Here is a 60,299-nt window from a genome sequence, read left to right on the forward strand (position 1 = left end):
ACGGCACGCGGCACAGCGTCAGTCCCAGGACCCTAAAAGATGGTCCAGGACCAAGACGTTAACCGACGGCCAACCGAAAAGAAGAAGACAAACAGAAAATCGAGCCTATAAATGAACACTCACCGGGTCCGAAGTTGTCTTCAACACAGGAAGCACAACCTTCACAGGAACAGCTTCAACAGAGGAGGCAGAATCCCACGGATCAGCTCGAACTTCGGATATCCGAGCAACCCCCGAAGGAGACAACACGTAATCCTTCAGGCGAGGATTACGAGGGTTATCTTTTCCGAACTTGTATTCGGGAGCCGGGTCGTGAATAGTCTTCAAATCCAAAGAAATGCCCAACTTCTTAGGATCAATGCAGCTAAAGCCGTACTCTGCAAAAACAAAGCACAAAACATGTCAGCAAAACGAAGCAGGAAAGAGAAGGACAAACTCACTGAAAAAACGGTCTCAGCCGAAAGACACCTACCCCTGTCAAAAATCCTGCTGAGACCGGCAACAGCAAGAATGTCCTCCCTCAAAATGTAATTGAGATTCGGGAGCCAGCTAGACGGCAGTCGATGGTTATCCTCCTGAGCCAAGAACCACTGGAGGAGGTCCACATAGTGGCGATGATTCCGATCTGGAGCTGCCACACCCCTCATATCAGGATCAGGAGCCACGAACCACTTCGGAGGACGATAAAAGTTGGGATGCTTCGGATCCTCCGGCACACGAACGAGCAACCACTCCGTCTTCCAATTGTGGTCAGAGCTAAGGTAGGGGTACGCCGTGATGTAGTTCGGATCCCCCCTCTTTCGGGACTTCTTGTTGACAATGGTCCACCAACCATACCCATCACCTTTGGAAGCATGGTTGAGAACCAGATCGTGAAGATCCCGAAAAATAGCGACAGAGCAAGGGAAATTGACGAAGTCACACACCCATCTAAATCCGATTATGTGCCTCATAGATTTGGGTGTGAGCTGGGCCAAACTAATGTTGTACGACACCAAAAGCTCGGATACGAACGGATCCAAAGGAAAGCGGAGACCATTCTCCAAATGGTGAGTGTACACGGAAATGAACCCCCTCGGTGGATGAGTCACCCGAGGACGCTCTTGTTTAGGAAGCTCGCACCAGTACCCCAAGGCATGCTGAATTCCGTATAGCTCCTCGGCCTTCCGATGATAATTCCCCAACTTCGCTTCCACCAACCAGTCACCGCTGACCGATTTCTCCAACGGACCGTCGATCTTGGTGGTCTCGTGCAAAATTGAGGCATACCTGCCCTTCGGATCAGCTTCCGTCCAATGAACTGGAAACTCGGGGTAACGACGACGAGCACCCGAAAAGCCAGCTCTCTCACCAGAGGTTGCGCGTTCAGACACGCCAAACCCACCAACTACATCATCTTCAGAAGCATCCCAACCAATCGAACTCTTCTCCAACGGCCTCGCCGAAGGCCGACCCCTCGAAGTTTTCGGTAACCTCCCCGAAGGCACGTTCTCCCTCTCACTAGAGGAGCCAACAACGAACTTGCTTTTGCCCCTATTATTTGCCATGGTCGCGAAATCTCGATCTAGGGTTTAGATTGAGGGGTAGAAGGAAGAACGAAGAAAAAAGGAGAACTCAGAAACAAATTACCTTTTTCCGAAGCGGAATTCGCCGATAAAGCGAACAACACAAGTTCCCGAAGTCTAAAGTTGGCCGAATTTCGTAGATCTGAAGAAGCAAATTGCACTGCGATCGCCGGAATTTAGAGAGAGAATGGGTTTGAAAGAAGGAGTAAAAAGTTCGAAAAGAGCAAAGCACCCAGTATTTATAGAAAAGAAAAAGGGCGCATCAACTTCCTCAACCCACGATCTCCACGACACAATACAACTCCCAACACTTGTCATCAATGCAAATCATCCCTTTTCAAAAAAGAGAGGGAACTTTCGGACTTCTGACAGCTGGAAACCCACCCATTTAATTCTAAATGGACCGGGTCTGGGGGGCATGTTGTTTGGGCTCCCAATTGATTCTCAATTGGGCCACTAAGTCCAAAGCCCAATGGCTCTAAACAAACAGCATCAAACCCACCAATGGCTAGTCAGCCATCCATCAAGGCCCAAGGCCCAAAAGCAATAAATGACCTATGGGCATTTATTATGCAAACACTATAAATAGGCCGCCAAGGCTCACACCTCAAGGTACGTCCAATTTATCGCCTTAAGACTACTCTTCTAGAGAACTTCTCTCTAGAATCCGAGCATCGTTCTTACTTAGGCATCGGAGGGGCTTTCCTCGGAAACACCCCCGAGGCTAGTGACTTTGCTCTTGTGCAGGTGAATTCGGACTCTACTCATTCAAACAAGCAAGACCTTCAACACATACAAAAGGGCCTTCCTTCGAAGCCCATTGTTTCCATCTTTACAACACCGGAACATTAATTATCTTAATGGAACTAATGAGACTAATTGAACTATTTAAGTGATTCAAATTAATAAAAAGTAACATAAATATTTAGTCATAATGCTTTAATTGTTATTTTCATAATACTTTAAATTTTTATTTTAAAGGGAATAAATCTCCATATGGCATCTATAACAATAATTAGCCCTAAACAACATATAATTTAAAACATCAATATGAAATTCTTCATCTAATCTATACCTAGTCTATAAAAAGCAAAATCATAGCTAATAAAATGACATGTGTCATGTCTTCCTCACTTCATCCATCATTTTGGTTTTTTTTTTTTTTTTTTGATTGTTTGTTATATTTCTAACGCCTCTTCTACTTATATTTCTCATTCAACATCAATTCATCATTTAATTTATGTATATTCATTCAATCTTTTCCACTTCATCTCAATCAATATCAATATTTCATTTAATTTATATATATATATATATATATATATATATATATATATATATATATATATATTATTTCAACCTTCAAATTCCACCTATACTATTTAAATCATTTTTTCCTACTAAAATTACAAACCTCCAATAGCATTAGGACTTTAAAAGACCAATAAACAACTACTATATAACAGCCCGTTCTTTGAACGGGCACAAGAGCTAGTTTACTATAGTATGAACGCCATGTAACTACTTCTTTGATATGTTAGTGCTCCAACCATGATCGACTTTTGATGACTCAACATCTTTAATGTATGATGTTAGCAATTGAAATCTGATCTCCATCTTGAAGTTCTTGATTTTCAACCATCTACGAAATAATCTTACAAAAAAATTCCTCGAAGAAAAATAAAAACCTTGTCTTAATTTCACGGGAGAAAAGTTCCTCACACAAGGAGGAAGTGTTATTATAACCTAAACACAAACAAATTAAAGGAATATATAAACCAACAAAATAACAAAGTTTGGGGCTTTTCATCCATAAAAATCGATGAAAGACCCTTCATAATTAGCTAAAAGAGGTTAGGGTTTGAGAGAGAGAAAGGAGGAAGGAGGAGCGGAATAAATTCTAATTAAATTGTTTTAATAAGTCAATAAAAGTGAAAATGGATAATAAGTTGTTTTAATAAGTAAAGAAAAGTAAAAATGGGTTGAATAAAAAACACCCTTAATACAAAAGGATAGAGTATTATAAATAAATAAACAATAAATAATTAAAAGTTACTATTAATAGTAGTTGCATGTATCATCAATCATGAAATAAGATAATTATGTATACGTAATTACTCCAATAATTGATTGGTTCTGGATACATCTACACGTGAAACAGCAAGGTATACATTAATATATATGGTCAATGGAGATTATTTATTTATTTTCTCTGTATGATAGCTCAATAATGCATTGTGATTTATTTGTGAAGGAAGCATGGAGGAATGGATGCTATAAATAGAGACAATATCTTACGAGTTTTTCTTACCAAAATATAAAATCTTAACCTTTCTCTTAATTGTAATTCTAAGAAAAAACTGTCCAACATGTTCAATTACTTCAAGCTTGTTCTTCTCTTGGTTTCCGTGCTTGCTTATTCAGGTTTCTTCTTAATTAATGGTTTCAAATTCTCATTACTTTATTACGGAGTACGATCTAACGTAAAATACTTTGTCTATCCATCGGATAAACAATGCACCACTAATTAAAAAGGTGGCAATGGGTCCACATCAGATTTATTAATTGTTTTTTTAATTAATGGTCTATTAGTAGTAAGGTTATCTACCTAGTGGATAGACGTAATATTTGTCCCAATTTTACATATAGGCATTGTCATTTTCTTAGATTAATTAATTTAAAACAGTTACACGAAAAACATAGAGACGTAATTCCGTCTTCCCCTCTTTGTTTTATTTTTTTAAGATGCAACGCTTATTTTTACTACTTTCCTAAATTTTTATTTTATTGTTGGTGATTCATAGTTGAGTAAAAACATATAGATGTAAGATTTTGTTAGATTCGTCTATTTTTTTTATCTTTTCTTTCTCCTTGTTCATGTAAAATTTTGTAATTAAGAAATTTAGTGATTTATTTACAGGTCCTACGAATGCAAAGATGATCCAATTAGGAGGAAGTAGCAGCACAGAGAAAGAGGCGGCAACACTAACACAGGAGCTAATAGAGGCACAACTGAAATCAGTGGGAGCTTCATATGAAAAAGCTAAAATGGCCGAGTTTGAATTTCTCCAAAAATTGGTGGAGTTAAGACAACCGAGGATGACATCTAATGAAGAAGGCGTTCGTGGTGGCGCTCTAAAATGTGATCCATCAGGAGCTTCATGTAGCCCTGCTTTCCAAGCCAAGAATGTTTGTTGCTCAGGGCTCTGCGTTCCTGTTGTTCTCAGCTTCTACGGCATTTGTGCTTAATTAATTAAGCTGGATTTATCATATCATCACATCATATATAGTCCTTGTTCTTCTGTGTCATCGAGACTATAAACAAGAGAACATATACAGGACTAGTACGTGTTGCAGAAGTATGCATGTGTATCTGTGTGTTTTATCAATTATGTACGTTGTTGTACCGTTCTTGTAAGATATATGAATAAATGCATGTGATGTAACTCTATTCAGTTATATGAATGGATTATTCTTGGATTGATAAACATCATAAATAAGTAATAACATATATTAATCTGTAGGCGAGTTGCAGCATTTGAGCAGTATGGTTCTTCTTAAGCTGCAAAAAACAGGAAAAGAATCAAGGTTATATCTACACCATTGCAGAAGCAAGGACATTCTTCTGCAAACTTCTCTGCATCACTAATGTGTTCCTTTCGGGAGATTAAATCACCATATATATGATATATCTGATCACTAGTGCATGTGTTCATCTGCAATAGCATTAGGAATAATTGAATAAAGGAGTAATTTGTCTCTTATACCTACCAAATACTGACAACAGGCTGTTCATTATAAACCCCACTTTAGGCCTTGAGGACTTAAAAAAGTGCATTCACATAACTGAACTTGTAACTAAACTTTCTCTGCTTGTAACTAAACTTTCTCTGCTTACAAGTTTTGAGGACTTTAAAAAGTGCATTCACATAACTGAAATTAATACTTGTGCAGACTGTAGTAATTAAACTGTTTGATTGGCAATTAAAAATGGAGGAATTGGGGTTGGGTAGATATTTTAATAAGTAAAACAAGTGAGAATCATGTCATTTTAGGGGGTGGGGGTGGGGTGTAGTTATAAAATTATTTATTTAATAGGGTGGTGGGACATAGGATATATTAGATAGATTATTTAATTAGATGGTGGGGTTGATAAGTTATAAGAAATGGCAAGTGTATCTCTTAAATAAATACGGCCGGAAAATACAAGTGTATCTCTTAAATAAATACGGAGGGAGTATTGTTTAACTACACATTAAGACGAACAAAATAAGATCTCACATGAATATGTTTTGAAGTACCGAAGTACGTATTGGAAAGAAATTAGAAAATTCTCTTCAGTTGTGAATAGTGTCAAGATTTCAAAAAGGACCAAAAGTACACTATTTTGCAATGTAACACTACAAGAATTTGTATCTTTAACGGCAACCTAATTACGACGGGTTAAAAATTCCGTCGCAAAAGCCTTTTGCGACGGGGCTAACAACCAAACAATGACGGGAATAACCGTCGCAAATGTCTTTTACGACGGGTTTACGACGGATTTACGACGGGATTTCTATTAACGACGACCCCCTTTTATAACGGGTTCGCGACAGGAAATCCCGTCGTTAATCAACGATTATTGACCTTTCGCGACGGGATTTCCCGTCGTTAATAGTATAATTTCTTGTAGTGTAATTTTGTAATTACACATTAAGTCTTCTTTTACTTGATCATGCATTCATGCATGCAAAATTAACATAACCTACTTTAAATGAGTGTCAATATTGCTTACTTTAATTTGTATTGGTGTTTTTACTTTGAGATCATGGAGGATGATGCTAAGACCATTTAGTTAATATAATTATGTTGGAATTTTCTTTTATTTTTGGCGATTTTTGTACAAACAAGAGGACATTTTAAAGTTTTTGTAACGCATGTTGTTAATGGTGAGTCAAGGTTGTTCGTCATACTATTGGTTTGTGTTTCTAAAGGGTGAAAGTGAAACATTAGTACCCAAAAGGTGAGAACACCTGAAACATTAGTATGTACTTTATGTTTCAAAATCAACATGATTTAAAGTATGGGTACATTATCCGTACATATATTGGTAGTATAAGCTTCATCCGTTTTAGGATATTAGTCATATTTAAGATCTTGTCACTATTCACAATTGAATGAAATGTTCTAAATTTTTGCCAATACTTATTTCAAACATATTTATGCGAAATCTTGTTTTATTCATCTCAACATGTAGTTTAACATTATCAAATTTTTTTATAATTTTTTAACATGCATACATGGAGATATCGACGTTTAAAAATTGAGTTGAAACAGGTGAAAAAGTCAAAATATGAATAATTTCTAAGAAAGGAGGTAGTAACCAAAAGAAAATTTTATCTTTGTTATTGTTTATACCCACTCGCGCCGTAAGTCGCAGTTTGCCACTTTTTACATTTATAAACACAATTAGTACCACACACCAATTTTTTACATTTGTCAACATAACAGTACCACACACTAATTCAACTGGCCATTCAGGTCAAGGTCTTGGCCTAGGGGAAAAATTCAAGAGCATGCATGGCCGTATGACTACGTGCAAATGTACAGTAATTCCCATGTTTAAATTCCGTTTTATATAGACGCAAATGTAATATTTTAATACATACGAATTTGGCAATTTCTTTGTTTATGTTATTAAGATTTAGGTGTACAATGATTTTTAATCGATCTTACAACTAACGAGAATGGAACAGGCCCGACCCTGGGCATAGGCGAGAAGTGCGACCGCCTAGGGCCCAAGGCCGAGAGGGGCCCAAAATAATTGACTGATCCATTAATGGTTTTCTAAATATATTAAGTCGCGCATTAATAGCTGTTAGAGAATTGTGGCCCATTGGTGGCTTTTGTTTACTCATTCACCTGCAACCTGAGTTGGAGTCTCACGTGATGAACCTTTTTTTTTTTTCTTTTTTTAAGGGATAGCTTTAATTTCTTTGTAACTTTCTTATTTTTATTATGCTAGTTTAATTTCTTTGTGTTTCTTACCAAATGTGTTGATTTTAATATGATAAAAATAACAAAAAGTCAAAATGTATACTAGTAGTAAATATTTTTCTTGAATGCAATATTATAGCCACGTTAGTTGTTTATACTCTTGGACCTTAATAGGATCGTGTTAATGAAAAAAGACTCAAATAATATTAGAGTAATTGGTTGTAAAAATAAAATATAATTTAGTATCTTACTTTATTTTTTAATCAGTAGTTCCTACTTCCTATTAAGGTGCGTTCTGTTCACCTTAAAAAATTAAGTTTCAGTTCCAATAAGTTCAGATAAGTTTCAATAAGTTTCAATAAGTTCCAATAAGTTTCAATAAGTTCAAATAAGTTCCAATAAGTTCCAATAAGTTCCAATAAGATTCAATAATAATAATAAATAATAATAATAATATTAATAATAAATAATAATAATAATAATAATATTAATAATAAATAATAAATAAATAAATAATAATAATAATAAATAATAATAATAAATAATGATAATAATAAATAATAATTAAATAATTAAATAATTATTCTTATATTATTATGCTTCTTCTTCTTAATATTATTATTATTCTTATTGTTGTTATTATTATTATTATTATTATTATTATTATTATTATTATTATTATTATTATTATTATTATTATTATTATTATTATTATTATTATTATTATTATTATTATTAGTGATACATTACTATTATTAGTAGTGATACATTACTATTATGATTATAAATAACCCGACACGATATTAACCCGAACCGATAAGAACCCAAATTCGGCGAAAATTGACCCATTACATTCAAACCCGATTTACCCGATCTGACATGAATTGAAGATGACCAATATTATTCTCAAATCCGTTTAAACCCAACCCCTTTTCAACTCGTTCCCGTTTAAACCCGTACCCGTTAATACCCGAAACTGTTTCAACCCGTTGCCGTTTAATCCAGGATCTGTTAAAACCTGAACCCGTTTCAACCCATACCCGTTAAATCCTAAACCCGTTAAAATCCGAACCCGTTTCAACCCGTACACGTTAAAATCTGAAAACATTATTTATTATTATATATATATATATATATTATTAATTATTATTATTATTAATTATTAATTTTTTTTTTAATATTATTATTATTATTTTATTTTATTACTATTTTATTATTATTATTATTAACATTATTATTATTATTATTTATTTATTATTTATTTTTATTATTTTATTATTATAATTTTTATTATTTTTTTTAATAATTTTTTTATTGTTATTAATAATAATCATTATTATTATTATTATTATTATTATTATTTTTAATTTTAAATTCAGATAAGTTCAGATAAGTTCAGATAAATTCAGATAAATTCAGATAAATTCAGATAAGTTCAGATAAGTTCAGATAAGTTCAGGTCAAATAAGTTGAACATAACGCACCCTTAATGTATTTGGAGGGGTATCGTATTTCTTGTTATTTGGTTGATTAACGTAGTTAAACATATATAGTACGAATTTTTTTTATTGAAAAATAAATTAAAATTTAACGAAATTCTCTTTGGTACAATTAGTCGCAAATTCTTAATGATAATTTTTTTTAAGCAATGGGCCTTTTTTTCTTGTTTTGCCTAGGGCCCATAAAATCTCAGGACCGGGCCTGAAATGGAATCCCTATCAATCTATCATTGTCCTATAACAAAATAAAATAAAAAGATTACAAGATCAACAAAATCAGAAACAAAAACAAGTACGATATACTCCTGAGAAACTTCACGTTAGCCATATAAGTCCACGAAACAACCGGTGGACTCTGTTTTTTGCTCACTTTCCACGAAATTTCGCCACCAAATGAATCTTCTTCCCATATAAAAACTCCAACCAATCTAAGCAAACATCAACTCCATCAAACAAAACATGTGGCCAACAAATATTGCTTCTATAATTTGCGCCGAAATCGATCATACGATTCCTTGCCAAGGATAATGATGCACCGTTGCACACCGAATTATGATGATCATCGTCACGCCGGACCACGGCGGTTGACGAAGCTGCTGATAAGCGTAACGGTTCAGGGAAGAGTCGGGTCAGTTCAGCTGATTATGTCGCCGGAAAATACGGTCGGACATTTGATAAAGGCGGTTTTAGAAGTGTTTGAGAAAGAGAGGAGAAGGCCTTTGTTGAATGAGAATCATCCTAGTTGCTTTGAGCTTCATTACTCACCCTTTAGCCTACAAAGTAAGTTTTTTTTCATGTAACGAGTTTATAAGTATTTGATATGAAATGCAAGATAATTTAAATGCTTATAAGCTACGGAGTATAAGAAAATGCCCGAACAAGTGAACAACTATGTTTTAGTTTACCAAATTTGTGAACAATTGTCATTCACTTTTCTTTTTTTATTATAACAATCACTATAAACAACCTCGTATGTTTTTGTGTTGGAATCCTTTCATAATAAACACAACTTAGTTAAGTTGACAAAAATACGAAACGAATTAATATCTTGTTTCCTAGTTTAATCAGAATTGTAATTAGGAAAGTAGATATATTTTGGTATGTAACAATTTCTAGAATTATTTAGACTTGGGAGCAAGTATAATTCTAGTAGACGTGGGTTTCTAGTTTAGCTTATAAAAGGGGTTTAAGCCTAGCTAGAAAATAAGAGGGGAAAATACATTGGTGAGAGGAATCATCAATGGAGGGGTTATTGTGTTATTTTGTAGGAACTTAATAATACGATAATATTTGAGGGGAGGAAATCTAAATTTCCTCATAAACACTTGTGTCTATTATATTTGTGGGTTTGTTCTCGATCGTTCGTGGCACGCGTTTGGTTATAACATTCCCTTTGATCTTCATGAACCCTTGGAGACAATAACACTTTACAATTTCTCAATTTTAAACTGAGATATCTCTTTTATTTTCAATCATTTTAAACGATATAAAACTCATTCTCTTCTTTTACGTATAAGGATTTCATTTGAAGTCTTTTGTGAAAGGCCAAACAAATTATAAAATATATTGCAGAACACTTCCAAGGCCATATATAATACGGAGTACTCCATATAGACTATAGAGTACTCCGTAGTCCGTACTAGTTACTACGTAATTCATTTGGTTACGGAGTACTTTTTAAAATGATGATGCACGAATTTGTGGGATGTGCAGGCCTAAAACTGGAGGAAGAATTAATAAATTTGGGGTCAAGGAATTTCTTCTTGTGCCAGAAGCCTGTTAGGGAATACAATGCAGGAACATGTTTCAACCAAACGAAGAAGATACACAACTTTCCATTTTCATGGACCAATAAGCTCATGGAACTCTTGCTATAAATCTCTCTATATATTCTACTATTGTAACTTGTTACCAAGCCATTCACAGTTTTTTAGTTACCTCTTTTTTTTAGTCCTTTTTTTTCTTTATTTTGAGATCATAGGCCATGTGGGTGCATTTGGTAGCTTCTACAAATAAATACAGTAGTGTACAATATTTTGCATGTAATTTGTGATTATGTAAAGTGCTTTGTTATCAAAGTAAATAAATAATATATAAGTGCTTTGTTATCAAAATAAATAAATTAGTTTGTCTCTATTATATTGCATTACACATAAAATTGCTTTTTGTTGACGTTAAAAAAAGTTATTTATTTTTCACACTCCCATCAAATAAACGGGTTCCCCTTCCATCATTTTTTGAAATAAATGAAATATTTAAAATAAAAAAGTCAATTAATATGGTAGAATAATGAATAAAAGATCTTGTACGCACGTACTAGATATACAATATATTTATTACATATAGTTACTTTTATATTTCAAGAAGAACCATACTCAATGCTCATCCAAATTTCTATTTTAGTGATACCAATTTCCATTTTGTGGATGTATTACACAGAGAACATTTTGGAATTTGTGTAAGCAATACAAATTTCATTTATAACATGTCAAGCTATTTTTTTTAACTAATAACATTACCATTTTTAAGTCGAGGTTTATATTCGGTGATAAAGCAAAGAATAAGGAACTTTTTAGGTAATGTGAATCGAACTTTTACAACTCGATCCGATCCCAAATCCTCAATCAAAGGATACTAATATACTCTCAGCAATTAACAATGATATCTTTATTACTGATGTTGATTATTTAGAAATAACATCAATACTTATCGGTAACCTTATCTATAAAAGTTCGGTAATCTCATTTATGATTAATCACCAATCCATAAATAATCAATGAACTCGGGTAAAATCTATCCAATCACCAACATACTATTTGATGTGAATTTTATTAGGATACATATCAAACGTAATTAGAACTCTAGAGTCCTAAGCCCTAGAGAATTCTACTTAGTAATTAATATCATGAGAAACTAATTAGTACCGATATCCTATTTTTTTTTTTTTTTTTGAAGGAATACCGATTGTAGGCACGGAAAATTTACTACTGTGCCACGTTGGATATTATTTGGGTCAAAAGTCAAAGTACTGACTCATTAATTATTTGACGGTCAATAAAATTAATTAACTTGGGTGCATAAATTAATTTAGCCCATTTTAGTTATTTTTAATCAAACCCAAATCTTTTTAATTGTTAAACCTACCGAAACGAGTTAAACTATTATAAATGGGCCCTAACTACCAAGTCCAAACAAAAAGGTCCAGAGAACACCCAAAACCCTAAAAGCTTCCCTCATCCTATAAATATGCCTTTTTACCTCATTTACTGGGGAGAGAGGAGAAACAGACGGCAAAACCTAAAACTCTCAAATCTCTCCCTGCCAGTCAAGTCACAACTCTCTCCCTAGAATAAGAACATTAAGCATTCAAATCAACGTGCCGTTCCATTCTAGAAGATCAACCTTGGACGAGATCAAGCCCGGAGGCCCTTATTCAAGAAGATCAAGCCAGTTCGTGAGCAACATCAAATCAACATCAAATAATCCCGACGGAAGAAGAACAACAAGCATACAAAACTGACGTGCCGTTCTATTTCTACATCAACATTCTTGAACGAGATCAAGCCCGAAGGCCCTCATTCAAGTACAAATCAATCCGGTCCGTGAACCAAGTCAAATACAAAGTGGCGATCGAATCAGAGGAGCAAATATTAGAGATTGTACCCAGAAACTTCAAACATCAATAAAATATATTTTGTTCACATTATTTTGAGTTTATTATTTTGCAGACTCTTGAAATTTGTGTTTACAAATTTGGCATGCTCTGTGGAACGATTTCTACCTCTCATCTCTTTCTCCACAATCAAAGTACTGACGCACTTTCGAGCCGTAAAAGCATGATGATGAAGAAACAAGATCCAATCATGGCGGCCAAGAAAAGATCCGTTCATTTTGATGCAACTTTGTCATCGCTAACAAACCTTGACCGTGGCTACAAAAGCAACATGTTCTTCCCTCCAACATCAATCCAAGGTCCGTCACACGAGGCAAGCAAAGATGCGGTCCAAGATCCGTCAAATGAGCCAATCAATGGAGCGGTCTTAAGTCCGTCAAAGGAGTCCATCCACAGAGTAGTCCACGATCAGTCACATGAGCCAACGAATGGAGCAATAGACGTCGTCGTTGTAAATGTCATGGCGATTGAAGCAAAGACCATTGAGGAAGAATTGGAGAACATGAAGAAAGTCCTTGAAAAACTTGTTAAGGACGACGAAGAAAAGGAAGCCCAAATCAAACGTCAAGACGAACAAATTGCCAATTTGACGAAGAAGCTTGAAAAACGCCCAATTGGTGAATCATGTGAAAATGGTGAAACCGAAAGTGAAGGAAAAAGCGACGAATCTAAATCGACTTTAAAGTCCAAGCCAAGAAGGAGCAGAAAGCACCGTGGTGATTCGTTCAACTTCGAAAAAATTCAAGATATGATAGCCAAAACTATCAAACACCAACTTGACGTAGATGTTGACAAAAGTGGTCGTTACGTCAAACCTTACACAAAAAGGATTGATGCCTTGGAGATGCCTAATGCTTATCAACCTCCAAAATTCATGCAGTTTGATGGAAAAGGCAATCCGAAACAACATGTTGCACATTTTATTGAAACATGTAACAATGCAGGGACCGAAGGAGACTTGCTCGTGAAGCAGTTTGTTCGTTCGCTAAAAGAAGTCGCCTTTGATTGGTATGCCGACGAATTAGAATCTGGATCGATTGATAGCTGGGACCAGATGGAAGAATTATTCTTGAATCGCTTCATAAGCACTCGTCGTATTGTCAGCATGATGGAGTTGACACAAACAAACCAGTTGGAAGATGAACCGGTCGTGGAGTACATCGATCGTTGGCGGACATTAAGTCTTCAATGCAAGGATCATTTGCACGAAACTTCTGCAATTGACATGTGCATCCAAGACATGCATTGGGACTTGGTTTATATTTTGCAAGGAATGAAGCCCAAAACATTCCAGGATTTGGCAACTCAAGCTCATGAAATGGAGAATTCGTTAGCCAATCGTGAAGAAAAGTCCGATTAGTCAGACATTTGTTGAGACTTTGACGATTTGGGGCCACAAGTATGCAAGAAGTTTCAACAATGATCCTGGGGGTAAAGGAGAAAATGATCGTCCTCAAAGCTCCTAAGCACGAGCCTAAACTGCATAACCAAAAAAAAAAATTTACAAAATTTTTTGAACTACGTTTGGCTTGATCCAAAAAAAAAAGTGAAAAAAAAATCACTTATTTTGGTACGTAGGCATCTTGAATAATGAAAATTTTCAAGGCCAGCCATATCAAAAAATTTGAAAATATTTTTGGAGCATAATTTGAAATTGTATTCCAGAAACAAAAAAAAAAAACTCAAAGGAGTACAAATGTTCTTTTAAAACACCAAATGTTTGTAAAAAATCAAATTGTTTTACTTTGTCTTCAAAAATTAATTTTGTCAAATGATGATCCAAAAGTCTGTCGTCATTTACTTGAAGTCTGGAGAAAGCTTCGAAGCACCAGAGGTTCAACTACAGTGAAGGATGGAGAAAGCTTCCAAGCACCATCACGTATCAAAGCTCAAAAGGGCCAAAGATTCATCAAATTTTCTTGAAGACCTGAAAGTATCGTCAAATTTCTTGGACAAAAGCACCAAACACCCTGATCCAAAGATCAGGAGAAAGCTTCCAAGCTAGCACCAGGGGTTTGCGAAAACGACATTGCGATCTGGAGAAAGCTTCCAAGCACCAGAAATTTGCAAAAGAACTAAATTGAAGGATGGAGAAAGCCGCCAGGCACCATCACAAAATCACCAAAACATCACCAAATTATCTTGAAGAGAAGTCATCAAGCACCATGGAGCCCAAAGGTTGAATGTAAATATTGGAGAAAGATGTATGCACCAAGCTTCAACCAAAATTCTTCAACACCGGGATCAACTCAATATTTCAAATATCAAGATTTGGAGTAAGCTTCCAATTAAGCACCAAATCTCTCATCGACATCAAGGATATGAGTTGGAACTCCATTTTGTTTCTTTGCGGGACAAATGCATAGAAAGCGTCTAGAAGGACAGGGCTTGAGAACTGCGTACGTACGATGATTGATTTTTGCAAAAGGACCGATCACAGGAGGAAACGAACGAAAGTTTCTTCCATCTACCACATTAGCATCTTCTATGAGTGACAATTAGGGGTGTTTAAAAAAACCCGACCCGCATTACCCGACCCGCCGACCCGCCGATCCGCTATAAAATAATCGGGTATTTATATGATTTTTTCGTAATTAGTGGGCCGGGTACCCGACCCGGTTAAAACGACTGGAAACCGGGTCGGGTCACGGGCCTCTTTGTTGAATAAGCGGGTACCCGAATACCCGTTAATATACAGTTTTTCATTTCTTTTCCCTGGAAAATTCCATGCTTTTAGACTTGAAATATTAGGTATTTGAGACTTTTGCTCTCACAGAGTCACAGCCGCACTCTCACCCTCTTTCTTATCAGTCTCTTACTTTTTCCCTAATTTCATTCGCGATTTTCCAGATCTGCAAACCCAAGTTGCACAATCTAGGTATGATTATCAGAAATTAATCAACAATTTCAATCACATTTGAAATTTTAACTTGCTACAATTTATTCTACTTACTATTATCCCAAGGATATATTGGTGTGCTAAGAAGATCCACACGCCTTTCTCCACCATGTTGGAAATTGTCTACTACTTGATCCAAGGTGGAAACTTTCTGAGTCTCTTTAAAAAAAAATTAATTGTTATTTTGAAGAGGAAGGAGTGAGAGAGTTTCAGGTGTTGGACGAAATAATGCGAACAATAACAATATTCATCCAGTTAAGTTCTTCACTAGAAAATAACAGTTGGACAATACAATTGACAATAACTTTAAACTTCTCATTTTCATCAATTTCTTTAAAATTCCCCTCCTTTAAATTTGTATCTTAACATTTTGAATGGAATATGTTGTGGGCAAAATTACCGTGCCTTCGTGTACCAATGAGGACGTGACACATGGCACGTATTGCGCCCCCTAAGCAGAAATCATACGAAGTCTACTCCGAGGCATGAGTATTAATCTAGGTATCTACAATGTATGTATTTAAGTGTGTATAAATGTATGTATAAAACCTATACCTGGAAAGGGGCTTAATTAGTATGTATCCCAAGTGAATGACTAAGCACAATAGGCCCAAACAGCCCACTATTGCCAAAAGAGACCAGCGAATTGTAAGGAGAAAGGACACGTGTCCTCCTCCCATTCCCCAGCCAATCATGTAAGGGGAATATTAGGTCATTCCCCCAAAAACCTAGTACTATAAATATTCCCACTTCCCTAGAAAAAGGGGTCACAATCAATACATTCTAGAGCAATTGCTGCTCTGCCTTCTCTCTACTTTCTCTCTCTATAAAAATACAATCTTGTTTAATCTTTAAAAGTTACCAAGAAACCTCCAAGGTATCTCACCGGAAAAACCCCACAACATTTGGCGCCGTCTGTGGGGAGGTACGGTAACATGGAAGATCAACGACAGGACAACGATGCTGGGCGGCCTACGCGCGTAGAGCGGCCACCCCTCGAAAGAGAAATGCCGACTGAACATCATACGCCGGCCACAAGAATCACTGAAGATGCCGCACGTACATTTGCGGCCGGGCACACCCCTCGTCACACTGCCGAGGTAGAGGTGCTCAGCGAGGAGGACGACCAGGCCAATCGCACCCCTCCTGGAGGACACCTGGATCCTCGGGTGGATACGGTAATAGAGGAGAACCCTGATATGCCTGTCTCTGTGGGTGCTCTTCGGGCTATTTTGGCTGAGTTCCAAGCTGATGTAGGGAAGACAGTTAATGCTGAGGTACAGAAGAGTATGCTGATTTACACCACTGCTGTGGCTGCAAATCATGAGAGGCCGGCAAGCAATAGGCCAACACTTTCTTTGCGCCCCCCAAATGTCTGGACCAGGCTGACAGGCGAGGACCTAAGGAGACAGCCGCCAACAAGTCAGCCCAATCAGACCATGTCTTACCTACCACGCCGAATGCCACGGCGGCTGATCGGAGAAACGTCCCGAGGACGTGAGCAGCCACGCGCAGAGCAGTTGCCCGACTCTGAGTCGGAACTTTCTGACACTGGGTCAACCCCCGTCATGCCGGATAGACCTCTCCCTCATCCAACTTATACGCATCTGAGCCAGGCACGTCCAGGGGCCACCCGTCCAACCCGTCAAACTCGCGGACGCGAGTCCTCCCTGCGGCTACCTTACTCCAGGCGTCAAGACCCTGTATATCACATTCAGGAGGGGGTGTCCAACATGGCCCTAGGGCACACCACCCCTTTTGCAGACTCCATCATGAGAGCCCCGAGGGAACCCAAAGTCAAGCCGCCCAACATTGATGCTTACGATGGTACCACAGATCCGGACATGCACCTCTTGGTTTACCGGCATCACATGTATGTCCAAGGAACAACTGACTCAACTTGGTGTAAGTATTTCCCGGGCACACTCAAAGGAGTAGCCTCTAAGTGGTTCGAGAGACTTCCAGCCGGAACTATTCGCTCTTTTTCGGAGCTCGAGCTATTGTTCTCTACTCGGTTCATGGCTCACAAGGAAGAGAAGAAGACGAGCATGCATCTGAGTAGGATTCAGCAAGGGAAGGACGAGTCCCTGAGGAGTTATGTGAAGAGATTCAATCTAGAGGCAGGGCAAATTCCGGATTTGCCAGATGGTGTTGCATTCGATAACTTCATTCGAGGGCTTAAAAAGGGCTCTTTCAAGTTTGATCTGGTAAAGAAAAGCGTCCGAACAATGGCAGAAGTCCTGGATGAGGCGGAGGCCTTCATTCATGCAACAGAGATTTGCAGCGTCCCGAAAGACCCCAGAGGAAGTGATACCGCCGAGCTAGCGGCAAAAAAGGAGAAATTTGAAAAGAAGAACCGGCCTAACGGGACGTGGGCTATTGCAAAAGAATCAGACAGGGCCCCCGGAGCGGCAGGTCAGAAACGGCCCAGAACTTATGATCGGGAGCGTTTCGAGTATAACACAGACATGTACACAATCCTGATGGACGTCGGGTCCAAATATGACATTGATCGTCCATTTCCCATGAAGTCACCACCAGAAAGTAGGGACCCCAAACTGTACTGTCACTTTCACAGTGACATTGGGCATGACACCAATGAATGTAAGAGCTTGAAAAGGGCATTGGACGGCCTAGCCACCAAGGGGTTCTTAAAAAGTTATATCAGCAGGAACACGGGAGGTTCTGGCAAACCCTTCTACAAGAAAAACAAATCCCCTCCCTCGGAGGAAGATGGGAATCGTACCGACCCAGAGTGCGTGGCAGTCATCTCAGGAGGATTGGCCGCCGGCGGGCCGACCATGAGGGGCCAGAAGGATTATGCCAAGCGATTGGGACAAGTGATGCTGTCCGGCAAGGCCACAGTTGACCCGTTTCCAAAAGTTGAAATCGGCGAGGCCGACCGTGGGAAAATCTCCACCCCGCATGACGATCCTTTGGTAATTGAGTTAAAAGTTGCTAACCTAAGGGTTAGGCGTATTTTGGTTGATACAGGAAGTTCGTCGGACATAATTAGTCTAGAGTGCTTGAATCGGCTGCAACATGATCCCTCAAAAATTGAGAAAATCCACTATCCCATTATAGGCTTCGGAGGTAGTGTCATCCACCCAGTCGGCATAATTACCCTTCCTCTGAGGATGGGAAATAAAAAGGAATCTCGGCAAATGGATGTCCGTTTTCTCATAGTGAAAGATCTGACGGCATATAACATCATCTTGGGGCGTCCCACGTTGAACAGGGCAAAGGCTGTCATTGTGACTCATCTGATGCTTCTTAAGATCATTTGTGACGATGGGAGCGTCAGCACTATACATGGTGACCAGCAACAAGCTAGAGATTGCTACCTAACCACCTTGAGTCCAGAAGCATGGGGGACGGGTGAAGAGAAAGGGACGTCGAGCAACAAACGAAAATGTGGCGACACGCAACCCAAGGTCGTCAAAGAAACATTAACTATCTCAGCAGGGCACATGGAAGAGAGACGCCCAGAGCCTGTTGGGGCCCATTTCAATGTGGTTTTAAACACAGACAAACCTGACAGAGTAGTGCCCATCGGGATTTCTCCTGACGACCCGCTGGCGGCAGAGTTGGTCCACCTTTTGAGAGAATTTGAAGATATCTTTGCTTTCACGGTGGACGAAATGCCGGGTATTGACCCTGCTGTGGCCGTCCATAAGCTGAATGTGGACCCAAACTTTAAACCGGTTCGTCAGAAGAAAAGGAACCATGGGGAAGATAGAAATCAGGCGGCAGCCGCGGAAATACAGAAGTTGATGGAGGCTGGGTTCGTCAGGCCTAGTCAGTACCCCGACTGGGTTGCTAACGTGGTCCTCGTCAAAAAACCTAATGGTACCTGGAGAATGTGTGTTGATTACACCAACCTCAATAGGGCATGTCCAAAGGACAGTTTCCCATTGCCCAAGATTGACCGGCTCGTCGACTCTACAGCGGGGCATGCCATGATGAGCTTTATGGATGCCTACTCAGGGTTTCACCAGATTCCGTTGTGGCCTGACGACCAGGAAAAAACGTCATTTGTTACTGAACAAGGCCTTTACTGCTACAAGGTGATGCCGTTTGGGTTAAAAAATGCACCGGCCACCTTTCAGCGTCTTATTAACACTGTGTTCATTAAGCAGCTCGGCAGGAATATTGAAGCTTACATTGACGATATGATCGTAAAAAGTAAGCTGAGGGCGGCGCATATAACTGATCTCAGAGAGACATTTGAGACTATTCGAGCTTACAACATGAGGTTGAATCCTAAGAAGTGTGTGTTCGGGGTGACGGCAGGCAAATTCTTAGGTTTCTTGATTGATGAAAGAGGAATTGAAGCCAACCCAGACAAAATCCAGGCAGTAATTGATATGAGCTCACCAAAGACAGTGAAGGAGGTCCAGCGGCTCACAGGTTGCTTGGCCGCCCTGGGCAGATTCCTTTCCAGGGCTGGAGACAAGTGCCACTACTTTTTAGGTCTGTCAGAAAGAAGGCCAAGTTTGAATGGTCGGACGAGGCCGAGGCGGCATTGGTCAGATTAAAGGAGCACTTACACACCTTGCCTCGTCTTGTTAGTCCCTTGCTAGGAGAGACTTTGTACATGTATCTCGCCGTGTCCGAGCACTCGTTGAGTGCCGTTCTACTGACAGAGAGGGAGGGAATACAGATGCCGGTATACTTTGTCAGTCATGTTCTTCAAAATGCTGAAGTTAGATATCCTACAGTGGAAAAGTTTGGCTTAGCTCTGTTCATGGCCAGCAAAAAGCTCCGTCCTTATTTCTTAGCTCACAAAATAGTGATCTACACCGATCAGCCGCTCAAACTGCCCTTCACAAAGCTGGAGGCGTCAGGACGAATGTTGAATTGGGCAATAGAGCTGAACGCCTTTGATATCACCTATGAGCCGAGGAAAGCTGTCAAGGGGCAGGCATGTGCCGACTTCATTGTTGAAATGACGAGGCCAGACTTTGCCAAGAATACAAGCACAGTGTGGACAGTGTATGTAGACGGCTCATCCACGCAGAATGGATGTGGAGCAGGGATAATCTGTCACTCCCCAGAAGGAGATACTTTTGAATATGCTATGCGATTTAACTTCCAGGCGTCAAATAATGAAGCCGAATATGAAGCCCTGCTTTGTGGCATTAAAATGTGTAAGGCGGCAGGCGCCGAGGAGATTGTAGCACTATCTGACTCCCAACTGATTGTGAGCCAAGTTAATGGGACCTACGAAGCTAGGGATCCGACTATGGTCAAATACATGCAGGCCGTCCATCAGGAAGTAGAGCCACTGAAAAGTTTTGAAGTAAGGCAAGTCCCTCGCTCGGAAAATAACCAAGCTGATGCCCTGTCAAAGTTGGCAAGTTCCGCGTCTTGTGATACCCCTCGGCACGTGTTCTGGGAGGTAAAAGAGCACAAAAGTGTTGAGCAAATGGAAGTGGAAACTCTTGACAGAACGTCCACATGGATGGATGACATAGTAAACTTCAAAATGAATGGAGTCTTGCCCGAAGACTCAAGGGAAGCGGCAAAACTTCAAAAGAAATGTTCTTGGTTTGAAATGTGGAACGGCACCCTCTACAAAAAGGCCTACTCCCGTCCTTTGTTAAGATGTGTAACACCTGAGAAGGGGCAGGAAATTCTAGAAGACCTTCATCAGGGGTTGTGCAGCTCGCATATTGGTGGAAGGGCTTTGGCTGAAAAGGCACTTCGAACCGGCTATTACTGGCCGACCCTTAAGGAGGACGCAATCTCACTGGTCAAGAAGTGCGACAAATGTCAGCGCTTTTCTCACCTAATACATCAACCGGCACGAGTTCTGACGCCCATTATAAGCCCAATTCCATTTGCTAAATGGGGGATGGATCTCCTAGGCCCATTCACGACCGCACCAGGAGGAAGGCGTTATGTCATCGTTGCCGTAGATTACTTCACCAAATGGGTGGAGGCAGAAGCGCTCAAAAACATAAAAACTGCTGATGTGAGAGCATTCATTTGGAAGAACATCATGACTCGCTTTGGGATTCCACAGGCTATCGTCTTCGATAATGGGCCCCAGTTTGAGACGCCTAAGCTGAAAGAGTGGCTGGCAGATCACGGTATACACACCTGTTTTGCATCAGTCGGACGACCCCAAGCCAATGGTCAGGTTGAGGCGTTCAACAAAATTATCTCTGAAGGAATTAAAAAGAAGCTTGACGAAGCCAAAGGTCTATGGGCTGATGAGCTGCCAAATGTCTTATGGTCCATCCGCACCACGGCTAAGAATTCAACCGGTGAAACACCCTTCTTGCTAGCCTATGGCGCCGAGGCTGTCCTACCCATAGAAATGTGTGAGCCAACGTTGAGAGTCATGCTGTATGACGAAAATGCTAACTGGGAGACAATGAAAGCAGCCTTGGACTTTCTGCCCGAGGTTAGAGGAAATGCAGCGCTCAGACAACAGCTGTACAAGATAAGGATGGCAAGAGAATACAACAAGAGAGTCTCTAATAGAGTGCTCAAAGTGGGAGATTTTGTCCTCAGAAAAATGGAGTCCACAGGACGAGCAAATGAACAAGGTAAGCTGACGCCCACTTGGGAGGGTCCTTACGAGATCTATGATGAAGTTAGAGATGGAACCTACCGCATTCAAGACATGCAAGGCCGCCCTATTTCGCGCACTTGGAATGCCGACAACCTCAAGAAATATTTCTTCTAGATATGTGCTAAGCCTTGTCTTACTTACCACGATCCATTGCCCAAGGGGCGGCCTCTAATGGTCATAGTAGGGTAGTAATTACTTTTGTAACCGGCTAAATTCGCCTTGCAAAGTTATAAATAATACTACTCTATTTGTCTCGTAATATTTATTGTTCGCACAATGAATATAAACATATACACTCCAATGCATAACCAAAGCCTAATTGTATGACGGCCTGAGAAGTGGCCCAGATTAGCAAAAACTCAGCAAGACTAATTGTTTGAAGCCTAAGAAGTGGCCCAGATTAGCACCAAGTTGTAGGCTGATCACCTATCCAACTCCCCTCCCAATATAAGCAAGCCGCTGGCCGACCAGTACAGCATAATAAGTGCCAGCGGCATGAATAACTTTGAAACATAGGTTGTTCGCTCAAAAGCCCAGCGGCATGAACAACTTTGAAACATAGGTTGTTTGCTAAAAAGCGCGGCGGCACCCATGTTTGGCCGGCCAGTCCATTTGACGAGCATGTCTAGCGGCAATCATACCTATTGATTGACTTGCGTCAATCAATATCGTTATAGACACGCTCGCCAAAGAAAGTGACGACCAAAGTAGGGCCTAGCGCATGCTCAGTTGCCAGCGGCACCAACCACTTGGAAACAAAGGTTGTCCGCTCAAAAGTTCAGCGGCACGATTAACTTCGAAACAAAGGTTGCTTGCTAAAAAGCGCGGCGGCACGCATGTTTGGCCGGCCAGTCCATTTGACGAGCGTGTCTAGCGGCAATCATACCTATTGATTGACTTGCGCCAATCAATATCGTTATAGACACGCTCGCCAAAGAAAGTGACGACCAAAGTAGGGCCTAGCACATGCTCAGTTGCCAGCGGCACCAACCACTTGGAAACAAAGGTTGTCCGCTCAAAAGTTCAGCGGCATGAACTTTGAAACATAGGTTGTTTGCTAAAAAGCGCGGCGGCACGCATGTTTGGCCGGCCAGTCCATTTGACGAGCATGTCTAGCGGCAATCATACCTATTGATTGACTTGCGTCAATCAATATCGTTATAGACACGCTCGCCAAAGAAAGTGACGACCAAAGTAGGGCCTAGCACATGCTCAGTTGCCAGCGGCACCAACCACTTGGAAACAAAGGTTGTCCGCTCAAAAGTTCAGCGGCACGATTAACTTCGAAACAAAGGTTGTTTGCTCAAAGTTAGGCGGCACGAACGTTTGGCCGTACAGTCCATTTGACGAGCATGTCTAGCGGCAATCATACCTGTTGATTGACTTGCGCCAATCAATATCGTTATAGACACGCTCGCCAAAGAAAGTGACGACCAAAGTAGGGCCCAGCGCATACTCAGTTGCCTGCGGCATTAACGTGCTTAGTGTACACTCGGATGCACCTTGGCAATCATACCTATTGATTAAGCCTATTAAGCCTATTGATTAAGGAATAATCAAATTATGAAGAGCAAGTAAATGCGAGATAAGAGAAACATCAAAAAACCTATTTACTTATAAAACAACGCCCGTAGAAAGGCGTGTAAAAGTAGCTCAGAATTCTTGACCAGAAAAAAGAAAGAAAATTGTTGTGTGCTCAGCAGGCACAATGATACAGACGCCATCAGCGCCAAAACTTTACAACATAATTGTTTTTGCCCTTAGGCACGGGAACGCTTGAATAAAATTTTAAAAAAAGCAGGAAAGGAAGCAAATCAGGGGGCGGCCGCATCGTCCTCGTCATCAGATGATACAAACTCAGGGGGCGGCTGACCAAGACGTTCAGCAGCCAACACAGCGGCACTGTGCTCCATTCGCCGCTGGAACCACCCAAGATCATACTCTGACATGTGGCTCTCCCAGGCGTGCTTAACAGCGTCCTTGGTCGCTTGTTCCCCCTGATCATAGGATTCCAGCAGACGCTCACGCAAGGTGCGAACTTGCGATCTGGCCGTCTCTAGCTCCCCACGAAGATGCTCGGCTTCCTCAGCCGCCTCTTTGACCTGAGGGTACTCCCGCAACTGGTCCTGAAGCGCCCGTATTTCCGCCGCCGCTGTCTTGGCCTCCTCGACCATTGCCACCATGTCCTTGTCCTGCGCCAAGATCTTCTTAAGCAGCTCGGCCTTGTCAGATCTCAACGCAGCCACCTCCTTCGCTTGAAGGTCTATGGTCGTCTGCATCTGCAGGCGGACCTCTTCAATAGACTTGAACGCATAGTCACCATGGTGGGTGGACTCAGCCACCTGAGCTTTGAGCTCCTCAGCAGTGCGGGTCTTCCAACTCTTGCAGAATTCCATGCGGCAGAACAACTGCAAAAGAAGCTACATATTAGTAAATGACTCTAAAAGAGAAGACAAGTACAAGCAAGTTGGAAATAGACTTACGTCGAGAAGAGTGGCCTGGATCGCACCAAACTGGGCGTCAGTCTTGCGGCCAGGAAGAGAAGCAACATACTCTGCGGGGACGGCCTTAAAAACCTTGCGGCATATAGCCACCCTATCCTTTGACGAATAGTGGGGAGTAGCAGGTACGTTCTCATCCTCGGCAGCAGCTGCATCCTTCCCTTTGTCTTTGGCTATAGGAAAAACAACGGCCTTAGGATGACGCGGAGAGTAAGAAGAACTGCCAGAGGAGGCTCGATACGTCTGAACGACGTTCGAATAATACTTACCGCCCGATGACCTAGCTCGGCGGGCCACCTCCGCCGGTATCTGAGAGCGGACGTCGGCCGGGATTCCCGAAAGAGGGTCCTCCACCAAGTCCACCACCAGAGACGGCTTGTCCACGCCCATCTCTTCGTCATCAGGGCATCCCCCCTCAGCAACCTTCGACTCGTCTTTCTTCACGAGACGGCGAGGTAGGGGTTTTGGCTTCTTGAAGGTACTCGGAGTCTCCGAGCCAGCCGGCACAGCTCTCTTCTTCAGCTGGGACAGAGTCGTCCCCTTCTTCTTCCCTGACGCCCTAGCCGCGTCCTTAGCTTGCTAAAAAAGAAAGGACAGTCAAATATTAGGCTATCGCAAGTCACTCACCATGTAGTGGCTCGTCATTAAAAAGGACGCCCATTTCAAAAATGACGAGGCGTACCTCATCAATCACAAGTCACTCACCATGTAGTGGCTCGTCATTAAAAAGGACGCCCGTCCCAAAAATGACGAGGCGTACCTCATCAATCACAAGTCACTCACAGAACAGTGGCTCGTCATTAAAAAGGACGCCCGTCTCAAAAATGACGAGGCGTACCTTTTCAATCACAAGTCACTCACAGAACAGTGGCTCGTCATTAAAAAGGACGCCCGTCTCAAAAATGACGAGGCGTACCTTTTCAATCACAAGTCACTCACAGAACAGTGGCTCGTCCTTAAAAAGGACGCCCGTCTCAAAAATGACGAGGCGTACCTTTTCAATCACAAGTCACTCACAGAACAGTGGCTCGTCATTGAAAAAGGACGCCCGTCTTAAAAATGACGGGGCGTACCTTATCAATCACAAGTCATTAAATAGTGGCTCGTCATTAAAAAGGACGCCCGTCTTAAAAATGACGAGGCGTACCTTATCAAGTGCAACACTCATATAAAAATGGCTCGTCATAAAAAAGGACGCCCGTCTCGAAAATGACGAGGCGTACCCTATCAACCACGAGTCACTTGTAAAAAAGGGGTGGGGGTGGCCCGTCTTAAAAGGTGACGAGGCGCACCTTGGCAACCACAGGAAAAACACTCACAAAGGGGCCCGTCATTAAAAAGTGACGAGGCCAACATTAGCAAACATGGGTCACATGTCAGGATATCGGCTCGTCACTAAATAGACGTCCACTATAGACAATGGACGAAGGAAGCTTAACTTGCCAAAAAACAACCTAAGAGAATACTCACCTTCTCCTCCAACTCGGCCTTGGCTTTCTGCATCTTGGCCTCATAGATGTCCGCCATCCAATCGGTCATATCGCCTTTCCCGGTATCCACCGCCGACAACTTGCTCATTCCTTCCTCTGAGAACAAAAGAAATCCAAAGTTAGAAAAATGAATAAGATCAAGGCAGAGCGGCACATAAATTGGCATACAACCTCGAGTCATGGAATATCCTAAGCCTACGGCCGCTAGAAAAGCCTCGTTCCGAAACTGGCTAATGTGCGGCAACCACTCGGCCGGCACATGGAAACTCTTATCCACTGTTAAGTGGTAAGTGTTGGCCCTGAACAGGACCATTATCTGATCCCACTCTTCGGCAGTAAGGGGTGGAAGAGGCTCGTCACGATCCATGAAGTTGGCGTCACAGTTCCAACGGCTCATTCGCTCATACATCTCCTGGTCGTCCGTGTAAAACACGACCCACCTCTTCCTCCACATATGCCACTTGCTGAGCTTGCCGACCACTGTCTGGTAGGTACCACGGCTGCTCAGATTAAACCACCCTTTGGCGGCACTGGGGGAACGAGAGAGGGAGACCAGATGCAGAAAGGCGTTGAAGGACGGCTCCACGTCGTTCAGTGCACATTTGGCAATGTAGCCAAAGATATCCGCCCATGAGTTGGGGGTCAGCTGGGCCACCCCAATATTAAAACCATCTAACACCTCCACAACGAAGGGGTGTGGAGGGAATCTCATGCCGAGTTTGATTGACGCGGCATACACAGGGAATTCTCCCTCGGCAAGCAGGCTGACGGTCGAGTCCAGACCGGCCGGCACGCGCATTTGGTACCCTTCCCCCACGCAGAGGTCATCCCTCATCTTGGCTCCGTGCCTGTCTAGCCACCGCATCCAGCCCACGTCTGGGTGAATCTCTGACGGAAGCAATTGGGCCTCCTCCCGTCCTCTGGGCCTAATAAGCTGGGGAGCAGCTTCTTGCTCCTCGGCGGCCGATGACAACGGAGCGACGCTTGGCTCCCCCACTGCCTGGCTCGCTGTACCCTCCGACGAGCTTGCCGCCTGCTCCCCCGCCTCGACGTACTCGTCGATCTCTTGAAAGAGTTCGGCAAATTCTTCGTCGACTGCCGAGGCGGTGGAAGAATATCTCTCCCTAGGAGGTGTCGATGCTTCTTCCCGCAAGCGCAGGCGCGTAGGATCTGCCGTTTGCTTGGTTCTAGCCATGCCTTCTGCATAGTGAACGAAGCACGGCTTAGGGGTGACCAACAATGAAGAAAAAGACGCGATTGGACGTCCGCCCCGACAAAAGATGAACGGCGGAAAAATCTTAAATAAAACCTTTAAACCCTTACCTAGTACTAAGAGGTCGGCCGCTAACAAAGAGAAAAATGACAAGAGGATAACAAAGATGGCGAAAACTAACCTTGAAAGATCTGCGAAGTACTTGGTGAAGAACAGGATGAGTATCGCGAAGAACGGGATGAATTTCACGAAGAACAGGATGAGTGTGACGAGGAAAAGGATGAGTCTCGTGGTGGCCGGAAATCGCCTGATGGTGGTAGGAACACGCCGGAAATCGCCTATGAAAGCTCTGTGAAAACGAAATGTAAAAAATGAAATTTACCCCCCTCACCTCTATATATAGGGAGGGGCAAAATGGAGAAAGGTGACACGTGTCACCATCTCAACACCTGACCCAAAGATGAAGATGCAAATCAAGAGTCAAGAAGCGATACCCGGAATGTGTTTCCAGAAATGCCCTTCTTGAGGGGCAAATGTTGTGGGCAAAATTACCGTGCCTTCGTGTACCAATGAGGACGTGACACATGGCACGTATTGCGCCCCCTAAGCAGAAATCATACGAAGTCTACTCCGAGGCATGAGTATTAATCTAGGTATCTACAATGTATGTATTTAAGTGTGTATAAATGTATGTATAAAACCTATACCTGGAAAGGGGCTTAATTAGTATGTATCCCAAGTGAATGACTAAGCACAATAGGCCCAAACAGCCCACTATTGCCAAAAGAGACCAGCGAATTGTAAGGAGAAAGGACACGTGTCCTCCTCCCATTCCCCAGCCAATCATGTAAGGGGAATATTAGGTCATTCCCCCAAAAACCTAGTACTATAAATATTCCCACTTCCCTAGAAAAAGGGGTCACAATCAATACATTCTAGAGCAATTGCTGCTCTGCCTTCTCTCTACTTTCTCTCTCTATAAAAATACAATCTTGTTTAATCTTTAAAAGTTACCAAGAAACCTCCAAGGTATCTCACCGGAAAAACCCCACAACAGAATATGTAATTGGTTTTATGTAAATCTGTAAGAGTGGAATGGAGCTTTGATTTTGGAACTTTTTTTTGGCAGAAACTATCGAAGGAAATCAAAACCCAAAAAAATACGGGTACCCTATAACCTACCCGAAATAACCGGGTACCCGTTAACCGGGTACTCGGTTTTCCCGGGTCGGATCATGGGCCGACTTTTTCATTATCTGCAAAAGCGGGTACCCGAAAAGGCGGGTACCCGATAATGAACACCCCTAGTGACAATGCCTCTTCTCTAGGAGTATCATGATACTTGAAATAAACCATGGTAATTTTATTCCTACAAAATACATAAAATATTTCAAGTTAGTGCGTGCTTAACAATGCAAATATATGAGATATTTTGATTTAAGTACGATCAAGCTTAATGACTGGAGTCAACAAGGGAGCCTTATTTGACATAATGGCATAAAAAAAATGCTTCGTATCAAGTAAAATGCATTTGAAGCTGCTAGAAGAAAAAAGGGATGTGTGATAATGCCTTGATTATCAAAATAAAAAAACGGTTTTTTCATGAAATGCCCATGAGGTTTGCAAAAATGCACCAAATACCCTCGCGTGTTTCGAATCACATAATATACCCCTATTTTTTCCCAAGTTTGCACCAAATACCCCTAAACCGGCCTCCGTTAGTCCTCCGTTAAGTCGTGTTTATAATTCACCAAATACACCTAATTATAAAACTATTGCACAATATACACCTATTATTAAACTTATTTGCACCATATACCCAAACTGCTTTTAAGTTGCAGAATTTAATTCTAACGGCTAGTTTGCATTTCTAATTTTCCTAGCAATGAAGTAGAGCAGTTTGTAACAAATTTCCAGCAATAAATCGGGATTATATTCCATAAAAAGCCGATTAATTTGCATAGTAGTTTTACAAAAACTTGAAAACCTTGCAGTTCTCGTACTCCACAGTCATTTTCTCAGCATCAGTAACAAAATAAGGTGAAATATAACCACGATCAAACTGCATCCTTTCAACAACATAGAGACTGTTCTCAGCACTTTTTCCAACACTGTCTTCTACCTGCAAATGAAGAGGATTAAACGAAATAGGTTTAAGGACTGTACATTTAGTGCAAGTCTGTTGAATTTAGAAATTCCAAGCCCATCTTTGTAAAGAAAAATCGTAATTAGGGATTGTGTGCATGTCCTTTGAGTATTCGAGACACTTTTTAACCTTCTATAATACAATTTTGGTTCTTCCAGAACTATTATGATTCATGGAATTGTTCTATCTCATAAAAAGTTGGAAATTTAGCAGTATTTCCCTTTTAGAATACACTGCAGATAACATTTACTCACGGTCAGCAATAATAGAAGAACTGAAAAGAGAAGCTGGAGAGTTGGGGCGTATAGAAAGGGGTGTACGTGCACAAACAGGTCAACCAATTACTAGATGATGGGAAAGGAGATTCATGAACAAGTTACACAGTGGTTAGAAGAAGCCCATGTATCAGTATCAGTAATTCAGTATCTTAGTTTTTGATTGGTCAAAGCCCCAAATTTTAATGGGCACAGTTTAACCTGCAACACTAATATACAAATCCAATCAAAAACCCTTTCTTTGTTAATTACTACCCAAATCGACAATGATATCCCAAAATTACCAACACTCAATTACCGAAAAAGCCCCAGTCGAGAACCCTAGTTTCCGAAAAACCCCCAATAAAACAACCCTAGTTTAACCAAACCCCCAATAAAAGAACCCTAATTTATAAAGAATCCCCAATTTCACAACACAACAACATCACAAAGAGAACACAGTGAAAAAGAATCGAGGGAGGAGTTGAGGAGAGAGATTACCTGTCATCACGGTTAAAGCTTCCAACCTTGGTCAATAATGGTAGAGAGCACAATTAAGAATTGAGGGAGGAGTGAATTCAAGAACAATCCATTTAAATTTGGTGGCGCGCGAAGGATCTCCATCTACACCGAAGAACATTGCGGTGGCGCGCGAAGGAGATCGACCACCGCCGACCAGAGAGCAAGAGGAAGAACAGGGGAGAGGAGAGAACAGGGGAGAGGAGAGAGGAAGAGGAAGAACAGGGGAGATGAGAGAGAAAGAGAAGAAGTTTGAGATTTTTTTTGGAATTTATGTCGAAAAACATCATTAAGGGTAAAATGGTAAATTGTAACTAACGGTAGACTAACGTCCGTTAACTCCAAGTGCATCTCATGAACAGTACGAAAAAATAGGGGTATATTATGTAATTCGAAACACGCGAGGGTATTTGGTGCATTTTTGCAAACCTCGGGGGCATTTCATGAAAAAACCGATAAAAAAAATTGTCTTTTGTACATCAAAAGTTAATACTCCATCAAATAAGCTACGTGAATAGGCATAAGATAAGTTTCCTTGGGAGTTGGACCACCATCAAAGGCATCACCCATCATTATGATCAATAATAAAAAAAAATAAAAAATAAATAAATAAATAAAAAGGAAAAAATAAAAAAGAGGTACTAACTCACGTAAAACAGGTAAGGAGAAAGACAAATTTTGTTTGGCATATTAATGAAGGCATTTATCACCTATAACATGTTGCTGTAAAAGAACAAACAAAAAGCAAGGTCTCCATGAAACGAAAGAAAGCAGAGATAGAGGTTTAAAATAAACACCATGGAAATCGAAACAACGCAGTTCAAGTTATACCTAGCCTCCGTAGTAATGCTCGGTGTAAGGTAGTGTGACCCCCAACGACAGTAGCAGCGACGGTCCTTGACGGATTCACGAACTGCTCTTTCTACGGTCTTCCAAGAACAAGGATAGTACACCGGCCAGGGACAAGAACAATTGCTCAAGGACAGCTCCTTCATGGACTATTCGGCGACAATGGTTCGATGTTGATCTCCACTGGGTTATTCTTCCTTGGTGTTTTCAAACAGCTCCTCCTGCGGACAGTCGGCAGCGCGGACTCAGAGCTCCTCTCGGATTCGATGACGGTGAACGCGGACGTTCAAACAAATTAAATGCGGACAGCTCCTCGGACCAACAAACAGCAGAGTGCGATCAAGCTTTTTCGGCTCCTACCGAACTCAAGAACGGCTCTGTACTATCAAGCATGTCGGACTAAAGGACAACTCCATCTTCAGTCTCCGTACGATCGAGTAACTCTTCCTCGCGGACTGCTCTCTTCGGTCTCCTTCGCAGCTTCTCCAAGGTGTCTCCTTCTTGGTATATATGGGATTGGTGATGTTGTCAGCACAAGGTGTTATGATTGTAGCTCCGCGTTTTGGCATAGGGATCTTTAAGGTGTCAACGGGGCACGTAATTGGCAAGGCATAAACTTCGTTCGTGTGGACTACGGCACGAACTAAACGACTGACTCTTCTTCAATCAAGCCAGTCGGACTCCAGCGAGCTTCTCCTCCATGGTGGCTGCTTCGATCTCCTTCATATTAAAGGCCATTAACCTGCAAGAAAAAAAATAAAAAATAACAATCCAACTCTTCAGACGTTGTTGTCTTCCTTCATGGCATCACGATGACGGCGAGATCGTAACGACACCTTTATGAAGTCAGGAACACAGGGTCTCCGTTGTTTATATCGGGTGAATGAACTTCATTTGAAAAGTGGTAGTTCCTTCTTTGTATGATGGGTCAAGAACAATGGTCATAGCTTGAATTAAGGATGATAGATAGCTTCGAAAACGACAGCTTCTGATAGAAAGCACCGTGGCTTCTAATCCGCCAGCTGACATGTTATGCTCTTTCTTGGGCCAGGCTTTTCGATCAGCTTCGTCGTTAATGATTGGAAACCACGGTGGTATTTATATAGCAGAAGTAAACATTGTTTAAGAAGTTCATGCGGTTTACAACTCACAACAAACCACAACAAACCACAACAAAGATAAACTTTGTTTACAAATCTTATCTAAAACATTGGTGGACTATTTCGTGGTATTTAATTTGGGAATCAAGGACTACTCTGAGAATTGGGAGCTTCAAATTTAGTGCCAGCAATTATCATTGAAAAAAAAGATGATGAGTGGGCATTTGTTTGACAATGGAACTCTTACTTCAATTCGTAAATCCAATTAAGGTGGTCCAATATCAAGCCCAAGAAAAAAACAAAAAATGAGAAAGGTCAACCCATCCAGTAATACAAACCTCAAGTCCAAGTAAACGAAGGTAGTTTATGGGTCAAGTGGCAAGAGCTAAATTTGTGTTAAAATAAAAAAGTACGAGACTCAATCACGAGTAAACACTCTAAATTGTGTACGTGACTTAGTCTCGAGGGGGCAATTTGTAGGCACGGTGTTCCGGGTGTGGAACTGGGGGAGCCCTGCCTGATGATGTTGCCCTGCTTGGCGATGCTGCCCTGTCGGACAGAACGAACGTAAGCTAACCTCGGGGGTTTAACCGAGGAAACCCCCTCCGATGCCTAAGTCAGCAAATGAGATAATGTTCTAGAGAGAGAAAGTAGAGAGGGTTAAGAATTGTACTTTTTATTGAACGTGTCCGCAAATGAATGGGGACGGCAGTATTTATAGGCGTACTATTCAGTACTTTGGCCTATTCAGATGTTGCCGCGTGTACGCTAGTGATGTACTTGTTTGTTTGTCCTTTTGCTTAACGACGTATCTATGTTGTCGTCTAGCAGGTCGTTGCCCCGCAGACCTAAGGGTCTGCGCGGTTCTTGAGGACTTGTGGTACTTTCAATAGGTACTTCCTGCGGTTGCTTTGCTTGATCTGTCTTATCTGATGTCCGATGGTCTGCTGTGACATGAATGATCTGCTAGGTCACTTCTACTCCGTACAACTAGTCCCCAAGAGTAGGGCTGACTACTTGGAGTTAGACCTGCTCTTTCAGTGTTCTTTGGCTGCATCCTGTACAACTAGTCCCCAAGAGTAGGGCTGACTACTTGGAGTTAGACCTGCTCTTTCCGGTCATAACTTGCGCGATTGTCTGTACGTTTTTTTTTTTTTTTTTTTTTTTTTTTTTTTTTTTTTTTTTTTTATAAACCGTCGTGGTTTTACTGTAGTTAGCATTTGGAAGGAAAATAAACCGTCATGGTTTATTGCGCCCCACGTGTCCTTCATCCAGGTAGGTGACTTGAAGGGTCTTCAAATCTTGGCCGTTTAATTCTCCTTTTAAATACGGGTTTCAGTTACTTTCTTTTTCTCTCTCCTCTTTCTTACCTTCTTCATTTTCTTACTCTCCTCTAACTTTACTTTGCTTTGAACTTAATTTCGCCATTTCCCGAGCACTCTAACTCCAAGTTCTTTGCTTTCTTGTGTTTTCGTATTATTCTGGTGATTTCGCATCCGCTGGTGGTGGTGTTTTCTTCTGAAATTGTCGAGATTTTCTGGGTTCGTGTTTTTCTTCGAGGGTTTCTAGTCCGCCATTGTTGAACCTTTTTCTTCGCCCTTCTCTTTTCCAGGTAATTCTTTTGCTTTTTCTTTGCTGCATTCTTTGGTTTTGCATGTACATTCAACTGTTTTAGTAATTTTTGTGGGTTTTTTGTGGTATGTGTTCTTTGAATAAAATGTGGGAGTGTTTGTGTTTTTTGGCTTCGCCATTTCTGCGTTTCTTGGAGTTTTTCGTCTTCTTCTTCCTTTTCTCTTCTGTTTTTTTTATTTATTTATTTTTACATTACATGTATATTTTTGTGTCGTTTTGCTCTTTTTTCTCTGTCGTTTTGCCTTGACTTTTCTCCTTCTACCCTTTGTTTATTCTTCTTTCTTTCTTCTTTTTTCTTTCAGTCAACATGTCTGATACCTCTGATAGTGCCAACCCTAGTAGCCCTGGGTATATGAGCGATTCCTCCGAGCCATGTTCTCCTTCTTCCCCCTCCTCTGTCTCTTTACCCTCTGATGAAGAGGCTAGGACAGTAGCAGAGAATAGAACTAAGTCTATGCATGATGTTATCCCTCGTTCTGAGCCAGCGGTGATATCTATCTCCAGTGGGTCTTCCTCTGGGGGTGTGTCCCCCGTCGCTGGCAGGGCTACGCCTGTTGTGTCAGGGCCTACTCCTGCCTTTCGTCAACGTCTTAGAGAACTGCGCCATGAACATTTGGCCAGTGCGGTTCGATTGAACCCTCCCCCTAATGCCCCTATTGGGCTAGACATCCAACCCCTGGCCGAAGTAGCTTGGTTGGACAGTTTTGATCAACTAGACGGGCCTTTTATTGGGAGTACTGATGGGTCGTTGCATGTTTACCGCAGACGTTCTCCGATGGCAAGTGGTCCTAGCAGTGGTAGCGGCGACGCAGAGCATCATCCTGAGAATCCTATTCTCGAGGAGGTGGGGCTTCTCCGACCGTTTCCGTTGTATGTTGAGGAAGATCTGCCCGTTGGCTCCACTGAGAGTTATTTAGCTCCTGAAGTTTCATATGGTCCCTTAAACGCTGCGCCGGATGTGGATTGGCTCAAAGCAGCTCGTCAACATGATTATCCTGGTGTTGGAAGGGAGCTTTATGCTTTTCCCCCTGGATACGAGCTGGTTGTCCCCGCAGATGATGCTCGTATTACTGCTCCTCCCCCTGGTCATATTGGGTTGTATTCATATCATCTGGACTTTGGGCTGCGCTTTCCCTTGGATCCAACCTTGGCCAAATTTTTGAAGGCTTTTAATGTTTGCCTGGCGCAGCTTCATCCGTTTGCTATACGGACTTTGGTCTGCTACTTGTGGGTGGTGCGTTTCAAAGGCTTCCCTGAGACTCTCTCTTTGTGCAAACGACTGCACTGTATTCGAAGCAGTGATAATAAGGAAGGGAGCATTGGTTGGTTTACCACTTACACTGCTCGAGGCAAAATGACCTGCTTGGGCAACCCCACTGGGCAGAGGGATTGGAAGGGTCGATTCTTCTGGCTTCGAGTTCCCGCTGACTTTCCTTTGCCTCGTAGCTTTGTTCCTCCAAATGGCAAGATGGAGGGTGTGGAGGTTTTGGTTGGTCATAACTTGGAGGATGCTGCTTATGAGTGGTTCGACTCAGTGATTAAGCGCGACGCGAACGGAAAGGACGTCGGCCGTGCCCCTAAGAATTGGCTGCCTCAGTCGATGTATATTCTGCGGAATGATGTTCTTTCCGCTATGCACTTGTGCAACACTCATCCTCATGGTACATTTTTTTTTTTTTTTTTTTTTTTTTTTTTTTTTTTTTTATATATATTTTTAGAACCCCTTGATATGAGCTCCCTGGGTTTAAATAACATCTTCTTATGTTTCCTTGTCCTGCTAGGTCGTCAACACCTTGATATGAGCTCCTTGGGTTTAGCTGCTGATGGAACCCCTCAGACTAACGAGCCAGCTGAAGACCCCGCCAATGCTTATCGTACCATAGCTGATGTTGTTGGCGGACGCAGAGCAAGCTCTCGACGAACTGTTCGAGGGGGGAGTTCTGCTGCTAGTCGTACTGCTAGAGGTGGGGGCTCTGTGGCTAGCCGCACTAGCAGGGGGGGGGCTCTGCAGGAATAACCGCTGGGGCGAGCACCTCAACGCCACGTTCTGCCCCTGTTTCTCGGGCTACCCCTTCTATATCTGCCTCTGCTCGGCGTGGTCAGACCACACGGGGAGGGGGTAATATTGCGGGCCAACGTCGGCCTCGTCCTGAGACGGAAAGCGTTTCTGTTGACGTTACGCGAACTGCTGCAGACCAATTGCAATCTGCTCATCCTGACCAAGTTGTGAATTCCTCTATCTCCGAGCAGGTGGAGATTGTGGCCGAGGAGCAGGACGTCCCTTTTGTGCAGCGCCCAGGTAAGCGCATTTGCACTGGGGAGAGTTCTCGCTCGCAGGAGCAGGCCCAAGCTTCTGCCCCTGCTAACCAAAGCACCGCTTCTCTTCCTACTTCATCTGCTGCTCTTGCTGCTTACTTGGAGGAGCAACTGAGGTTGCCTGAGTCCTCTGTTCCTGCTTTTGTGAATATTAGGAACGGGGAATTTTTGGAGAAGGAGGCCATTGATGTTCGCCCTGCGGTGAACCCTGAGTTGGCTGCCTGTTTCTCCCCTGCGCCGATTAGCGATGACATCTTCGCTCCTCACTGGGATGTTAGAGCTAACGAGTCTTTGTATGCCAGCTTCCCAGAGAAAGGCGGAACGTTGGCATACCGGATGCTGAAGGGGTTAACACTGCCAGCTGACCGCCCCCTTGAGCGTGTTTACACCCCTGGGGCTAATGCCTGCCAGAAAGTGCTAGAGGTAAGAAGCTTTTGAATCTATGCTGTTTTTATACTTAGCCATTTTTTGCATGTTTTTGTACTTAGCCATTTTTTGCATGTTTTTGTACTTAGCCATTTTTTGCATGTTTTTGTACTTAGCCATTTTTTTTTTTATTACTTGCAGGCTGGGGTTGCTGTGAAGGAGCTCTGTGACTTCTTTTTTTTCTATCAGAGGAAGCATGATGAACATCTTGCTCTTCTTGAAGAAAAGGACAAGCAGATCCGAGACCTGACCTTGGAAAACGAAAGAGCATCCTCCTCCCTCACTATTGCCAATGCCAATGTTCAGACGATATCCGTCGAAAGAGACAACTTGGCTAGTGAGGTTGTAGCTCTGCGTCTAACTGGGGAGAATTTAGCTAAAGCTCAGGCGGAGGTGGAGGCGGAGAGGAAACGCACTGAGGATTTGGCGGGGCAGCTAAGCTTTGTTGAGCAGAGGCATGCTGATGAGCTGGCAGAACTTCGCCTTTCTGTGCAGAAAGGAGGTGGCTGCTGCTGTGCGAGAATTTTGTCGCTCTGACGCTCAGTATGCCCTTCTAACGCAGAGGTATGATGGCGGGTGGAAAGCGGCCTCTCTCATAATCAAGCACAAATATCCGCAGTTTGATTGGAGTTTAATCGAAGAGGACTGGCTTGCTGGCCTACACCTTACCATTCTTAAAGAACTGCGGGAGGCTGAAGCTGATGAGGGTCATGCCGTAGAGCCTAGTGATGTGCCCGACTTCTGCGTCGAGAACATTCACCCTGGAGATTTGCCTTTCTCAGATGAAGATGATGTTGCAGGCAATGACGAATAATGGGTGTGGCGGCTATCCCCCTGTTCTTCTTGTGTGACTGGGCCTGTTATGTAATAGTTTAGTTTTTTAAACAATATTATTTAGGGTTTGCCCTGTTGGGTGGTGGCGTTTGTGCCATTCTGTTTTTGGAACAATTTACAGTTAGTTCATTTCTGCCTTTCTTCTCAGATATTCTTGAGCTGGGCTGGTGTATTTACTGCCCAGAGCCATTTTGTAGGGCTGTACTTTATTTGTTTCCTTGGTTTTTAATGAAGGTATAGCCGCCGGCATTTGATATGCGTGTTTTTTCTAGGTACTTAGCCAATTTTTGATATCTTGTTTGTCTTTTGGAAGTTCTAGCCTTGATCAAAGTCAAGCTTTATAGCATGTTTTATTACTATCTCCCCTTCTGAATTGTCTTGGCTTTTGCCAAGGCAAACTTAGGGACTGCTCTGTGACATTTGTGCGGTATTCTAGCTAGCCTTTTGAGCTACCTTCAACCTTGAATTGCTTTGGCTTTGGTCAAGGCAAGAACTCGGAAATTGCTTTGCGTATTTTAAATAGGCTTTTTGGGCTGCTTCCAATTTTGAATTGTCTTGGTTCTAGCCAAGGCAAAACTCGGAAATTGCTCTGCGATATTCTAACTAGCCTTTTGGGCTGTTTCCAATTTTGAATTGTCTTGGTTCTAGCCAAGGCAAAACTCGGAAATTGCTCTGCGATATTCTAACTAGCCTTTTGGGCTGTTTCCAATTTTGAATTGTCTTGGTTCTAGCCAAGGCAAAACTCAGAAATTGCTCTGCGATATTCTAACTAGCCTTTTGGGCTGTTTCCAATTTTGAATTGTCTTGGTTCTAGCCAAGGCAAAACTCAGAAATCGCTCTGCGATATTCTAACTAGCCTTTTGGGCTGTTTCCAATTTTGAATTGTCTTGGTTCTAGCCAAGGCAAAACTCAGAAATTGCTCTGCGATATTCTAACTTAGAAATTCATCATGACACTGTTCTTCAGCTGACTTGAGTGATCAAGTCAAGTCATCTGTTGAATGTGTGTATCATGACGTATTTCTAAGTTACGTCGTGCTTTGCTTATTACTTTATCTTTTCTTGGAACCGCCAAGCTCATTTTATTATATGTATTCTGTAAGAAGGAGTACAAAGAGGGATAATTTTGGCTTATCCTGCCTTATCATTATATAGGTCATCTGTACTAAACATAGTATTTTTTGAGCATGTTGGCGTTCCAACTATTCTTTAGCTCTTTTCCATCCATTGTCATAAGATGATATGAGCCAGGGGCTATCTCCCTTGTGATCTGGTATGGTCCTTCCCAATTTGCAGTGAATTTCCCCTCTGCCTTGCCCTTTCCTGTAGCTGCTGTTCGTCTAAGTACCAGGTCTCCCACATGCATAGGCCTGTGCTTGACTCTTTTATTGTAAGCTCTGCTCATTCTCTCTTTGTTTGCTGTGAGCCTCAGCTCTGCTAGCAACCTTACCTCTGGCAGAAGGTCTAACGATTCCCTCATGAGTTGTTCATTAGTGCTTTCATCATAGTACTGCACTCTGAAACTGGGCAGGCCAACCTCCACCGGTAATACTGCTTCTGTTCCAAAGGCTAACTTGTAGGGACTTTCTCCTGTCGCCTCCTTCTCAGTTGTTCTATTGGACCACAAAATTTCTGGTATGAGGTCTGCCCATGCACCCTTAAAATCCTCTATTTTCTTTCGCAGAGCTCCAAGGATTTGTTTGTTCGCCGCCTCGGCCTGTCCGTTGCTCTGTGGGTGGCATACTGATGCGTAAGCAAATTTGATTCTTAGCTCTGCGCAATAATCTTTCACCGGTGTGCAATCGAATTGTGTCCCGTGATCAAAGACCAGACTTTCTGGGATGCCAAATCTTGTGATGATGTTTCTCCAGATGAAGTCTTTCATTCGTTTCGCTGTTATGCTTTTTGTGGGCTCTGCTTCTATCCATTTGGTGAAATAATCCACCGCCACGATCAAGTATCTTCTTCCTCCACTCGCAGCTGTAAACGGACCTAGGATGTCCATTCCCCACTAAGCGAATGGTATGGGATTGACGATTGGTTGCAGATCATTTGAGGGCTGATTGATTACTGGAGCGAATTTCTGGCATTTGTCGCATTTCTTCACGTATGATTGCGAGTCACTCACCATAGTTGGCCAATAGTACCCTGCTCTGAGGGCTTTCAAAGCTAGTGTTCTACCTCCAATATGATTACCGCATATGCCCTCATGAATTTCTTCAATGATTCTCTGTGATTCCTCTGTTGAGACGCATCTCAGCAGGGGTAGGGAGAAGGATTTTTTGTACAATCTGCCCTGGTAGATCACAAACCAGTGTTCATTTCGCTTTATCTTCTTCTGTTCTGGCTCTGTTGTAGGGAGACCCCTGCCAAGCTTGTACGATACTATACTGTCGTACCACTGAGGCTCTGTGCTGATGGCGTTTACCATGGGCCTCTTATCGATACTCTTCTCTTCTTGTACTTCCACCATCACTGTTCTTTCCAGGTCTTGCAGCGAAGAGCTTGCTAATTTTGAGAGAGCATCTGCTTGGCTATTCTCTGCCCTGGGGACCAACTGGATCTCGAAGCTTTCCAACTGGGCTACTGCTTCTTTCATCAGTGCCAGATACCTCTGCATGGACGGTTCTCGAGCTTCATACTCGCCTTTATACTGACTGGCCACTAACTGGGAATCTGTTTTCAACACGATTTTCTTAGCATCCGCTGCCTTGCACATTTGAATGCATGCGATCGCTGCTTCGTACTCTGCTTCATTATTTGAGGCTTTGAATTTGAACTTTATGGCATATTCAAAGACATTACCTTCTGGTGAAGTCATTATAATGCCTGCTCCTGACCCTGTTACCGCGGCTGAGCCATCTACATATATCTGCCAGGTCCCCAGAGGTTCTTCTTCTTCTTCGTACGATGCCTCAGCTATGAAGTCTGCTAATGCCTGTGCCTTTATGGCCGTTCTTGGCCTGTATTCAATATCGTACTCTGAGAGTTCTACCGCCCATTTCAGCAATCTGCCTGAGGTATCCAGCCTTCGCAATGATTTCTCCAAAGGCTGATTTGTTAATACTTGTACCTTGTGAGCGTCGAAATATGGTTTCAGCTTCCTGGCAGCTATCATAATTGCGAAGGCCATTTTTTCGATCAGTGGGTACCTCTGCTCTGCGGGGTTGAGAATGTGACTGACGAAATATACTGGTTGTTGGGCTTTGTCCTTTTCCACTATTAAGGCTGCTGCTACAGTCTTTTTGGAGGCCGAGATGTACAACTGCAAAACATCTCCTACTTCTGGTCTGGCTATTGTTGGGAGGCTCTTTAGGTGATTCTTTACCTCTGCGAATGCCTTTTTTTGCTCTGCTTCCCACTTGAATGTTTTGTTGCCTTTCAGTACCTGAAAAAATGGGAGGGATCTATCTGCAGATTTACTGATAAAACGAGTGAGTGCTGCCATCTTTCCCGTTAACCTCTGCACATCTCGTATGTTCTTTGGCTCTGGCAAGTTGAGTATGGCCTCCACCTTCTCGGGGTTGGAATCTATTCCCCTTTCACTGACCAGAAATCCCAGGAACTTTCCTGACTTAACACCGAACACACATTTCTTTGGGTTTAGTTTCATGCCGTACTGTCTCAACGTAGCAAATGTTTCTCGCAGGTCTGCGATGTGATTGGCCTCTTTTTTGCTCTTGACTATGGAATCATCCACATATACTTCCACATTCCGGCCCTTTTGCTGTGCGAATATCTTATCTACAAGCTTTTGGTAGGTTGCACCCGCATTTTTCAGGCCGAATGGCATAGCTTTGTAGTTATAAACTCCAGCGTCTGTGATGAAAGCAGCTTTCTTACGATCTGATTCGAGTAAACTGATCTGATGGTAGCCGGAAAATGCATCCATGAAACTCAAGAGAGCGTGCCCACTGGTGGAATCAACCAGCTGGTCTATTCTGGGCAATGGGTAACAGTCCTTCGGACAGGCCTTGTTTAGGTCCGTGAAGTCTACACACATCCTCCATTGACCGTTTGCTTTCTTTACCATCACAACGTTAGCCAGCCATTCTGGGTAATCACACTCTTCTATGAACTTGGCTGCTAGCAATTTGTTGATTTCTTCTTGGATGGCCACATTCTTCTCTGTCGAAAAATTTCTTTTCTTCTGTTTCACTGGCCTAACTTCTCTGCTGACATTCAGTCTATGGACCATGACACTGGGGTCAATCCCTGGCATTTCATCCGCTGAGAAAGCAAATATGTCTGCGTGCTCTCTCAGCAGACCGATGAGGTTCACTCTGAGGGATAGGTCTACGTCTGTGCCAATTCGAACTGTCCGGTCTGTCAACCCTTCCTCTAATTCTATCTCCTCAGTTTCGTCAGTTGGCGTGGGTTCCAACAGACCTTCCTCCCGATGCTCGAAGTTTTCCATGCTTAACAACTTGTCTTTTTTGCGCTCTGCTCTCTTTCTTTTTCGAGATTGGGGAAGTTCTTCTTCTGCCAGTGGTGGGGGTCTGGGTGGTTGTTTTAGCGCAGTGTGGTAGCACTTCTTGGCCTGCTCCTGACTGCCTTTTACCTTGGCTGAGCGGCCATCATTTGTCGTATACATCATGGTAAGGTGATAAGTGGAGACTACAGCCCCTGCGTCATGGATGAATGGTCTGCCAAGAATGACGTTGTAGGCTGCGGGGACTTTCACAATCATGAAGTCTACCATGATATCCTTGATATCCTTCCCTTGGCCAATCTGCACCGGCAAACTGACTATCCCCTCTGGTATGACTGTGGCTCCTGTGAATCCGATTACTGGGTAATTGACTGATCTTACATATTTCTCATCAATTTGCAACTCTTGGAAAGCAGGCCAGAATAGGATATTCGCAGAGCTACCTCCGTCTATCAGAATACGGTGGATTTTTCTGTTTGCTACATTCAGGGCTAGTACCATGGGGTCGTCATGGGGGTATATTATGCCTTTACAGTCCTCCTCTGTGAAAGTGCACTGCGGGATTTTTGGAGGGGCGGGCCACCTGCCAGAATTATGGTAATTAACCTGGTGCTTGAATTCGCTCACACTGGCCTTGGCCCCGCTAACAGTGGTTCCCGCGTAAACTGGCCCTCCTGTTATGACCAAAATGTCGCCCATTCTCTTTTGGTCTGCTGGGTAGCTCTGCTTGGGTTCCGCCTTCTTATTGTCGGGCCTATTATCATTATCTCTGTTCTCATAAGTCCTGCTATACGAGCTTTTTGCTTTGAATTGAGTCAAGTATCCCCTTCGGATTAGATCTTCGATATTATCCTTCAAATGAGTGCACTCTTCTGTGAGGTGGCCATGGTCCCTGTGAAAGTCACAGTACTTTTTTGGGTCCCTGTACTTGTTGTACATTTTGGGAGGTCTCTGCCACTTCTCGTCCTCTTTGCTGATGGCAAAAATTTGAGTTCTGGATGCCACTAAGGGGGTATACTCATTAAACTTCCCCCTTTTCTCAGTTTTAAACTCGTTACCTTTGCCTCTGCCTGGTCCCTGCCAGTCTCTTCTTGGCTGTGGGTTTTCTCTTCTGTCTGAGTATTCTTTTTTGTATGGCTCTTTCTTGCTCTGACTACCGTAATTGTTCTCACTTGCCACATATCGACGTGAGGTTGCTCTGCCAATTTCTTCACTCTTTATAAATTCATTTGCTTTTCCCAGCACCTCTGCGAGGGTTGTGAATGATTTTCTGCCCAGATAACTCTTGAACTCTCCATCCCGCAGACCAGTCATCATGGCCAGGACTGCCACCTCTTGCTGCAACTTGGGTATATTCGACGCCTCCATATTGAATCTGGATATGTATTCCCTCAGAGATTCCTGAGGCCCCTGGATGACTGACATCGGCTCCCCTGTCATCCTTTCTCTGGCAATGTTTGCCACGTATTGGGTGCGAAACAAGATAGCTAGCTGCCGGAAAGATGTTATGGTGCCTTTGGGTATTTTACCAAACCAGCTCTGTGCCATCCCCTCTAGAGTGGAAGGAAAGACCTTACACCACATAGAGTCTGTATTGGTATATAGCATCATATGTCCCCCAAAGGCAGAGAGGTGATTCGTTGGGTCTGTCTTTCCGGAGTATTTGCAGGTGGGCATTTTTATCTTCTCCATTCTTTCAGAGAGTATTTCATCGCAGAAGGGAGAATTATCAGGTTTAACTATTGCTCGGATGGGATTGGGCATACCTGACACGGAGTGGTGTCTTTGACTGTGTGCTTGCTCAGTCCTTGCCCGGGGTTGAGCTCTGCTTGGTGTGATACTCTCTGCTTCATACTCTTGATTATCAGCCCCTTCCATGTCCTGCTGCAGATTCCTCCTCCAAACATTCGGACTATGCTGGGGTCTGGGACGTTTTCTCCTCTGTTCAACCTCAACCTCTGGGGCTGTTCTCATGACCTGGGCTTGTGGGGTTGTTTGAGTAAGGAATGTCAGGACTTCTATTGCTGTGCGCATCTGGTCGGGTGAGAACTGTGCCCCCAATCGTGCTAGTGAAGCACTGGTTGGAATTGGGATACCCTGGCCCTGGCTAGGGGTTGCCATAGCTCTGGGTTGTGGTGTCTCTCTTGGCGGACCAAGACTCTGAGGCATGCCGAATAAGGGTACGTTTGTGGTTCTCTGGTTGTTTTTTGAGGTGGGTGGTTCTATCTGCTGGATTATCGGTTCGCTTGACTCAGTCATTGCGTGAGAGGGTAGATCTTTTAGAAGCAAGGTCTGGGAATTCCCCCTCCTTCTAGCGCCACTTGTTCCGGGTGTGGAACTGGGGGAGCCCTGCCTGATGATGTTGCCCTGCTTGGCGATGCTGCCCTGTCGGACAGAACGAACGTAAGCTAACCTCGGGGGTTTAACCGAGGAAACCCCCTCCGATGCCTAAGTCAGCAAATGAGATAATGTTCTAGAGAGAGAAAGTAGAGAGGGTTAAGAATTGTACTTTTTATTGAACGTGTCCGCAAATGAATGGGGACGGCAGTATTTATAGGCGTACTATTCAGTACTTTGGCCTATTCAGATGTTGCCGCGTGTACGCTAGTGATGTACTTGTTTGTTTGTCCTTTTGCTTAACGACGTATCTATGTTGTCGTCTAGCAGGTCGTTGCCCCGCAGACCTAAGGGTCTGCGCGGTTCTTGAGGACTTGTGGTACTTTCAATAGGTACTTCCTGCGGTTGCTTTGCTTGATCTGTCTTATCTGATGTCCGATGGTCTGCTGTGACATGAATGATCTGCTAGGTCACTTCTACTCCGTACACACGGAAAATTTACTACTGTGCCACGTTGGATATTATTTGGGTCAAAAGTCAAAGTACTGACTCATTAATTATTTGACGGTCAATAAAATTAATTAACTTGGGTGCATAAATTAATTTAGCCCATTTTAGTTATTTTTAATCAAACCCAAATCTTTTTAATTGTTAAAGTTACCGAAACGAGTTAAACTATTATAAATGCGCCCTAACTACCAAGTCCAAACAAAAAGGTCCAGAGAACACCCAAAACCCTAAAAGCTTCCCTCATCCTATAAATATGCCTTTTTACCTCATTTACTGGGGAGAGAGGAGAAACAGACGACAAAACCTAAAACTCTCAAATTTCTCCCTGCCAGTCAAGCCCGGAGGCCCTTATTCAAGAAGATCAAGCCAGTTCGTGAGCAACATCAAATAATCCCGACGGAAGAAGAACAACAAGCATACAAAACTGACGTGCCGTTCTATTTCTACATCAACATTCTTGAACGAGATCAAGCCCGAAGGCCCTCATTCAAGTACAAATCAATCCGGTCCGTGAACCAAGTCAAATACAAAGTGGCGATCGAATCAGAGGAGCAAATATTAGAGATTGTACCCAGAAACTTCAAAAATCAATAAAATATATTTTGTTCATATTATTTTGAGTTTATTATTTTGCAGACTCTTGAAATTTGTGTTTACACCGATATCCTAATATTAGTTGACTTAGGTGTATGTGTACTAATACATGACAAAATTAATGAAATAATATTGAGAACTTGACTGATGAAATAGGTTATTTGACAAATTTGTGTAGAATAAATATAAAGGAGCAAAGAAAGCCCGATGACTCGTTTAACTAGTTGTGTTTTGTGAATTACGGAGTAGTTCCACATCAACGACTTGCTCCACTTTTAGAAACGGAAACCAACTACTACTCTTCTTCCTCTTTCTAAAAACAGAACATTTCTGCTGGCACGATTCCCCACGACTTAACGGAAAACCCAGGTCGTCGCCGTCGTGCGAAACGTACAACCACCACCGTGCCGGCCACATACTCCGTCTCCCCTTTCCTATTACCAGAAAAAAAACAGGTCACCATCGCCGTCACCGTCGTTGTCGTCGTTAACAAAGAGAGCGATATAGGAGATAGAAAGTAAGAAAAGAAGACCATGATTGCCCTCTTCGCATGGCTGATTTCCTTCTTTGTCCTCATCGCTCTGCTCGTCCTCGTTGTTTACCAGGTTCTTTTTCTCTCTTCGAACTTCTAAATCCTTTATTTGTTTTCGGAATTGCGTCTTAATTGAGTTTGACATATATTTGATTCTTCAATTTTGATTTTGTTCAATTCAATTTATCTCAATTTAGCTCTTGATTTAATTACTACTTGATAAATTTGCGGGAATTTTAACAAGGCTTAAATTCTGAGAATTTGATTTGATAGTTTCAAGGCCAGCCTATTACGGAGTAGCAAAGTTGAATTTGCGCTATTTGATCCTAATTCTTCGTCTGTTTTGGAAAAAAATCATCGGTCTTTCAAGCCTTACTGCCAATCCGAGTTAATAATTTTCTCCGGGTTATGGTGGCCGGTGTGGAGAGGGACTTGTTGGGTAGTATTTGGATAAAGCAATGTATTTTTGAGGCACACATTCTTTTCAATTGGTAATATTGTGAAAGATTGCTACTTGCTAGAGGGAGGACTTTCGTGGCGCCGTGGGACAAGTAAACCTTAAGAGACTAGGGATAAACCTCTAACTCTATGTCTTGTATAGCCGGGACGCTTTACATCTTATTTGATTGAGTATTAGATCTTAATGTTTGCATGAAAGGGAAACTAATTGAAGCTGATAGTGAACCTTTGATCTGAATAATGATCTCAATGTGTTTGATTAAAGGAGTTATAGCCTATTTTGAAGTACAAAGGGGCGAAGTATTGTCCATGGAGATATTTTTTGGAGTTTAGAGGTAATCCCACTCTTATCGCCATGGTATGCAAACTTTCTTTATTTTTCCAAACCCTGGAATATCATAAGATGTTGTTCTGGAAAGAAAAGTTGAAATAGGAAGTTGCAAAAATGGTTGTGTACAATAGATGGCAGCTTTACCGTAAAAGAGGGAGACTAGTTGGAAAGGTTTGGAATTTGTTGCAATCACATCTATATTATTTCCTTTTGTGGTTATCTAGGTAGTGGGTACCTCCCCACCCCCACTTTCAAGTTTAACACTGAGCAAGAGATAGATAAGATTATGCCGAAAGGGCCATGTACTTGTAAATTTGTCATTGTACACCCTTGAAAATTTTGCCTCTTTGGTAATGGAGAAATGGATTGTACATGTAAATGGATAAATGGTTTGTACCTGTAAATTTGTCATTGTACACCCTGAAAGAAATATGCTAGTATGTCTGACAGTAATTATGTGACATTGAATAGTTCCATTTGATCTTAGTGAGTTAGTGCTGACTTTTAAAGTACATTTCAACGAGTTATCGGGTTAGTTCACACTTCACAACATAATTTAGGGTCTGTGATGTCAATTCCAGAGTCTGAATGGAGGTTAGAATTGGGGTAGAGTGGATTGGTGGATTGGTTGATCGGATTGCAAACTGTAAATATTCCTGTTGACTGAAGTTGCTGTAAGCTCAAGCTGTGATTAGATGATTCTGGGTAGATTCTGAGTTGGTGCAGTAATTAGATGATTTTTGGAGATAGGTTTTAGACTTTTAGATAAAGCATGAAAAAATTATGACTTTGCAGGCAATCCAACTGGCTATATAGCTGGGAGAGTACATGAATTTGATGGAAGAATTTAAGAGCGTAAATCATTACTCACTTGTTTCTGTTTGAGTGTCGATGCAAACTTGTTTCTCCATTCTTTTTTCTTAAATGTACTCATCTGTAGACTCTTGTTTCCAGGAGAGGTAAGTGAGTGTAAGAAAAAGGTGGATAAAGTAAGAAAATGTGAGTAGAAAGGTAGGTGGGTGTAAGAAAAAAAGGTTGATATAGTAATAGAGAGGGAGTAGAAAGGTGTAAATATTGTGGGATAAGGACTTAAGGAGGTAAGATGTAAATGTGTTTACCAAAAATATAATAAAGTAAAAGTTAATAAATCAAACAAAAACACCTTAAAGTACAGGATCTTTCTTCTTTATTAGGGTTCTATACTGAGGATTCATCAAGGTCTTTTTCTTAATCTTTTTAGGTTTATTTGAATTGACTGCCTAAGTTTCCACCTTCCGGTAGAAATTTTCATTTGGAAGATGAAGGTACCTCTTAAGGTGGGGGATTTGTGTGGACATTGGTGTTAAGGAGGATTAACACTAATGACATGCTCCAAAAGTGTAGGCCAGGTTTGGTTAGGTTATTTCACTGGACACGTGCTTGCTTTACCGTGCTAGTAGCAAGTCATGTTCAGTTGTCTTACATTATGAAGTGTCGAGTCACCTAGACTTGATGCATTATCAATATAATTGTTGCAGCCTTGTAGGGGAGGAAATAGGGTATAGATACTGTGAAGTGTAAAATGCAAGTAAGACTGTATCTGCTGGGGTGGGGAAAAAATAATGTCGCTGTAAGTTTTATTTTTTACTTTTACCATGGCTGTGCTTGTCATTGCGTTGCAAGGAAATAAAGTCATCTGTGTAGTTTCCATCAGAAATAGTTGAATGAGTAGAATTTTAGTTGTTCCTTATCCCATGAAGCCATTGAAGCATTGAGAGGATCAGAACAAGTCTGTCTTTCCTGCCCGTGTTTCTTTTCGATATGCAAATTTTTTGCCAAGGAGTGATTAATGCTATGTTTTGACCATCACTCTTCTATCTTTTTGCATAAGTTTTTCCCTTTTCTTGTTAGAACGTTCTGCTATATTTCACATATTGGTTATTAACTTTCAGGGAGAAACGTCAATTTGATGTTTCTTGTCTGATGATTTTTGATGTCGATGTATACCTTTTTATACAATATATGAAATTCTCATTAACAAACAAGGAACACAAATATTTTGTAACCTGCACCTGTGATTCAGCTGTACAGAGGGATATGATATGGAATTGATAGCTGATAGCTATATTCTAGTATACTTGACTGTAATAATTGTTACATGGTACATTTCTTTGTGTTGAGTCCTAAAGTAATTTCCTCGTTTCAAAACAAATTACAGGGTTCACAACATTAGTTTTTGTTCAGTGGCCCTGCATTAGTGATGAAAATTGTGTTTTTCTTTAAGTATATGTGGGAAGATCTGTTCTTACCAGTCAGAAGTTTCTTGCAGCTTATGTGCTTGGCGGATCTTGAATTCGATTACATCAACCCATATGACTCTACAGTTCGGATAAACCAAGTAGTTTTGCCAGAATATGTAATCCAAGGAGGACTTTTCCTCCTTTTTCTTCTGACGGGTCATTGGATTATGGCACTTTTGTGTGCCCCATACCTCTACTTCAATGTCAAAATGTAAGCTTCTTAACTGGCTCTTCTTTTCCCTTTTTCTTTTTCGGGGCGGTGGTCTTTGCAACTTTTTATTACAATTTGGAAAATGAATCAGTTGGGTCATAAATCTTGTAACGTTAGCAATTTCTGTGGATATCTTTACTGAAATCATGAGAGAATATGTCAGAAATTAAGTTAACTTATTCTGTCAATTAATTATGTTGCCTACTACCCTTTCGAGTCACTAACCCAATTTAGTAAAGATTTTTTACGGAAATCATGAGAGAATATGTCAGAAATTAAGTTAACTTATTCTGTCAATTAATTATGTTGCCTACTACCCTTTCGAGTTTCGAGTCACAAACCCAATTTAGTAAAGATTTTTTGTGGACAATTATTGTTTGGACATGTCTTATGAATCTCGTGATATCCTAGAAATCTTCTTTCGGTCTTCGCATTGAGCCATTGAGACGGCTGGTGAGAGTTCAGGATGATACAATGGTCTTCCCAATGAAGATAATTCATATCTAGGATTATTTTATTGGTTCACTGTCTTTTCATTAATTTGACTTTGAAATGATGGAAGTAGATTTTGCGATGGGTAATGTTGATATATTTGTTGCTTCTTTTTAATGCTCAGTAGTCACTGCAACTTAAGACGTGATATTAACAAAAACACTAATTGGGAGAGGGATGCTAGAAAGAAAGTATGACATTGTTCCCTCTTCAACGGAGAATTAACCATACCTTAAATCTTAGTTGTGATTCTCTAAGAACCTGGATGCCGTGGTACCAACTCTAGGCAGAATTACATCCCTTTTTTGCCATCTCATTTTCTGATGATTAAACATAATGTCCTTGAATAAGAAGATTCAAACAGATCTTTCATGGCCTTATGTAGGTTTATTTGTGACTAGTAAAGAACATGAATTGAAGCATATTTACCCTTAAATATATCTGCCAAATTAAAGCAAAGCAGACTGCCTTGAAAGTCTTACAAATCTATCCCTTCTCAAACAGTACTGAATTTTTTTCATGCTGTGTTATTTTCTCTGTCAAACAGCCAACATGTCTTTTCTAATGGACTTGGTTTTCTTGTTTAATTTTGTTTTACCAATCTTCAGAAACTTCTGGCACTCTTTTTGCTTATTTTTTTTGTTTTTTTTCTCAGCTTTCCTACCTCTTGCATTCCCGTTCTCGCATTCTGGGTGAATCTTTTTCTATTGGTTATATATATGTACATTCTTTTAAATCCTAACAGAATGAGATATAGCTTGGAAGGCCATAGCATCTAGATTTTGAAATTTCCGAAGTCATATTCTTCAGTGACATTAGAGTTTGTCGGCATGATGATCTATATGGATCCATTATTTCAATGCTTATTTTGCATCCATTAGTTCAATAAACCAGCAAAAGTTATTTTTGGTTTACTTGTGTGTCGTTGTTTCCTCAGTCATGAAGATTCTTTTGTTTGAAACCTATCTGGAAGTAAAATTTCTCATTCATTACTTTTGTTGGCATATCAGTGCATTTGCTATCACGACACATAATATTAGCCATTTGGGATTTCTTTATTTAACAAGTTGGATGAGATTTAATAATTGATTTCTAGAATATATTTGATACTGAAATTTGGTGGCTTTTTTCATTCTTTGATTTTCTTTGGATGATTTTGATTATTAGAATAGGGCTGATATACAGAGATTTAGACTCCTCTGAGAGATGTTTAGCTCTGAATAGACCTGGTTATCGGGCGGGTCGGGTCAGGGTCGGGGCGGGTCAAAAGAGGGTCGGGTATTAAAAGGGTCATTTTTAGCGGGTCGATAATGGGCGGGTCAAAAGCGGGTTGTGGGTCAATAACGGGTCATTAGTGGGCGGGTCAATAAACGAGCAATGAAAAATGAAAAACAAAAGAGCCATGTGCAAGTACAAGGGAATACGAAGCTATACAAGTAATTTTTTGTATCATTACTATTTTAATTTTCAAAATAATTGTAGTATAAGTTTGACCCTATAATGACCCTGTCCAATAAAGGCCCTGTCCAATAAGAGCCCTGACCAATAAAAGCCCTATTAACTTGACCCTAACCCTATATCCATTGGACTACCCTGTCCAATAACCAGGCCTAGCTCTGAACAATCACCTCTAAGGCTCTAACCTACTATGTGTCCATGAGTGTAGACAGACCATGAGGTAACCTAAGTTAGCTATCCCATAAGAGGTTAGGCTTGGTGTCATGTTCATAGATCTCAAGTGCACCTTAAGGAGTGGTTGAGCTTGGTATTGCACGTAGTGTTTTGGACTGAGGCTCAGTATTAAGGAGTTGTTGGACCCTTATTGACCATGTGGAACGCTCACTATACCTTGAAATTAAGTGGACATGATCCTTCGGGTGAGCTATCAGGTTGTCTGACCAAAATGAGGTAGTTTTCATGAAGCCAAGTAAGGGACCATAGTAAGTGAAGATGATGGTATTCTATGATGCATGGGAACTCTGATGAAAGCTCACATGTCCTGTGTCCGGAATTCGGAAACTCAGGGGCAAAACCCGTTTCCCATTTTTGTGCAACATAAATAGTAAGTACACGGGGTGGGCAACGTTTGGCATGCAGTGAGGATTGTAGACGGGATTTTGTAGCTTGATTGAAACAAATTTGTCATAAAGGGATGTCTACTTGGCCACTTGAGACTTCCTTGTCGAGGATCGTGTAAATGAGATTTGAGCTCATAGGTTGGCTGTCTAGGGCCCTGATGAATATTGGTTTACTCTTTGCTTCTGATTCTGAGTACAGTAGGCTTCTAGGTAAGAGCCAGAGAATATTAAGTACAGATAATTTTCTTTCGGTTTTCCCTTTAAGCTGGAGGTCATATCATCATTTCCATGTGGACAAGATACTAACAACCAAGTAGGATTTCAAGATAAAGATAGTTAACTGGACAGATGCAAGCCCGCTTTAATCCATTGCCTGTCAAATTTTGAACCTTTATGTTAAGGTGTCTAGTAACCAGGAAGTACGTCGGTGGAGCGAGTGTCGAGCCGGAATAATTGGTGTTATGATTGTGGGAAAGCAACCCGAATACTCTTGTTATGGAACTACCTTTTTGAATTTATACCTTTATCATATATGCCCTACACTGTCCATTTCCGATGGAGCCAAAGATTCATTTGTTCTTTTGGCTGTGGGATATAATGGACTAAATCAAAAGGTGTCTTAAAACCTCTTCGCTTCCTTTCCATGAAGTAGAAGATGGTCGTCCCGTTATCGCTTTTGTGTCAATTGGAAACAACCTCTCTGCAATTGCAGGGGTAAGGTTGCTTACAGTCGACCCCCCCTTACCCCGCTTCTTGCAGGAGCTTCTTTGAGGCAATGGGGTAGTGATAATGATGATCATTTATGCTCTGCTTTGTGGGGTAGATGCAACTAGAATGAGGTCTTGGACAAGCGGTAGGTGTTTGATGCGAAGGGGAGGACCGGAGGACAAACAGTATAAACTATAAAGTGGACTAAAGTGATGTTTGGATAAGTGGTAGGTGTTGATCTGTTATAGCATTGTCATCAATATTAGAGATACTTGAATGAGGTCTTGGGGAAAATGCCTAATGCTTATGCATCTCTTCGTGCGATGCGCATCATATGCAATAGGCATTACTTGTTAAAGATAAACTGATGAGCGAAAGACTAAACAGGAGACTCTTAATCATCGTAGCAGTGAAAGATATCTGACGAGTGGTGTGGCAGCTGATCTTTAGATTGTCATATTTATTTTTTTCCTTTGGCCTTAAGGAGTAGAGTCTAAATACACGAGATTTCCCATACCAAATAGCTGAAGTATACGAGTCCGGGTAACATAGCTTATAATGGACTATATATGCATTTTAGCTAATGCCAGAATAAAGAGACCGAGATATTAGCTAATGCCATTGTTCTACGTTGTTAGGTACATGGAAAACAAGCACTTTGTTGATGTGACCGAGATATTCAATTTGCTAAATTGGGAAAAGAAGAAGCGTCTCATCAAACTTGGATATCTTTTGTTTATCCTGTTTCTCTCCTTATTCTGGTAATCACCTTTTGCTCTACCTTTTGAGACTGCAAATGATCATTTACTTGTCACCAAGTATTCAAGCATTTTCATTGTCAAATATTTCAGGATGATTTGGACTACGTTGGAAGATGATGAAGAAAATTGGTGATGATAATTTTATTGTTGTCCCTTTCGACGACACCAAAACTGGACTTGCCGCTTCTACTAGGGCCGGATTAACCTGCAACTGCTACTGCTACTGCATGTCTGCATAAGGTGTTTCTGGTTTTGGCTGCAGGTTCATTAGGCACTCACTTGATTTATTGTTCCTTGAATTGGAAATATGCTAAAATCATATTCATATTATTTATCTTTTGAAATTTGTCATTAATTTTATATAGGTTATCCTTAGATGATGAAGCCTTTCCTTTTTTTTTTTTTGGGTGTATTTGCTGTTTCATTTTCTTAGAGAACGATGTGGCTTCTGCTCCTAAATTGATATTTAGTCATGGTAAATTTTTACTGCACTTGTTTCCCGTAGAGGTGAACCCTGAAGTAGCAGCTCATTTTAGACCGATAGGGTTTTGCAATACGATCTATAAGTGTGTCTCGAAGTGTATGGTGAAAACAACGAAAAGGTTGAAAGTGGTTTTGCCCTCGCTAATCTCAGATTATCAACACGCTTTTATACCGGGACGATACATTGAGGATAATATCTTATTGAGTCATGAACTCATGCACGTGATTAACTCGACTAAAATGAGCGATCTGACAACAATTAAGTTGGATATGTCAAAGGCTTATGATAGGGTGAATTTGTTGTTTATTTTGAAGGTCCTGAAAGGTTATGGGTTCTCGGATCATTGGGTGGGTTTGGTCTCGGAATGTATTTCTACGGTGTCATATAAAGCTCTTATTAATGGCAGAGCAACACAGGGGTTTAAGCCCAAATGTGGGCTTCGTCAAGGAGATCCTTTGTCTCCATATTTGTTTCTCTTTTGCATGGATATCTTTTCCTGGATGTTACTCAAAGGATATTGGTCAAAGGTATCAAGGTAAGTAGACGTGCTCCTTCGATTAATCATCTCTTTTTTGCGGACGAGGCCATGCTATTTTTTAGGGCACATGGGGAGAGTTGTGTGAATATTATGCAAATAGTACAGGATTTTGGGAAGATTTCGGGTCAGCAATTGAATTATAAGAAGACATATGTTAAATTCTCCCCGCTTCAAAAAGTGAAGATGACTTTGAAGGAAATTTTAACAATGGGGGAGGTTAAAAAATTAGGAAATCATTTGGGGATTCCTATTGACTTGGGAAGGAAGAAAAAAGGTGACTTCCAATTCATTATTGATAAGGTGCATGAAAAAATTCTAGCATGGTCTTCCTTCCGTCTTCCTCAGCCAGTGAAAGTGGTTTTAATTCAGTCAGTCCTGCTTAGCAATGCTTCCCATGTTATGCGGTGTTTAAAGCTTCTTGCGTATGTGACAAACAAGATTGATTCCTTAGTTGCAAGGTTTTTCTGGGCCAACAAAGGGGAGAAGGGGATGCATTAGGTGGGAAGAGGGATCATTCAGCGACCAAAAAAAGAGGGGGGGGGGGGTCTGGGTATCCGAGCTGTAGCGTTATTGAATGATTTGTTTAAGCAAGTTCAAAGATTCACTATTAATCTCCAACTTTTGGTTTTTAGGGTTTTATCAAGTTTTGTGGGAGAAAGGGGTGCTAATATGGAAAGTGAAAGGAGGGTGATTTCAGGTGACTCTTGGGGGAGGAAAGGGCTTCATCATGCGAAAGGTGAAGTTTGAAGGAGGGTGGAAAATAGTGAAGTGGAGTACTAGCGTCGAGTATGCCTTGGGTAAGGGGTGCAATTCCAGAAGTTAAGCCGAACCAACTTATTGGCCCGGCTGCAAAATGGAGGGTGAGTAATTTCATTAATGCTGAAAATTTCTCTTGGAAAGCAGATTTGGATAGGGAAAGGTTTGTTTGGAACGATGTGGTTGCTATCTTGGCTATGGAAATTCCGAAGGAGTGGGTGGAGGATTTCAAGTATTGGAATTTTGCAATGGGGTAGATTACTATTAAGTCGGGCTATGAGTTCTTGCGTAAGAAGTTAATGGATGACAACTGTGTTAGGTTATGATACATATGACAATTCATAAATCATGCGGAAAAACCATTTAGCCAGGAATACATATTATTTACACATAATCATATAGCATAGTTTAGATGCATACTCTTTGTTGCGTGCCTTCCCTAGCTGCGCCCGAACCGAACAAGAACAAGTCTTTAGGACTCCAAGTGTCGTCCCTCCGTAGATAGTCCACAGCACGTCCGGATCCGCCTTAAGATTGACCAACTAGAATCGCCCTTAAGGTACTAAAGATTTTCGGCACTCTTAGGTAAGAAATGTGTCTGAATTTTCTCTCAAAAACTCACTTTGAATACTTGAATAATCTCTTAAAATATGTGACCCTAGGCACGTATTTATAGAGTTATGGAAAGGGTTTTGGAATCCTATTAGGATACTAATTTATTTAATTATAACCCTACTAGGACTCTAATTAAATAATCATTATCTAATAGTTTTAGGATTTAATCACACTTCGAATTCTGATTACTTCAGGATTCCTGCACACGCAATGCACGAGCACCGTACACCCGCGCAAGCCTTGCGGCCCACGCTAGGCGCACAGCGCTCGGCCCATTGCTGCGCTCCGCGCGCGCGCGCCCAAGGCCTTGGCTGGGCCTGGCCTTGCGCTGGGCCTGGTCGAGGGTTGGCGTGCGCTGGTGTGCGTTGGCTCGCTGGGCGACGGCCTGGCTTCGTGCTGGGCCTTCGTCTAGCGGGCCTCGTCCGATGCTAATTCGTACGATACGCTTCCGATTAAATTCCCGATTCCGGAATTCATTTCCGATACGAACAATATTTAATATTTCCGATTCCGGAATCAATTTCCGTTTCGAACAAATATTTAATATTTCCGTTTCCGGAATTATTTTCCGATTCCGATAATATTTCCGATTCTGACAATATTTCCGTTTCCGGCAATATTTCCGATTCTGGCAATATTTCCATTTTCGATAATATTTTCCGATACGTACCATGTTTCCGTTTCCGGCAACATCTACGACTTGGATAATATTTATATTTCCGATACGATCCATATTTCCGTTTCCGGCAATATCATCGTTTCCGGAGTATTCATTTCTTGCCTGTGACGATCTCAGCTCCCACTGAAACCAAGATCCGTCGATTCCGAATATCCATAGATGGAGTATTTAATGCCATTAAATACTTGATCCGTTTACGTACTATTTGTGTGACCCTACGGGTTCAGTCAAGAGTAAGCTGTGGATTAATATCATTAATTCCACTTGAACTGAAGCGGCCTCTAGCTAGGCATTCAGCTCACTTGATCTCACTGAATTATTAACTTGTTAATTAATACTGAACCGCATTTATTAGACTTAACATTGAATGCATACTTGGACCAAGGGCATTATTTCCTTCAAACTGCACTTTAGAGGATCATGACCTCTCTTTAATTTCTTTACTTTGGAGGCCGAATATCTTACCAAAATGGAACATTTACTTATGGAAGATTTTTTATAATGGGCTAGTTGTTAAATCAAACTTGGCGTACATAGGGGTTGATTGTGTTCCTTTTTGTGACTATTGTGGTCATCAGGAAGAGGATATGCAACATGTTTTTAGGTTTTGCTCGGTAGCGAGTTTGACTTGGAAGAATTGTTCTCTACGGATTGATCCTTTATAAAATGAATCGTGGTCATTGCAAAAATGGGTATGATGCTATATCCTGCTCTTTCATAGCGAGGATGGTTGAAATGAGGGACGTGTCCGTTGCTTCATAGCTTTATTGTGGAATCTTTGGAGAATAAGGAATGAAAGGGTCTTTAAAGAGGTTGGTGGTCATCCAGGGGCAGTCCTAGCTTTACTTCAAGATCAGATGAAGGACCTGGATCTCTTTATTTCTCGAAATGAGGCAAGATTAGTTGAGGGACCAATGGAATCCTTGGGTTTCCATATGGTACACCTAGATCAGGAGAAAGATTTATACACTAACTTTGTTTTGCAAGTTGATGGTTCGTGGGATAAAAAAAATTGGGGAAGGCAGGTTGGGGTTTGGTGGTTTCAAATTTGCAGAACTTAGAATTAGTGGATCGTGTGGGGCATTATGGAAGGGTGACTTCAGCAGTTCATGCAGAGGCAAAAGCTTGCCTTCTGGCTCTTGAGTGGGCAGCTAAAAAGAACATTCGTAATATCTGAATAGATACAGACTCATCATCTCTAATCTCTAGCTTACGAAGAAATTGCATGGATGATATTTCAATAATGGAAATCCTTAAGGAAATCAAAACCTTAGGAAAATCCTTCCACTAGTGCTCTATTCCGAAGGCTCCAAGGGAAGAAGTTGGTCAAGCGCACAATATGGCTACAAAATGTAGGATGTTAGGATGTAGTTTTACCTATTTTTAATTTTGTTTTATGTTTGTAGCTTTTGTCAAAAAAAAATGGTCGAAAGGGACTCGAAACTCTTAATATTTCGTTCCTTAATGTTGGTCTCACGTTCTTTTTACCTGTGTTTTTTCAATGATTACACTTTGCTTTATTTTGATGACTTTTTGTTATGCAAACACCACTCAAGTACTCAACACTTTATTTCTTGCTAAAACTCCACGTATAACACTCTTTCTTACAAAATTGTATTAGTCTGATGTTTGATTTGATCTCTTGAATTGACTAAACTTTGACCATACTTATCTTTATCAATGATATGTACGTATTATTTTAGTAAATGCAACCATTGTCCCGGTCTGATGTCTGGTTTAATCTCCTGAATTGACCGAACTTTTACTGTACATGATATGTGTGTTTTATATAGTGCTTTACCCCCGTCCCTTAGTACTTTTTTGTGTCAAATGAGCTCTTATGAGCCATTTTTAGTACTAATATGTGTTATTTACTGTGCCTTGAGTTTCAGGCTTGATAATGAGAAATTGGTCTTTTTAGACCCGTTTCGTGTTGATTTAGGCCACTACACGAGCCCGAGTAAGTTCAGGACTTTTATCGTCGACTTTCGGGAGCCTTAGATGCTTATGGTTGAGCCCCGAGAGTTAGACTCGGTGATATGGGCGAAGGATATTGAGGATTGCAAATCGCCCTGTGAGCTGAGGGCGAAATGCGACCATCGGGCGGAAAGAAGAGAAATTTAAAGTCATCTACGCGCGCCCGATCGGGCGCACTTCGCCCGGTCCGGATCGGGCGGCCAAATGAGAGCAGCTGTCAACCTTTCGCAAACCGCCCGATCGGGCGGAATTTGGCCCGATCGGGCCGACTGTCGAGCAAATCGCCCGATCGGGCGAAGCGCCACCCGATCGGGCGACGCCAACCTACAGCTGATATTCGCGAGTTTTATTTCCGTTTTTTAGCATTAATTTAGAGAAACTATATAAGCTTAGCCTTTTATTTTTAGTGACATCTTTTATTCTAGTTTCTAATACTTAGTTTATTTTTAGTTTTTCTCTAATTTGTTCAAATACTTAGTTTTTAATTCCAAGTAAAAATTCAAGCTTTATTATTTCATTGTTCTTCAATTCGGTATTGTTTCTTACTTTAATTTATTTTATTGCTTTAATCATGTTTTCCATTATGTTAATTGCGTTATTATTTATTATCATGAGTGAGTAGTTTAATTTCTAGGGTTTAGGGGATCCATGAATGCATGATTGGGATTATATGTGGACCTGATTATTGATTGATTAATTATAATTTCTATAGCTTATTATTATTGCTCGTCAATTCTGTTCGGCCGGACTATTTTGATTTGAGTTTGATTAACCTTAGATTATGCGCCGAGAGGTAAAAATCTGATGTTTTTGGTCTGTGGCTATTAGATAGAAATTATTTCTAGTACATAGCGAGAGTCTGATAGTTGTTTTATCCTAAGGAATTCATAAGATTCGAGAGATGCATGTTTTCCTAGTTATGATTGTTAATTGATTGTTATTGTCCGTTGTCCAATCCCGGTCTGCATTTATGGTGAACCGCTGCCCTAGATTCCTTTAATATTGTTAATTTCCGACTTGATTATTTGCTTTAGTTTAATATACAAACCAATCCAATTCTCGTTACCAGTAGTCTAGATTAGTCCATTAATAGTAGAAGAACGTTGTTTCCCTGTGGTTACGATCTCTGCTTCCCTTGCTATATTTTTAGTTGGTGAACGTTAGGTTTATCTTTGATAGGAGTGCGATTTAGCCTGTCAAACTTTGGCGCCGTTGCCGGGGAGAGGTTTTATTTTCTGTTATTAATTGTTATTTCTAGATTATTGTTTGTTACTTTACTTCTCAGGGAACTCTCGTTTCCTTGAGACCGGTGTTAGGTATGTTTTTCCTTTTATTTTTGCATTTACTTATTTTTGTGTGTTTATTTTGGTGTGTTTAATGTTTTCTAGAGTAGTTTATTGCTTTGAAAAAAAAAATTACAAAAATACGTTCCGATGAATACAAAATCATGCTTCCCTGTGCCCCTTGATCGAAAATTGTTTTAATTCTTGGTATTTGATGATGGGCAATGTAGATGTGTTAGCCATGATTTGATATTCGATTGCTTTGATGCCTTAACATGAGTCAACTCCGACTAACTATTTGTGGACTTGGTGCTTGACTAGTTGACTTGCTTAGGATGTGTGATAGCTTCCTGTTGTGTCATTGATTTTGAGTATTGATATGCAACTGTTAGTAGTGTTTTATGACTCATATACATGGACATTGTGGAGGACGAAAGCATTTTTCTGTTTAGGTAACCTTCAGATGAATCTAGATACATTTGTTCCCTCCTTTTCTACCCATGTTGTTTCTTGTGCCCTTTATTCGGTGACTAGCCACATTACAAGCCTGTAAAACCCCATTGGATACTAGTCCCAAGCCTAGCTTGGGGGTGCTAATAGTAGTGAGGTGAGGGAGTTGTAGTGTGCTACATTTTGAGCACAAAGTGGGTATTGAAAATGGAGTTCGTCTTATCATGATTGTTGTTGAAAATGAGTTGAAAATTAAAAGAGATGAAAGAACAAAACAAATGTGAAGGTTGCTAAAAAGAAAAAAAAAAAAAAAAAA

The 60,299-nt window shown here is 41.4% G+C and overlaps 3 protein-coding genes across 3 annotated transcripts; all 3 read left to right on the plus strand.

Annotated features, from left to right (window-relative positions):
- The first annotated feature begins 3,830 nt into the window (after positions 1-3,830).
- On the plus strand, positions 3,831-5,024 carry LOC110784333 (uncharacterized). The gene is made up of 2 exons (XM_021988771.2): positions 3,831-3,989; positions 4,486-5,024. Exons 1-2 carry the CDS (start codon positions 3,935-3,937, stop codon positions 4,812-4,814), a joined length of 384 nt encoding a protein of 127 aa, XP_021844463.2. The 5' UTR covers positions 3,831-3,934; the 3' UTR covers positions 4,815-5,024.
- A 4,445-nt stretch (positions 5,025-9,469) lies between these two features.
- Positions 9,470-11,165, plus strand: LOC130462576 (uncharacterized protein At4g22758). Its single transcript, XM_056831127.1, has 2 exons — positions 9,470-9,823; positions 10,757-11,165. Exons 1-2 carry the CDS (start codon positions 9,571-9,573, stop codon positions 10,918-10,920), a joined length of 417 nt encoding a protein of 138 aa, XP_056687105.1. The 5' UTR covers positions 9,470-9,570; the 3' UTR covers positions 10,921-11,165.
- A 34,407-nt stretch (positions 11,166-45,572) lies between these two features.
- On the plus strand, positions 45,573-53,692 carry LOC110784393 (protein cornichon homolog 4). Its single transcript, XM_021988848.2, has 4 exons — positions 45,573-45,955; positions 48,981-49,162; positions 53,079-53,201; positions 53,292-53,692. The coding sequence occupies exons 1-4, from the start codon at positions 45,884-45,886 to the stop codon at positions 53,332-53,334; spliced, it is 420 nt and encodes a 139-aa protein (XP_021844540.1). The 5' UTR covers positions 45,573-45,883; the 3' UTR covers positions 53,335-53,692.
- Positions 53,693-60,299: the final 6,607 nt, after the last annotated feature.

The sequence above is a fragment of the Spinacia oleracea genome, chromosome 6, assembly GCF_020520425.1.
Source record: "Spinacia oleracea cultivar Varoflay chromosome 6, BTI_SOV_V1, whole genome shotgun sequence".
NCBI lineage: Eukaryota > Viridiplantae > Streptophyta > Magnoliopsida > Caryophyllales > Amaranthaceae > Spinacia > Spinacia oleracea.

Bases quoted from the DNA above. Each gene is read 5' to 3' on its own strand.
- LOC110784333 (XM_021988771.2), top strand. From the start codon at position 3,935: ATGTTCAATTACTTCAAGCTTGTTCTTCTCTTGGTTTCCGTGCTTGCT. The intron at 3,990-4,485 runs GTTTCTTCTTAA...ATTTATTTACAG, and splicing joins TTCCGTGCTTGCTTATTCAG to GTCCTACGAATGCAAAGATG.
- LOC130462576 (XM_056831127.1), top strand. From the start codon at position 9,571: ATGATGCACCGTTGCACACCGAATTATGATGATCATCGTCACGCCGGA. The intron at 9,824-10,756 runs GTAAGTTTTTTT...TGGGATGTGCAG, and splicing joins CTCACCCTTTAGCCTACAAA to GCCTAAAACTGGAGGAAGAA.
- LOC110784393 (XM_021988848.2), top strand. From the start codon at position 45,884: ATGATTGCCCTCTTCGCATGGCTGATTTCCTTCTTTGTCCTCATCGCT. The intron at 45,956-48,980 runs GTTCTTTTTCTC...AGTTTCTTGCAG, and splicing joins TCGTCCTCGTTGTTTACCAG to CTTATGTGCTTGGCGGATCT. The intron at 49,163-53,078 runs GTAAGCTTCTTA...CTACGTTGTTAG, and splicing joins CTCTACTTCAATGTCAAAAT to GTACATGGAAAACAAGCACT.